The sequence below is a fragment of the Nyctereutes procyonoides genome, unplaced genomic scaffold (assembly GCF_905146905.1).
Source record: "Nyctereutes procyonoides isolate TBG_1078 unplaced genomic scaffold, NYPRO_anot_genome, whole genome shotgun sequence".
In the NCBI taxonomy this organism is placed as follows: domain Eukaryota; kingdom Metazoa; phylum Chordata; class Mammalia; order Carnivora; family Canidae; genus Nyctereutes; species Nyctereutes procyonoides.
Genome location: NW_026575125.1, coordinates 98163159 through 98235247, shown reverse-complemented (window position 1 = coordinate 98235247; position 72089 = coordinate 98163159). Strand labels below are relative to the sequence as shown.

At 39.1% G+C, this 72089-nt stretch overlaps 1 pseudogene; it reads left to right on the top strand.

Moving 5' to 3' along the window:
- The first annotated feature begins 41422 nt into the window (after positions 1-41422).
- Positions 41423-42206, top strand: LOC129517751 (Y-box-binding protein 1-like; annotated as a pseudogene).
- The last annotated feature ends 29883 nt before the right edge of the window (positions 42207-72089 follow it).

Sequence of the window (72089 nt, the reverse complement as noted above, 5' to 3'; positions counted from 1 at the left end):
ACAAATCTGGATGAAAATCTCTCTCTTCTACCACACACAAGCTTTACAGATTTATACAAGTCACATAACTGCTCAGAACTAGTGTTCCTTATCTATAAAGTAGGCATTTTAATAACTGCTTAGGAAGATTAAGGGAATGATTGATATAAATAGCCTTGAGCACATTGTCTAACACATGGTAAGAGTCTATAAATTTTAGTTCCTTTGATCTTCCTCTCATTTTATTAATAAAGATACTGAGACTAAGAGAAAAGTGACTTCCCTGAGGTCAAATAGCTAGATAGAGCCCAAATTAGAACACAGGTTTTCTGTTTCCTCATTCATATTTGTAGTTATACTTAGAATCTCCCTGCTCTGGTGTAGGAACAGGTAGAGGGTGGAGGTTGGAAAGACTTTGTGTTGCTGGCCTAGGAGATAGGGACAGAGAAGAAGGAGGCGTGGAAGGACAGGGAAGCCAGTGAAGACAGACTTCCCCTCCCTCCTAATTTTGCTAAGGGCTCTAAGGGCTGCTTTCATCCTAGAAAATGTGTCTCATTTATCAATAATGATTTCTACTTATGAGTTTGTCTATTGTCAGCACACAGGGCTGCTAGAGATAGGGATACACCTGATCCCTAGAGGACCTTCCTAGCAACATGTTGCATGCTAGGAGGAGTTAGCTGGAAGGAGCCATTAGCATCTGGGGAATAATTGGGAAATGACTGGATTCCTGAGATTGTTAGAAAAAGACATATGAATGAATCCCCAACAATTAATAACAGGCAGAACTTGACAGTTGTTTCAGAGTGAGCTGCCTTGAGGTCATTCAGATATTTTTTCCATATTTCAAATATAATGCCATTGGGAGACTGAAATTTATTTTAAGAGCCATTATTTACAGCTCAAAGCTACAACAAATGGCAGTGATGTTGGATGTTTCACCTTTGGATACTCCTAAGGTTGTTGCTTTCAGACATTTATTGTCTACTCTGTTTATAAATATTTACTTTCATGAACATTATTGCACCATGGCTCAGTTCTTATTTTTCCAATATGAGCAGAGTCAGGGTTATGTCAGTAAACACAATAAAAAACACATCTTGATGTTGTTGACCATGAATCTCTGAGGTCTTAGGTGGAGTAGGCTCTCCTTAATTCACTTTGTTTGCCTACATAAAAAACTCTATTGTTATCCCTCCCTGCCTCCTATCTCTCATCTTTTACTGGTGGATTATAAAATATAGTTGATAACTTGGTATCCTTCCTATAGCAAAGTAACAGCATTGATTTATAGTTAATTAGAAAAGATGTGTCCTTTTTTTTTTTAAGATGTGTCCTTTGAATTATGTCTCTACTGGTGGGTCATGGTTTTTTTCTGAATCAATCGTACTTTTTTTTTTGGTTGTCTTAGTATCCAGCCATAAATAACTGTCAGTTAGCCAGGGTTAGAGTTTAGCCTGTGATTAGTGTTAGGGGCTCAGTCTGGGGCCAGGGTTAGTTAGGTGCCAGGGGACACAGTGAAAATAACTGGATTGTTTACCATTGATGGAATGATTAGTTCAAATTGCCCCCAATTGGATTTTTCCTTAAACCCCAAATAGCACATACTTACATGATCTGGCACCTGCCACATTCTACTTAGAGCACAACCTTGAGGGAAGAAAGCCAGAACTGTAAGGTAGAGGGCAAAGGAAGAAGGAAAGGAAGGTCAGAAGCAAGCCTAGTCTAATTCAACACATAGGTCAGCTATCACTGTGGGATGCCTGAGGACATCAGATCCTGTCAGATGGACTATGCAGGAAATGAACATGAAGACTGAGGAATCTCAGAAACAAACCTCACATACTTCACAACTTTTTCTTTCACAACTTCTGTAGAATCTAGCAGTTCTGTCTGGTGGTATTTTAAAAGGAAGCATTTTAGAATATCACATGTGGAATGACATCTGTGATGTTTGTTTTCTCCATCCTTGAAACCATGGGCTATTTGGGAGTGTTAACCACCTTGAGCAATCTCCTGGTCCCATTGGTAGTCAGGATCTTTGCATGTGAGTACTTATAATCTGATCACGTAGCATGCTATTTAACCTTGAGGTCTGAGCCTGCTGCCAGGCCTCTCACTTGGGAGAGGACAAGTCTTTCACTGGCTGCTGGATGTGATAATCAGAGAAGGTAAAAGGTCTCTGAGGAAAACCCTTTTAAAAGTATGCAACTTTAGTGTCACCACAGATGCCTACTGCAGCTTTGTAAAGAAAACAGGAAATGCCCTTGGTGTCTGCCAGGGGACATATGCTAGAACGCAGTTGCGATAGCAGCCAATTTAACAATGCTTTGGTGAAGAATCAGGCAGTCCAAAAGGATTGTGGCTTAGGAATGCAGTAAATAGTGGTTACCAAAACTATCCTAAAAGTTTGTTGAATATGGAGATGGCAGGGCCTTATGTGGAGATTTTGATTCATTCCATCTAGAATGGGACTGGGGAGCCTGTACATTTAACAAGTGCCTCAGGGAGTTCTGATGGTATTGATGCTCAAAACTGTTGCAGTAAGAATTCATTATTTCAAATTCTTGTATTGGGCTTTGTGGTCATTCTGATATGAGTTGAACTGAAACTTCTGTTGGGATCTGTGATGAGAGGGTCACGTTAGCAGTGGAACACTGCAAACAAGTTTAAAACATGGAGAACAGTTTACCTACATAGAATACCCTGATTCTAGGAGAAAGAAACGTTAGCAAGCACTGTCAGATTATTGCTTTTTTGTACTAAAAATTCCTACTCAAAAAAAATAGAAAATAAAAAAATAAAAATTACTACTCTATGTACATTTCTGGTAATTTTTTTTCTTTCTTTGTAGTATATTCCATAAGGGCCTCTCATATACAATCATTTCTTTTCTAAATTTAGGTTAGTATTTTTTAGGTTTTATTTATGAGAGAGAGAGCAAGTGAGTGAACAAGCACGGGTAAGAGCAAGGGAGAGGGGCAAGCACCCTTCACACTGAGCATAGAGCCTGATATGAGGCTCGATCTCAGGACCCTGAGATGCTTAACTGACTGAGCCACCCAGGTGTCCCTCCAAGTTTAGGTTAATATTGAATGACAGAATAAAAATCTGCTTCTGGTTTAAAAAAAAAGTCCATAATTAGGCTGACTGGATTGACTTCTTCACAGTATAGTAGAATTACAGGTAATGAAGTTGAGGGTATAAAGGGGAGATCAGTAGTTGAATTGAAGGAAAGATTGACTTCAAATAAAGGACTTTTGTGCATCTTGATATAGAGATCTCTACTAATATCTGCCCCGCCCCTAGCAAAATCCCATTTTTATCAAGCTCAAAGCATTAAAAGCCAGAAAAGAGGAAAGGAGAAAGGAGGGGTGGGAGTGAGAATGTAAGAAAGAGAGAAAGATAATCAAAGGGCTATCTAGTGAGTCTGAACAAGCTTCTGAGGTCTTTGGATTTTTTTGCTTTGGTGTTGTGGACTTCATCAACTTTCTCCAACACTGACTTCCTGTTACAGTCTAGACATAGGAAGGGGGTATATAGGAATATGGAAAAAGAGGAGCAGCCAGACTAAGCCCAGCAGATCCTCCATGGCCCATTCTTTAGCAGCATCCTGATACTGTCCCTGCACCTGTCCTGGGTGTAGTACTCTTCATATATAGTACCATAATCTGGTTTGCTGACTATTTCCCTGTCCATAAGCTAAAGCTCACAGGCCCAATCAGCAATTTGTTTTGCATTTGGCAGGGGCAGCGGAGACTAATGTATATCTAATTAGCTGGCAGCTAACTTAATTATATGAAATTGTGGTCCCAAAATAGAGAAGCCTGATTGAATAAAAACTAGGGAGTTTGGGGACTTAAATAACATAAAGATTGTGGAAGGGGCAGGTTGTGGGTTATAGATGGTTGGGAAACTACCAAATTTCCTGATTCTCTTGTATCTCCACAAGTACGAGGAATACATAGCAAGGATGTGAGATAGATGGGGAAAGTAGACTTTGGTTGCCTATCATAATTGGCAGTCATAGGTATCTTAGTCTCTTTTTTTAATGGTACACATCATAACATTGTTTAGGACAGTGCTTTTCAAGCTGTAATATATATAGGATCTTGTTAAAATACAGATTCCAGTTCTGTAGGTCTGGTAACAGGTCTGATATTCAGCATTCCTGACACTTCCCATTGTATGAGTGGGGGCAACTGGGCAAGGCTTCAGGGAAGAGTTATGTCTTGAGCAGGGCATTGAACAATAAAATTACATTTAGACAGAGAGGCTATAATGGTGCAGACATATATTGTGTAGTGCAGAGGAATGGGAGAGACTTATAAAAAAAGGGCTCTGAGGATGGGGTAAACATATGTGGGCGGGACAATGAAAAGCTGATCTTTGCAGGATAGAAGTCTCATTTGAGGAAATAGATGAAGCTAGGATTGAGTTGGCAACATGGGGGCATTTCATGGAAGAGAGTCTTGAATGCCGATCTGAGGAGTTTGAGCTTTGTACTGTAAATAAACAAAAAATCAATGAAGGATTTTGAGAGAGGAATAACAATCTGGAAGTGGTGCCTTCAAAAGAACTAATCTTACAGCAGTCCATAGGATGGATCAAAAGAAGAGAACCTTATAGGAAGGTAAAAGATCAATTGCAATAAGACAGGATGAGGCCCTGGATCAGGGTGGCAATAGAGTTTGAGAAGCAAGTCATCAGACTGGGAAACAGACTGACTGATTGAAGCCTCCCCTGTGTCTTTCTGCCCCTCCTTTATATCACCTCATTCAGAAGAGGTAAGAGGCTATGGGCCAAATTTATCTCACTAGTGCATTTTTAAAATATTTTATTTATTTATTCATGAAAGACACACACACACACACACACACACAGAGAGAGAGAGAGAGAGAGAGAGAGAGAGAGAGAGAGAGAGAGGCAGAGACATGGGCAGAGGGAGAAGCAGGCTCCCTGCAGGGAGCCCAATGTGGGACTTGATCCCAGGTCTCCAGGATCAGGCCCTGGGCTGAAGGCGGCTTAAACTACCGAGCCACTCGGGCTGCCCTCACTAGTGCATTTTTGAAGCTCTTGTTAAACTCCTGAAAATCACACTGTGAAATGAGATGGCTATAGTGACCTTGTGGGAGAACATCCCTCTCTTGTATTGCCAGAGGTGCTGAAAGGTGATGTTCTAAATATTATATAAAATTCTGAAAGAATGGGACAAATGGTGGCCAATAAGCCTTGTGAGACAGTAACTACTGCTGAAACACAAGGTCATAGTCAGACCTTGGAGAAGCTAGAAATGAAGAAAGCAATTTAGGCTGTATTTTATTTACAAGGTAGGTGTAATTGGAGACCACACAGACAAGAGCTAGGCTATAAATATAGATTTCATCCAGAAGCTACTTGAGGACAATACCTGATATGCTGTGGGAATGAAGGGTTAAGAGGAAGAAGTAATTGTGGGTTTGGTCCTTTCAGAATTTGTGAGGCCCTCGCCTGATTGGCTAAATGTTCCTCTGCCCTCTCCAATACCTACATTGTGTCCCCACAGCGTGATAGCATCCCTAGTGTTCATTTCATTCAGAAAAGTGACATATGCCCCTATTCCTGGGCTGTGAATTGAACATGACACTAAAAATCCTCTTCCTCTGTCTATAAGTCCCTCCCATCATTAATCTGCCATGAGACCTAAAAATGCCCACTATGCAAGTCATTCTGTGAAGGAACAGGGCCCTGTGAAAAGGTAAGTATGTTAAATTAAGAGGAGTTACTTCAATAGAGATTGTTTTTACTATCACCTTAGCATAGAGAGAACCTCAAGGGAATGGGGATATAGGGCAAGTAAGTTGTGGTAACCGGAAGCAGGAAAGTTTTGGGTGATGAGATAGTGTTGGGAAAAGACTCTCTGATATGCCTGTAGATGGTACTAGATAGGTAAGGGCCACTGCTGGGTGTGGAAAGATGAAAGATTTGTATCAACTTACATATGTTCCCGGATCAGCTCATAGAAGCCTCACAGCCAAGGAGCAGCAATCTTGAGAAAGTCTTAAGTTTGAGGTCTGGTAAGTGACAGTTTTCTATTGAAGGGAGGCTGGTGAAATGTGCTGTTTTATAGGTATCTTGCCAGGCATTAGACTTTTGTGATAAGAGCGTTAATTCATATCATAACAGTATGTTTCTGCTGGGATGAAAAATAACCCGCTAGACCTTAATGAAAGAAATTTACTAACTGTGAGACTAATATATGTGAATATACCTCCCCTAGATTCCTTTGTAGCACTAAGAAGTGGAACTGAGGGGAAATTTTAGACTGTGAACAATGTGAGAGCTCCTATTACCTGGCAGATTCAGCATTTGATAGATGTTTGTTGAATGAATGAATGAATGAATGAATGAACAAAATTCACATTTAGTGAAGAAAGCACTAAATTTAAAGCTACAAGGTCTGGGTTCAAATTTCTGCACTGCTATTGGATCTTGGGACTTTTTTCTTTCTCTGGGCCTCATTTTCTTAATATTTAAAATGAGAATAATGATACTTGTCCTGCCTCCCTCACACAGTTATGGGAAAAATAGTATATACAAAGAAATTTTCATTTGGAGACCCCTAAAATAGAGGTAGCATGGGCTGATTAAGGAGGCTGTTTTGGTGCTTGCTAAGATAAAAGTATCTCCAGAACTCCTTAATGGAAGGTCACTAGAGCTGCCCTCTGCCCCTGTAGGTGTATCTCCTATAAAGAAACCTCTGTGCTGTCCAAAATCCAGTCCTAAACTCCTATGCAATCAGTGTACTAATCAAATTCCTGTTCTGCCTGGCTAGCCTGCTTTTCTGAGGAGCATTGTGGGCTTTGTATGCAATATCATGGGAAAACATCAGCCAGAAAGCTGTGCTGTGTCCTCTGTGGGCACAGTCATCCCTCCAGAGATGAGAAAGTCATCTTGGGATATTTTGTCGATATCCTCAACTGTCTTCATGATGACACTGTCCCAAGGGAGAGAGTGGGAGGACAAGAATAAGAGAAGAATGGGTCCCCCTTTCTCTTTCTCTTCCTCTCCCCTCACCTTATGATTCACAAGGAGCAGTTGATTTGACTTTTAATCAGTTTCCTCTTTGTGTCCTTCTCCTTTCATCTGACGTCTCACTCCTCGCCTTGGGCTCTGCTCAGTTTATCTCAAAGGAAGCTCCCTCTCATTCCCTTTCTTGGACACATTGTACAGAGCCCCTATTTAAATGGATGCTTTGTTCTCAGGGTTAGGAGAGAGTAGGTGGGATGATTTAAAAATCCTGCTCAGAGTCCTTGAGGAAGCAGACTGGAGTAGTTTGCAGAAGTCAATAGGCTTGTTGTAAGCAGGCCATTGTGTGTTCCAGCACAGGCTGCTGAAACAAATCAATTTCAATTTACTTGTCCAGCAAAAGGAGCCATTATTTAGAACTGAATGGCCAGAGCTCCCATAATATATTGTGAAAACTTATTGTAGTTTTTACTGAGAACTAGCTTATGATGAAATTATTTGTTTAGAAGCAAAGTGTAGATGTTTACAGAATATAAATTCTGGAGGTATTGATTAGAGGCAGTTGAAGAATGAGCCACATTTCTTTTCTAAATGTGGTGGCTGGGTGATATTCATCCGACATTGATATCAGAGTACACTGCTGGCTGGAAAGCTGGCAGGATCCTTATTGTGACAACAAGCACAATTAACACTAGGGGAGAGTGTTTGCTAGTTAGGGAGATACGATAGTTAAGGCTGAAGTTCATTCACCTTTAAAGAATGAGTTGGCTCATAAATTTGGCTCCCTTACATTTTCCCTTGCAAGAATGTCTGCCCCTGCCTTTATATTTTATGTTAGCTATATCGCTTTGTATATTACCAGTAAATTGTTGAAACTCCCTGTGGGAGTAACATTTAAGTCTTGATTCACTAAAGTTTTGTGTTTCTCTTTCTGCACAGTTTACGTTGAAAACAACAATGCATTAGGTTTGAGATGTGGACGTCATAAATATGCCTCTCCTCCAAATTGACTGATGATATATATGTTTTTTAATTTATCAAGTTTTTTCTGTGCATCTTTTGTAACTTCTGATTACTGCTCCTTTGGAAAGTAGCTACAGTTTTTATTGTATATATTGTATTTTTCTGTTGAAGAATGTCTTTCTACCTCTTCCACTAGGAGGTTTTCATGTTTTCTACAAAGTTCTGATATATTTACCTTTTGCCATCATTGGGGTATAGCAGAACTTTGAATCCTGTTTAGTTGACTTAATTGGGTAGGACACTGGGCATAGTAATAAATGATGACAACTAAATATAAAACTCTTAGTATCTGGTGGTAACCTAGAGGTTGTTTTTGCCTTACTTGTGGAATCCTGATTGTGCTTGCCTTTCTCAAGCAGTGGTCCCCATACTAGTTCCCTCAACTGTTCTTGAGTGCTTTATCAATAGTACTTACATAGAACTTGAATTTAGTGAGGACTCAGATGTTTATTAAATGAATGAATAGAAGGATACTTCAAGGGCATAGAGGTAGACAATTTAATATACTAAATGAAACTAACGTAATAATGGAACAGTTATGACTTGGCATGCTCTTTTGCTCAGGTATAATATTGATATTGGTGGGAACTTTAGACACCGTAACTATCCCTAAGGTGGACGTGGACCATAGCTGTTCCCAAGGTGGCAACAAGATAATATCCCATATGCAAATTACCTGTGTGTGATTTGGACTCGCCTATTTTCAGGACTTGCCTTTATTTACATACGAATGTTGTTTTGGAAGGGGAATGGAAGGTGGGACAAATGAGCCAGAGTTCAGTCAATACTGGATAGTGAATACATACTCAAAAGCCATGTATTGGTAATCTAAGGTAAATTGGCTACTTTAACCCGTGCTGCTTAATATCCAGAAAAAGGCATGATTGATATGATTCATATCAATTAGAATTTTCAAATCGTAAAGAGCAAGGACTCAGTCACACCATTTTAATATAGTGCCAACACAAGTGGCTAATTAAGGCAGCTGAGTGAGCAGACATTGGTGGCAACCCAGTAAAACTGGATGTTTGCAACCTATAGAACAATGAAACATAATGAAAGCCCAGAAATAAGCCCATGCATATACAGTCAACTAATATTTGACAAAGAAGCTAAGGAATACTTAGTGAGGAATGTATAGTGTCTTCAATAAATGGTATTTGGAAAGCTGAATATTTAAATGCAAAAGAATGAAATTGGACCCCTGTCTTTTATCACTCACAAAAATGAATTCAAAACAGATTAAAGGCTTAAATGTAAGCCCTGAAACAGTAAAACTCCTAGAAGAAAACATAGAGGAAAATTTCCTTGATGTTGGTCTTGACAATGATTATTTGTATAGAAGACCAACAGTACAAGCAACAAAAGCAACAATAAATCAGTGGGACTACATCAAACCAAGCAGTTTCTGCACAGTGAAAGAAATAATCAACAAAATGAAAAGGCAGCCTACAGAATGGGAGAAAATATTTGTAAGCCACATATCTGATAAGGGTTTACTATCAAAAATATATAAGGAACTCATACAGCTCAATAGTATAAAAATAATCTGAGCAAAAAATGGGCCGAGAATTTGAATAGACATTTTATTTTTTTATTTTTTGTATATTTTTTATTGGAGTTCAATTTGCCAACATATAGTATAACACCTAGTACTCATCCCATCAAGTGCCCCCATCAGTGAATAGACATTTTAAACCAAGATATACAAATGTCCAATAGGTACATGAAACATGTTCAGCATTACTGATCATTAGAAAAATGCAAATCAAAACCACAGTGAGATGTCATCTCACACTTGTTAGGTTGGCTATCATCAAAATTGCACTGTTAGGGATTTACCCCAAAGATTCAGATGCAATGAAACGCCGGGGCACCTGCACCCCGATGTTTCTAGCAGCCATGTCCACAATAGCCAAACTGTGGAAGGAGCCTCGGTGCCCATCGAAAGATGAATGGATAAAGAAGATGTGGTTTATGTATACAATGGAATATTACTCAACCATTAGAAACGACAAATACCCACCATTTGCTTCAACGTGGATGGAACTGGAGGGTATTATGCTGAGTGAAGTAAGTCAATCGGAGAAGGACAAACAGTGTATGTTCTCATTCATTTGGGGACTATGAATAATAGTGAAGGGGAATATAAGGGAAGGGAGAAGAAATGTGTGGGAGATATCAGAAAGGGACACAGAACATAAAGACTTCTAACTCTGGGAAATGAACTAGGGGTGGTGGAAGGGGAGGAGGGCGGGGGGTGGGGGTGAATGGGTGACGGGCACGGAGGGGGACACTTGACGGGATGAGCACTGGGTGTTATTCTGTATGTTGGTAAATTGAACACCAATAAAAATTAATTTATAAAAAAAAAGACAAGGGATAACAAGTGCTAGCAATGAAGTGGAGAAAAGGTAACTCGTGTACAGTGTTGGTAGGAATGTAAATTGATACAGGCACGATGGAAAACCATATGGAGTTTCCTCAAATTAAAAATAGAACTGTATGATCTAGTAATTCCACTTATGGATGTATATATCTTAAAGAAATGAAATCAGGGCAGCCCTGGTGGCTCAGCGGTTTAGTGCCGCCTTCAGCCAGAGTATGATCCTGGAGACCCCAGATCGAGTCCCACGTCAGGCTCCCTGTATGGAGCCTGCTTCTCCCTCTGCCTGTGTCTCTGCCTCTATCTCTCTCTGTGTGTGTCTCTCGTGAATGAATAAATAAAATCTTTAAAAAAAAAAAGAAATGAAATCACGTTGAAGAGGTATCTGGACCTCTATGTTCATTGTAGCACTATTGACAATAGCCAAGGTATGGAAACAACCTAAGTGTCCATCTACAGATGAATGGATGAAGAAAGTGATATATATATATATACACACACACACACAGATATATGGAGGTATATAGATATTCATACATATATGTATATATATATACAGACAGATATATGAAGGTATATAGATATTCATACAATGGAATATTATTCAGCCATAAAAAGAGTGAATTCCTGCCATTTGTGACAACATAGATGGACCTTGAGAGCATGAAATAAATGAAATAAATCAGAGAGAGACAAGTGCTCCATGTTCTCACTTACACATGGAATCTAAAAAAGCCAACTTGTTAAAACAGACAGTAAAGTGGTGGTTGCCAGAAGCTGGGGAGTGGGAGAAATGGGGAGATGTTGCTCAAAGGGTACAAACTTACAGTTAAGGTGGGAATAAGTTCCGGGGATCTAATGTATAGCATGATACCTATCATTAACAATATTGTATTATATACTTGAAAGTTGTCAGGAGGAGATCTTAAATGCTCTCACTGCAGGAAAAAAGTAATTATGTGAGGTGATGGAACTGTTAGCTAACCTTACTGTGGTAATCATTTCACAATATATCTATGTATTATTGTATACCTTAAACTTACCATATGTTATACATCAATGATGATAAACCTGGGGGAAAAAAAACCTGATTGTTTGTGTGACATATTGACAGAACTACTAGTTGACTGACTTTTCATTTCAGTTGCTTGTGGTATTGTCAGATAAAGCTAGCAGATATTCTTATGGGGCCAGAGACTAACCAGCATAATGAGAAATTCAGTTCTCCATCCTTGAAGTCATGGTTTGAAAGTCACAGCAGGTGACACATACCAGTGAATCCTGAACCTTTAGACCTTTATTTGCTTCTTAAAGAGCCTGATTGTGGTAGTCTGGTTTGAATATTATTTGGATCATTTAATGTAAATAGAAATACTCTTATATGTATCAGAGCCTCATTTGTAATTACAACTTTTTTTTTTCAGAAACCTCTACAGTCTCGTATTTTGATACAGCTCCCTATCTCCTGACTTGTCTTATTTAGCACATTTCTCTTGACTTATTATCTGGACCATTCCTTTGCCACTTAACTCAGTTGCCTTTTGACTTCTTCTATATTCCCTGCTTTTGTAGTTATTTAACATTGTTTTTGATAGGTTTTGTTTCCCTCAACTTTAGTAAATGTTCCTTGAGAGCTGAGACTGTATCATGCCTTGTTAACTCTCTTGGGCAGTACTATCTGTTGCAATGTTTTTTAAATCAGATACAATATTCAATATTTTGCATTAGTATTTCAAGGAGTAATATTGCTCTTAAAATGGATTTAATATGCACAAAATAATAACGGTCACTGAGTCTTTACTATGTATCATTCTGGAAACTTTGCTTGTATTATCCCATTTAATCCTTGCAATGATTCCATGAGGCAATGCCTTTAGTATCACTACATGAAGAAACTAATGTTCAGAGATGTCAAGTCATTTGTCAATATAGCCCAGCTAGTAAGTGGTGAACCTGTGAACTCAGGTTTGAGTGACATGAAAGCTCATGAAAAACACTTCCCCATACCAGCTTTTCATTAATTCCTCCATAGACTGTTTTGAGACAACCCCTACCTACCCATCCTGTTACCTTCTCCACTTACTTTGCATTGGAAGAAATCCTTCAGATTTTACCATAGTGAACACTCTTGCCAGGATCCACAATCTATTCCATGGCTAAATAATGACAATTACAATGATGGAGTAGGCCAAAGAATGAACACAGGCCCCAAATATAGAATATGTATCCCTGTTTATTTTCTTCTATGGAACCATCAAGGTCCAGAATATTAACACAATAAAGTGTTGGGTATTGAGAATAGCAGTTTATAAGTCATCACAAGTCTCTGATAAATGATGAGTCTCATAAATTATAATAACAAAATTCAATTTTCCTAACTGGAAAACCGTCTCCATGAGTCTTCAGTGTTGAAGGGAATGGGGATGGGTACCCTGGCAGAAAAGTTTCTGTCAAGAAGGCTGCACAATCTATATCATGTGTTTCTTTTGGAAACAATCAGTTCTGGAATTGTATTTAATAGTGTGTATGTTTTTAACAGCTTTATTGAGAATTCACATGCTATATAATTTAACCACTTAATGAGTACAGTTCTATGTTTTTCAGTATATTCACAGGGTTGTGCAACCATCATCATAATCTAATATTAGAGAACACTTTTATCCTCCCCAAAATAGACCTTGTGCCTCATAGGGTCACTATTCTCCCATAAACTCTGCCTCTAAGCCCTAGGCAGTTACTAATCTACTTTTTGTCTCTTTAGATTTACCTATTCTAGATATTTCATATAAAAATAATTGTACACTATGTGATCTTTAGTCATTAGCTTTTTTTCACTTGCCATATGGTTCATCTGGATTAGAGCTTATACTTTATTCCTTTTTATTGTTGAATAAAATAAAATATTCAATTATATGGATATATTGTCTTTTATATACTCATCAGTTGATGAACATTTAGGGTTTTTTTTTCTAACTTTGGCTATTATGAAAAATACTGCTATGAATATTTGATTACAAGTTTTGGTGTTGATGTATGTTTTCATTTCTTTTGGGTATATACCTAGAAGTGAAATTGATGAGTCACTGGGTAATTCTGTATTTAACATTTGAGAAACTGCCAAACTGTTTTCCAAGCAGCAATACCATTTTTACATTATAACCAGCAATGGATGTGGGTTCCAATTTCCACATTGTCACCAAAACTTATCAGCTGCCTTTTTACTTTTAGCTAAACCAGTAGTTGGGAAGTGGTATTTCATTATGGTTTTGATTTTCATTTCTCAGTGACTAATGATGTTGTTGTGGACTGAATGTATTCCCCCAAATTCACACATTGAAGGCCTAGCCCCTAACATTATGGTATTTGGAAATGGAGACTTTGGGTGGTAATTAGGGTTAAATGAGGTCACAAGTTTGTGGCCTTCATGATGGATTTAATGCCCTCATAAGAAGGTACCAGGGAGCTTTCTGTCTCTCTACATACATGCCCATGCATTTAAGAAAGGACATGTGAGGAAACAGCAAAAAGGTGGCCATCTGCAAACCACAAAGAGAGCTCTTACCAGAATCTGGCCATGTTGGCATCTTGATCTTGGACTTCCCAACCTCCAGAACAATGAGAAATAAAATTCTGTTGTTTAAGCCACCCAGTCCATGGTACTTTGTTATGGCAGCCTAAGCTAAGACAAAGATTGAGCATCTTTTCATGTGCTTTTGGATCATTTATATGTTTTCTGTGGAGAAATGCCTGTTCACATACTTTGCCCCTTTTTAAATTGGGTTGTTTTTTTATTGTTGAGTTATACTAATAATTTATATATTTTATACCCAGGTCTATTATCAGTTACATAATTTTCAGATATTTTCTCCCATTCTAAGAGTTGTCTTTTTAACTTTTTTCTTGAAATTCAAGTAATAGTTTATTTTTTTTACATTTTTTAAAATTTAAATTTGACAACATATAGTATAACACCCAGTGCTCATCCCATCAAGTGCCCTCCTTAGTGCTTGTCACCCAGTGTTTTTTAACTATCTTGATAATGTCCTTTGAAGCACAATGTTTTTAATTTTGAAAAAGTACAATTTATCAATTTTTGTTATTGTTGGTTATGTTTTTAGTGTCATATCTAAGATTTCATTGCCAAATCCAGGGCAATGAGGATTAATCCCTACGCTTATTCTGAGAGTTTTATGGGATTTGTCTTTTATTCATATCATTGATGATTTTGAGTTAATTTTTGTATATGATGCAAGGTAGTGGTCCAGCTTAATTTTTTTGAATGTGGCTATATAGCTGTCCTAGCACTATTGTTGAAGTGATTGTCTTTTCCCCATTGTATTATCTTGTCACCCTTGGGTCAAAATAACCATAAATGTAAGGTATATTTCTGAGCTGTCATTTCTATTTCATTGATCAGTGTCTATCCTTTCTAGTACCATACTCTTTTTAAAAACAGCTTATTGATGTATAATTGATATACAAAGAATTATACATATTTAATGTGTACAATTTGATGAGTTTAGATGTATGTACACACATATGATACCATCACCACAAAGTGATAGGCATATCCAACTCTTAGAGTTTTCTTGTGTCCGTGTGTGTGTGTGTGTGTGTAGTGTATAAGAATACTTAACATGAGCTCTACCTTTTAACAAACTTTTAAGTTTCTTAAAATTTTAATATTAGTTAAATTTAATTTCCTAATATTATAAGAACTATGTTATATAACAGATATGTAGAACTTATTCATCTACCACATATTAGTTATAAGAACTATATTATATAAGAGATATCTAGAACTTATTCATCTACCACAATGGAATCTTTATACCTTTTAAATAACAATTCCCCATTACCCTCACTCTTAACGCCTGGCAATCACTATTATATTCTCTGCTTCTATGAGACTTTGATTATTTTAGATACTTCATATACATGGAATCAAGCAGTATTTGTCCTTCTATGACTGACTTATTTAACTTAGTAGTGTCTGCAAAGTTCACCCATGTTGTTGCAAATGGCAATATTTCCTCCTTTTTGTGGCTGAATAATATTCTGTTGCATGTATATGCCACATTTTTTAAATTTATTATCTGTTGATGGGGACCTGAGTTGTTTCTGTGTCTTAGTTATTATGAATAGCACTGCAATGAACATGGTAGTGCAGATTTTCTCTTCAAGATACTAATTTTAATTCCTTTGGATATGTCCCAGAAGTGGGGTTTATTTATCCTTTGGGTAAATCCCAGAAGTGGGCTTGCTGGTTCATATGGTAATTTTAATTTTCGAAGAATCTCTATACTGTTGTCTATAGCTGATGCATTCCCAGCAGCAGTGTACAAGGGTTCCAATATTTCCACAATTTTATCAACACTTATCTTTTGGTTTTTAAATAATAGCCATCCTAATAGATGTGAGGTGATATTGCACTGTAGTTTTGATTTGTATTTCCCCAATAATTAATGATGTTGAGCATCATTTCATATACCTGTTGCCATTTGTATGTCTTCTTTTTAGTTTTTTAGTTTTCTTTCTTTCTTTCTTTCTTTCTTTCTTTCTTTCTTTCTTTCTTTCTTTCTTTCTTTCTTTCTTTCTTTCTTTCTTTCTTTCTTTTCTTCTTTTTTTTTTTAGAGAGGGAGAGAAAGAATCCTAAGCAGGCTCCACACCCAGCATGGAGTCCAATGTGGAACTCAGTTTCACAACACTGAGATCATGACGTGACCCCAAATCAAGAGTTGGGTAGTTAACCAACTGAGCCACCCAGGTCCTCCTGTATATCTTCTTTAGAGAAATATCTGTTCAAGTCCTTTGCCTATTTTGAATCTTGTTATTTGCTTTTTTTGTTGTTATTGAGTTGTAGGAGTTCTTCATAGATTTTGTAAATTAACCCCTTATCAGATAGATGGTTTGCAAGTATTTTCTTCCTTTCTGTAGATTGTGTTTTCATTCTGTTGTTTCCTTTGCTGTGCAGAAGCTTAGTTTGATGAAGTCCCGCTTATTTATTTTTGCTTTTTTTGCCTATGTTTTTGGTGTTATATCCAAAAAATTATTACAAGATCAGTGTTAAGAAGCTCTTCTATTATGTTTTATTCAAGGATTTATGGCTTCTACTTTTACATTTAATTTTTTTATCCATTTTGAATCAAGTTTTGTATATGGCATAAGGTAGGGATCCAATTTCATTTTTTTTCCATGTGGATATCTAGTTTTCCCAATATCATTTATTGAACAAACTATCCTTTCCTCATTGAGTATTCTTGGTTTCCTTGTCAAATAATAGACTATCTTATCCCCCATTCCCCAAGGGTGTTTTCTTGGCACCCTTGTCAAAGATTACTTGACTCTATATGTGTTGGTTTATTTCTAGGCTCTCTATTCTGTTCTATTGGTTTATATGTCTTTTTTTAAAGATTTTATTTATACATGAGATACAAACAGAGGGAGGCAGAGACAGGTAGAGGGGAGAAGCAGGTTCCCTGCAGAGAGCCCCACGTGGGACTCGATTCCAGGACCCTGGGATCACAACCTGAGCCAAAGGCAGGTGTTCAACCACTGAGCCACCCAGGTGTCCCTATATGTCTGTCTTTATGCCAGACATATGTGGTATATATATGCAATTGAATATTATTCAGCCACAAAAAGGAGGAAATATTGTCATTTGCAACAACATGGATGAACCTTGCAGACACTACTAAGTTAAATAAGTCAGTCATAGAAGGATAAATACTGCTTGATTTCATGTATATGAAGTATCTAAAATAATCAAAGTCTCATAGAAGCAGAGAATATAATAGTGATTGCCAGGGGTTAGGAGTGAGGGTGATAGGGAATTATTATTCAAAAGGTATAAAGAGCACCATGCTTTTTTAATTATATGCTCTTTTAATTACTATAGCTTTATAATATATTTTGAAATCAGGAAGTCTTATGCCTCAGACTTTGTTCTTTCTCAAGATCACTTTGGCTATTTTGGGTCTTTTGTGGTTCCACATGCATTTTAGGAGTTAAAAAAATTCTACAAAAAATGCTACTGGGCTTCTGATAGCAATACCATTGATTTAGAATTGTTTTTGGTAGATGGACATTTAAAAAATATTTGATTTTCCATTTAATGAACATGAGATGTCTTTCCATTTATTTGTGTCATCTTTAATTTCTTTCATCAATATTTTGTAGTTTTTAGTAGACAAGTCTTTTACTGGCTTGGTCAAATTTTTAAAGATAAATGTTATATTCTTTATGATGTTACTTATAAATTGGATAGTTTTCTTAAAATTGTTTTGAGTGGTTTGTTGCTAGTATTTTGTAACTTAATTTTTATATATTATTTTGCAACCTGTAATTGTACTGAACTTGTTTACTAGTTCTAAGAATTTTTTTTGCATTTTTAAGGGTTTTGTACATGTGGGATCATGTCATCTGCAAATAGATAATTATATTTCTTTTTTCCAGTTCAGATTCTTTTTATTTAATTTCTTCTTATCTATTTGTTTTGACTTGAACCTCTAGCAAAGTGTTGGATAGAAGTGGGAAGAGCAGACATTCTTGTACTTTTCCTGATTTTAGGGGAAAGGTATTCAGTTTGTCATTATAACTTATTATATTAGCTGCACATTTTAGAAAGACCCTCTTTATCGGTTTGGGGCAATCAATCCCTTATTCTTGTATGATTAACGATATTCCATGAAGGGTATTGGACTTCTGAAATGGTTTTCTGCATCTTTTGAGGTGATCATGTGGATTTTGTCCTTTATTCTATTAAGTGGTGCATTACATAGGTTTTCATATGTTAAATAAAACTTGCATTCTTGGGTTAAATCTCATTTGAGCATGGTGTATAATCCTTTTTATATGTTACTGGATTTGCTTTGATAGTATTTTGCTGATGATGTTTGGGTCTATATGTATATAGATATAGATATTGGTTTCGGTATATATATATTGGTTTGTACTTCTTTAATGTTATGTTGCCTTGGATAACATGTAAGATCATGTCATCTGCAAATAGATAATTCTATTTCTTTTTTCCAATTTAGATTATTTTTATTTAATTTCTTCTTATCTATTTGTTTTGGCTTGAACCTCTAGTAAAGTTTTGGTATCAAGATAATGCTGGCTCCATTGAATTAGTTGAGACAAATTCTCTTCTCTTTTGTTTTTTGGAAGAACCTGTGAAGGATTGGTATTACTTTTTCTTTGAATGTTTGATAATCCCAGTGAATCCATCTGGCCCTGGGCTTTTCTTTGTGGGAATTTTTTTTAAAGATTTATTTATTTATGATAGACATAGAGAGAGAGCGAGGCAGAGACACAGGAGGAGGGAGAAGCCGGCCCATGCCGGGAGCCTGACATGGGGCTTGATCCCGGGACTCCAGGATCACGCCCTGGGCCAAAGGCAGACGCTAAACCACTGAGCCACCCAGGGATCCCTCTTTGTGGGAATTTTTAAAAATTGCTATTTCAGTTGCTTCACTTGTTATAGGTCTATTCAGATTTTCTGTTTATTTTTAAGTTTCAGTGGTTCATGTCTTTTTAGAAATTTATCAAATTCATGTAGGTTATCTAATTTGTTGGCATACAGTTGTTATAATCCTTTTTATTTCTGTAAGATCAGTAGTAATCTCCCCTCTTTTATTTCTCATTTTAGTAATTCTTTTTTTGTCTCAAGAGTACTTTAAAAATATTCATTCATTCATTCATTCATGAGAGACACAGAGAGAGGCACACATATAGGTAGAGAAGCAGGGTCCCTGCAGGGAGCCTAATGCAGGACTTGGCCCTGGGACCCGGGATCATGACCTGAGCCAAAGGCAGGCGCTCAACCACTGAGCCACCCAGGTACCCCAAGAGTACTTTTTAAATAATAGAAATTGGATATTTTATTAAATCAATGAAGAAAGATGATTCACTTACAATAATATTTATTTTAGTTATAATTAGGGTTGAACTTTGTGGATATTCATTCTAACACAATATAGCGTAGTTTATATGTGGACTTTTAAAGGTGAAGACAAAGTATTTTTGCCTTTCTTTCCTGGTTACCTGAGGTTATGTGTGTCATCTAGGTTCTCCTTGGTTGTTTGGCCAAGTTTATAGATCCCCTTGTGGTTATGAAATATTTCTATGTATTTGGGAACAGTTAGGAAATAAGGAACCTGGTACCTGCGTTTGAGGGCAAAAGTCATTAGAAAGAAGATTATTTCAGAGATAGTGATTACTATCATTTATTATTTCCAGCTCACAAATTATAATAATGAAATCAAGGGAAGTAAAGTGACTTTTGCAAGATTTTATAGGAATTTACTGAGAAAAATGAAACTGGAACACAAGCCTCTTACATCTGTAATCACATAACCACAGTTAACTGCATGAATGTTTAGATAATGTATTCCCTGTCCATATTTCAGAAAGAAGAGAAGAATGGATTTTGATGGACACCTAATAATATCTAACATACTCTGGTAGTTCAAATTAGGAAGGCAAGATAAAAGACATATGGAAGCAGTAGATAAAACAAGGAAAAAGAAGTCTCGATTAAATACTCCAAGATCCTCATAGAATTGTTATGAAAGCATGCATACAATAATAGCTATTATTCATTCAGGCACTTGATTAGTGCTTTCTATGAATTATCTTATTTGATGCTTACAAATTAGTGAGATAGTTACTATTATTATCTACTTCTTAAACATAAGGAATATAAGGTCCAAGGAGATAGGCTACTTATCCAGGTTCACACAGTTCATAGAAAATGAGAGGATGGTTATGAAGCCAGACCTGTCCAACTCTAATCACTGTGTGCTATTGTATTTTTCTGTATTTTAGTTATAATGCAGGAAGGCAAATAAGTATTTGGTGAGAGATTACTTTTGGTTGAGATGCTTAGGGAAAGTTTTATAGAAGAGATAGGGATTGAGCAGTGCCTTGAAGAATGAGTGGGGTTGAAGTTGGAAGAATTTAGTTTTAGGGAATCATAGGGAGAAGAAGCCTCATGAGAGCAAAAATTAGTAAGTAAAGAAATATTTGAGAGATAATGAGTGGAGTAAAGAAGTTTTACAGAGGAACATTGGAAAATGAGCCTGGAAAAATTGTGAAGATTTGAATGCTAGACTAAGGAGGATGGACTTGATTCTGTAGACGGTAGGGACAAATGAAGTACTTCGAGAGGGTGTCAACATTATGTTTTTACATATAGAGAAGAAAAATTATTTGTGTAACTTGAATGCTAGAAACCCCACTCCTCCCTATTTCCTTACCACTTACCCAACTACTGTATTTCTGAAATTCCAGTATTAGGTGTTCATTCCTTAGGTTTATATCCTCTACTCTCTTTTGAAATGCAAACATTCTTAGAAAGAATAACATGTTATTAAGCTTTCAGTTTTAAGGTCTTCATTAGCTCCTTTCATCCCTCAGAGTTGACGTTTTCCCAAAGAGTACAGAAAGCCTGAGCAGGAAGGAGGAAGTTTCTCTGGAGGAGAAAAGAAAGGGAGGCTCTTGCCACAAAGCCTCTGCCTGCCTCTGGCTTTGATTACTAACCAATTAGATGTCTGCACTTTCTCTTGAAGAGTAGACTAAGAGTTGTGTTTTTCTCTCTGCACAAAGGTTTGCTTTTTTTTTTCTTAAAGATTTTATTTACTTATTCGTGAGAGACATACAGAGAGAGGCAGAGACATAGACAGAGGGAGAAGCAGACTACCCGTGGGGAGCCTGTTGCCGGACTCAGTCCCAGGACCCTAGGACCATGCCCTGAGCCAAAGGCAGATGCTCAACCACTGAGCCACCCAGGCATCCCTGCACAAAGGTTTCCTTTGAGAATAAGTCACTATCCACTGTGAGAATCCAAATCCACAGATTGTCCTAATCTCATTCTTTCTCTGACTCAGTTCTTAAATTTATTTGCTGTGTGATAGTCATAGAAATAATGCTTATGTCTTTGTATGAATATATATACATGTATAGTCATCATTTCTATGGCCATATTTCTGTGCCCATGTTTCTATTTTGGGAGTATGTGTGAAAGTATTGCAAGGGTCTAATTAGTTAGCTTTCAACTTTGGTGCTGAGGTAGCTGAGAATTTCTCTCCATTGTTCTTTGAGTGGAAACAGCTCCTCTGCTAAGAGGGATCAGTTTTAGCTTGGAGAGGTAATGGCAGTAATCACGGAGAAAAGGAGTGATGGGGTGGGATTGTGGGAGTTGGGGTGGATAGTGTGGAAGGAAGATCCTCAGATGTCTTAATCACAATGGGTAGACTACACTGGGAGAGAAGGGAAGGCAGAGTGAAAAAGGGCAATCAGGCAGGGAATTAGACTCTGACGTGTGTCCTCAGGACTCTATTCTAGGAAATAGGGATTTTACAGACCACAGACAGTGCCAGCTCTAAAAACACTGTGTGGTTCCACATGAAAGCCACTGTCTGTGACAGCAAATGCCATGCAGTAACTTTGGGTGACCTTTGAGTGTGTCTCTTGAGTGATAAACTTTAGTAGCTGTCTGAGCTTTTTTTTTTTCCTCAAATAAAATGTTCTGTTGAGAGAGTGAGAAAAAAAGAATGAATGAGATCTTGAAAACTTTTCTAGTCAAGGAGAGCTGGAGGGCTGGATTTGCTTTGCTAAAACAGTTTCTCTCTCTTTTTTTTTTTTTAAAGATTTTATTTATTTATTCATGAGAGACACACAGAACGAGAGAGGGGCAGAGACACAGGCAGAGAGAGAAGCAGGCTCCATGCAGGGAGCCTGACGTGGGACTCAGTCCCGGGTCTCCAGGATCACGCCCTGGGCTGAAGGCAGCGCTAAACCATTGAGCCACAAATGGTAACTATCACTGAATGTGTTAGCTGATAGGATTGAGAAAATGACAAGAGAGTGTTGTGTACTCAAAACAGCTCTATAGGCATGATCTGGGCAAATGCAAATGTCTCCTCAGTCCATAACCATTTCAGTTGGATTGTCCTCTCTCTTTTCTAGTTGCTGACTCACAATCACAGATTACCATCATTGAAGGAATGTTGCAGCTGTTCGTAGGCTGATGGGGTAGATGTAATGGGTGGTGGTATAGGAAGGAGAGAGAAAGATAGCTGAGAATGTACCTATGAAGTGCTGGGATAAGGCAAGTCTTGGGAATCATGTGGCTTTTTTAAATCCAATCTCACTAGGTGACCTAATAAGCTTTTTTTTTTAATCCCCCAGGCTAGCTGGTCTCAATTAGAGTTCACATTGTCCCAGGCTAGAGATTCTTTCTTAAGCCCTATGCCATTGATTCCTAATTATGCCTTTGTTGTGCAGTATGAAGGTCTACAGAATACCTGGAATCTAAAATCTAGTACTTAGTCACTGGAATACATAAACAAACCTACCTGGAACGTGGGAGGTGAGGAAAGAGCTAATAGTAATCAAATGGATAATGATCTGTTAGGAAATTTTTGGCCAGCAATAGGATGTTATGAATTACATTTATTCAACCAGATTTTATTACAGTATGACTAAATGCATACCTCATGCTGAGTTGCTGGGACATGTTCTTTTTTTTTTTCCAAATTCATTCTCTGCACAGCTGTCAGAGTGATCTAGAACATAAATCAGATTATACCATAGTCTACATATAACCAGTTTTCTTATATGTCATTCAAGGACTTTCATGACCTTGCCCCTGCCTATCTCTCCAGCCTCTTTTTAAACATGTTATGACTCTTATTTAATACTACTTGGAGATGCTCAGCTACACCATTCTGTTTCATGTGTCCATGTCTTTCTTTATTCATTATGTCCCCTCTACTTGGAATGCCTTTCTTACCTGTTAACTTTTTTAAAAATATTTTATTTATTCACGAGAGAGACACACACACAGAGAGAGAGGCATAGGCAGAGAAAGGGACAGGCTCCCCAGGGAGCCTGATGTGGGACTGGATCCTAGGACCCTGGGATCATGACCTGAGCCAAAGGCAGATGCTCAACCACTGAACCACTAAGGCTCTTTCTTCAAATAACATTCTTTGAACCCCCTTTCCCTTCTTCTGCTCTGATGGAACCATAAATTTACCTCTTTTTAAAAATCTTAGCCATATTATATTCAAATAATTTTTAAAATATTATCTCATTATATGTCTATCTGGAATGATCTAATGTGGGCCAGAGACTATGCTACATAAATTTGAATTGGAACTTTGAGAAAGATCTTGCCTTTGCATGGCTAAATCAGTAATGTATGCTCAAGGATTATCTGGACCTATGCTTTTTTTTAAAAAAAAAATTCATTCATGAGAGACACACACACACACAGAGAGAGGAGAGAGGCAGAGACACAGGCACAGAGAGAAGAAGCAGGCTCCCCTGCTTCCCTCAAGGAGCCCGAAGTGGGACTTGATCCTGGGACTCCAGGATCATGCCCTGGGCCAAAGGCAGGAGCTCAACCACTGAGCCACCCAGGCAGAACTATGCTTTTTACCATATTGGTCCTCACGGTAGAGAAACTGGTTTGCAAAGAAAGATAGAGGGATAAAAGTCCATTTCCTTTGGTCCAGCTGTATTTCTCTCAATGGGTCATATAAGATAATTCTATATTCTTTAATTAAGTCACCATTTATACTTAAGCTATTCAAGTGGGTTTCTGTGGTTTGCAACCAAAAGCATCCTAACTGCTACAATATAGAACATAATAAGTGCAAGAAGACATTTGTTAAACTGGGCTCAAATGGGAAGCCTTGATTTCTGCCCTAGAGGATCTTCCTATCACTCTCCTTTGGGAAGAAAAAAAATATCCTGCATCAAACAATTGGAAAACAGTGCATAGCACCATATCATCAAACCTTTACTCATGGGACATAGACTGTTGGCACCATAAAAATCCAGAGAACGTTTTTGTTTAGGTAGGAGAGGAATTAACTAGGAAAGTTTCATGAAGGTGATAGAATTTGGCTTGACCTTGAAAAATGGGTAGTTTGCCTTTGACCTGTGGTGTTCCAAAAGAAAGATTCGAGAGAGACTCCTTACAGACTACAGGAATGCCCTAGATAAGTCTAGATGAATATGATCTAAATAACTTCAACATCACTAGGGTGAAGATAGGGATCACCAAATGGGCTAAATCTTGACTGTGTCAGAAAGGCCTTCAAACAGAAATGATTTAATGCTGACTAGGCCTAATGGTGATGAATGATTTGGTATACCTTGGAGAGGCCTTAGGAAGCCAAAAAAAGGCTTTACTTATTATTTTATTAACTTCTCTGTGCACCTGGAAGATGATCCTACTGATTCTTAATCTAAATGCTGGGACTAAATAATGGCAGTGGCTAGCTAGGCTTTGCTAACTCAGAATTGGTATCTCTGAGTTTGAAAGTCCCTGTGTAGAAAGAAAAGCTATTTTTGCTTTTCTTTTTTATCTGTCATTAGCTATGCTAGCCCCAATTCCTTCATGTGACCTGAAAGGATGGCATGGAATGCTTGCATGGGCACCAAATGGCTGGTTTGTTCACTGCTGTTAAATTGCATAGTCTATAAAGGCCATTTGCTTTGCCTTCCTTGCCACATGGATTTGAAACCTTAGATGTGAGAAAAAAAGGTCTGTTTGCCCTAGATTTGGCTGTGTCCCAGGGAGACAAAGTTTTATACAGCTTTTCAACCAGCAGCATGAAGGTTTATTAGATGTAAAAAAAAACTATGCATTTGCTGTTATTTCAGTGCAGTTAATGGAGTTACTACATATAAAATTCTTGATAATATTTTCTATTGCTCAGGAAAAATTCTAAGTATGCAGGTATTACTATACTGTAAATAGTTTATACTCAAACACACACAATCTGTGTTCAATTAACTTCAGACATTTAGTGTTTACTTTGTACTAGTTATGTGTTAGGTATTAGAGGAAAAAGATAAGACAAAAATTCTTGCCTGGAGAATATTCACAGTATGGTAAATGCAATAAAAAGAAAAAGACATACAAAGTTTAGAATAAGCACAGAGGAAGCATGAAGGAACTTTAGGAAATCAGAGAAGACTTCTTTGAAGAGACACCTCTAGCTACTTTTTATGAGTGAGTGGGTATTCAATAGGTATACATGAAGGAGAAGAAGGGAGAAATAATTGATATGACAAGATCCATATATACAAAGGGGCACAGGATCCATATATACAAAGAGGCAAGAAGAAGTAGTAAGTTTTGTTACCAGAACTTTGTATTCAGATTGCTAGAGCATGAGCTTCAAAGGCTTACGTTAGTGAAGAAGAGCCTGGAGAGCCATGCAGGAGCCCAATCATGAAGTAAAGTCATATAGTCCTTTTTCAGATGATAAAGAGACAGTGATGGGATTTAAACAATTTGGATTCATTTATTCATTCAGACTGTCAGCCAGTTAATAATTTTTTGAGCTACTACTACGTGCCAAACTCAGTCAGGCACTGTGAGTTTCTCTTGACGGAAGTGGGGAAGACAACTAAGGGAAAAACAAACATAAGTGTGATGAGTGTTCTGAAGGATAAGGGAAAAATGCGATGGGAGCTGATCTAGTCTAAGAGGTGTGGGTTGGGAAGAAGTGGTGAAATACTAGCAGAAGTTAACTAAGCAAATGGGGAAGGGAAGAATATCAAAGAAATGAGGGATATATGTAAAATCCCTGAGGCAGGAGCTAATGAGATGTTTCAGGTAAATGAAGGTGTACTAGGATAGCTGAAATGTTAAGGGTCATGGGAAAGAGTAACAGAAGAGTCTGAGTTGGTTTGTTAGTCTTTGTTTTGGAAGAGTTAGATTGGAAGATTATTCTAGCAGCAGGAAAGGGGATGGGTTGTAGGAGTAGAATCTGGAAGCATCAAATAAAAGATATTGTAGTAGTCCAAGGGAGATATGATAAGTAGCTGATTTAGGGCAATGGCAGTGGGAATGATGAGGAGAGAATGGAATGGGAAGGTTTTTGGTAATAGGGCAAATAGGACTTAATAACTGATTAAATCTAAGGCTAAGAAAAAGGAAAAGATGACTTGGTTTTCTGGTTTGGTTACTGGGGAAATGGTAGTCAACAACCAAGATACAGGGAATATAGTAGGTTGTTTCAACTCTTTATGGCTTCCAGTTGCTGCCTGATTGCAGGACTTTCAAGTTCTTGTCTCACTCTGCTGGTCAGCATTGTGCCCTCTATCAAAAAACAAAGCATTTTTATTTAATTAAAAATAGCACACTAATGTAGTAAACTAATTCAAACAGCATAGGAGTGTATAAAAGGGAACTTAAAGTTTTCCTCTTCATAACTCTTAGTCCAACTCCCCAAAGGTAACCTCTGTTAATATTTTCTTCTCAAAGTATTTTATGTGCCCATTAGCATATATATATAGTCTTTGTAAATTTGGACAAATAGAATCCTGTAGACTTTTTTTGTACCTAGCTTTTTTTTCATTTTAATATGTCTTAAGAAATCATTCTGTATTAGGATATAGCTCATTTAAAAAAATGGCTGTTTAACACCATGGACATTTGGGTACTTTTAGTTCTTTGTTCTTATTCTTTAGATATTTATTGAGGAACTACTCTGTGGAAGATATAACTTCTGCCTCTGTGAAGTAAATGGTCCAGTGGAGAACATGGTCATTAATTAAATTACAGAAATAAAGAATTGAGCCATGGTACGTGTTCCAAAGGTGTGATGAGAACCTGTAATAGAGCATTTGACCTAGTTAAGGGGACCAGGAAAGGCTCCCTTGAGGAATTCATACTTGAACTGACTCCTGAAAGTTGAGTAGGAGTTAACAGAGGGGAAAAGAATATTCTAGGTAGGATACAAAGGGTAGATGCATTTTAAAATTTTGGTATGCAACAGGAAATCCTTATTATCTAAGTATTCATTTTCTCAGCCCTCACAGTTAAACAAGATATTATGGAGAAGCAAAAGTCATTAGAGCACAACAATATTCTTTAGTTAATTGACCACTTAGGAAATGGTTTCTCATCTAACACTTTCAGCGCTGGAGCCTATCCTTGCGTATCATATAAATATTTTAGACAGTCTATGCAATGAAAAGAGAGTAAAAATCAAATGCAAAGTGAAATTTCAAATTTTGTAAAAGACATAAGACTTACTGAGGTTGATGAAAGTGATAGAGATTTGCTTGACTTCCATAAATCTATTGGCAGGTGAGGACTTGGCAAAGTTAACTTTTGAGGAAAAGAACAAATTTACACAATGACAAGATAGGTAGAATAAAATAGGATAATTGGAATGTCAGGAATCAAGAGAAGTCCTTGGGAAAACTGATTAAGCTCTTAAATATTTTGTAAAACTTACTCTTAATGATCCTGTTATGAAATAATGAGAAGGATGCCTTATTGTGCTATGATGCCATTTTTGTCAAAAAAGCCACAGCAAAGAAAGTCACAATTAACATTTGATTTATTTACTGTTTGAAGAATACACACATAGTTGCATTAAAACTTTCTTTAAAAAATAAGATGTAGTAGACTTTTGTAATTGTAATTTATTTTTAAAGATAAAATTCCAACTAAATAAAAAAAAACTATGATATTCTGGTTCTCATTTTAAGTAGATTTCCTTTAAGTGGCTCCCTTTCCAGTAGTGGTTATTCTTGGGTACATGACCTGCCTCTATTGCCTAATTATCCTCCCCAGAGGTGGGACCAATTTGCATTTCTACTGACAGCCTATGAGAGTTATGAGAGTGCCTATTACTCTTCATCATGGTGAGCTTTTGAATTACTGAGAATCTAATGGCTGAAAAAGGCTTCTTCATTGCTGTTTTTATTTATTTCATTAATCATGAATAAGATTGAACATCTTTTCATGTGTTTAATGGTCATTTGTATTTCTTTTTCTGAGAAATGCCTGTTACTATTCTTTGCCTGGTTTTCTTTGAGGTTGTTAATTTTTTAGTTATTGACTTGGAAACCCTTATTGTAAATGAAAGAACGTATTTGTTTGTCATATATGCAGCAACACTTTTCCAGTCTCTTTGTTTTTGACATTTTCAATAAAAAGGCTTACATTAATTGTAGTCAGTTTTGTCTTTTTGGGTTTTTGGTTTGGTTTGGTTCTGAATCCTGTTTAGAACGTGCTTCTATTTTTTAAAGATTTATTTATTTATTCATGAGAGACACACAGAGAGAGAGAGAGACACAGGCAGGGGGAGAAGCAGTCTTCTTGCAGGGAGCCCGATGTGGGACTCGATCCCAGGACCATGGGATCACGACCTGAGCCAAAGGCAGATGCTCAACCGCTGAGCCACCCAGACGTCCCTAGAAAGTGCTTCTAACTTCAGGTTTATAAATTAATCCCCCTGTGTTTGCATTTAGTAATTTCATGGTTTTGTTTTTTTATACTGTTGAAATCTTTGATCCATTGAGGATTTATTTTATTGAGGAAGAAATTCAATCTTTTTCTGAAACAGTCACATGTCCCAACATCAGTAATTGAATTATCTATATCTTCTTTGCTTATGTGAAATGCCACCTTTGTCATATGTATATCAGTCTAATTCTAGACTCCATTGGATTCCATTTATCTACCTATTTCTTCTTCATTATTAAACTCTTTTAGTCTTTGCAGCTTCATAATGCTCTTAATTCTGTTCTCTTATACTCATCATCCTGGCTATTCTTGCCTTTTTTTTTGTCTATCTCATCTGTCCTAAATGACAGAAATGTGTTAAGGTCTACTCCTATTATTTCTGGATATTTTTCCTTGCATTTTATGTATGTTCTGTGTATTCTAATTGTGTTATTTGGCATATGAATATTTATGGCAGTTATATCCTTATTGTGGATGGTGTCCTTTATCAAAACATGATTTTATCCCCTTGAATTCAGTCTTCTCTGATATTAATATCATGACCTCTGCTTTCTTCTTTCATCATTTTTATGGTATATGATTCATAATTCAGTAATGCTGTTTTGGTTTTTCAATTTGTTTTCTTATCTCTGTAGTCCCCGTTTTTATTTTCCTAATTCCATTGTTTTATCATTTGTCTTTGATGTCTTGTTTCAATGACTATGCTCTTGAAATTTTTCTTTAATGGAAAATGTTTACTTTAAGCATGGATTCATTATCTGTATTCCCTTCATTCCTCCTTTCTCTCCCTTGTTCTCTCCTGTAGTGTTTTTTTTTTTTGGAGTTGTCATTCTATATCTTTTCATTTATTCATGTTTCACTTAAAGACTTATCCGAGAAATTCTATATATAGTGTTATGATTTCATTTCACTCAATTTTCACTTTGTGTCTCTCTCTTTTTTTAAAGATTTATTTATTTATTTATTCATGAGAGACACACACACACACACACAGAGAGAGAGAGAGGCAGAGACACAGGCAGAGGGAGAAGCAGGCTTCATGCAGGGAGCCCGACGTGGGACTTGATCCCGGGACTCCAGGATCACACCCTGGGCCGAAGGCGGCGCTAAACTGCTAAGCCATCCAGGGATCCCCAACTTTGTGTCTCTTTAAAACCTTCAGCTTGACGATGAGGCATTGGATATTTTAGTCATATTTTGCTGACTGAGGGCAATCACAGTTAATGTATGTATCCCTACTTTCATGTCTGTAATTTTCTTCAAGTATCTATAATAAGATTTATTCCACCTAATTCAGTAATTATCTACCCTCAATATGCGCTAAAATCATCTGGGTAAACTTTTTTAACATACCAGTGCATGGGCCTTGCCTCTAAAGGTTCTGGCTCACCTTATCTGGGCTGATGCTGACAAAATGGCACTTTTAAGCAGATCCCCAGGTGGTGACTTGAATGCATAGTTAGAATTGGGAGCCATTGACTCAAGTGGCAGCACAATTTATTCCATGTAGATACCATTAGCTTCAGGTTGTCCTCTAACACAAGATAAGCCTAGAACCTTCCCTTCTAATAAATATAATCAATTCTAAAGGAAAAAAATATGCGAAACCTTTGTCTTTTGGCCACAGTACTTATTTAATTTTTTTTTAGAGGGAGAAAGAGTGTGAGGTGCGGAGGGAGAAGAGGAAGGAGAGAATCTTAAGCAAGCTCCACACCCACAATACAGCTCAATGCAGGGCTCCATCTCACACCCTGAGATCATGACCTGAGCTGAAATCAAGAGTTGAATACATGACTAACTGAGCTGCCCAGGTGTGTCTGGCCACAATACTTATCCTGTTTGCTTGTGGGGGAGGGGATTCATCACTGCATGTCCATGTGACTCTTCATTCTGAGCTTCTCACTCCTCTGAATAATTTTGTCTTATTTAATTTCTTGTTTGTTTTCCATTCTGCCTACTCTCAGCTGTTGCTAGAAAAAAATTAGCTGTGGGTGATTATGATTGCTTTGTCTTCTTACTCCAGCATCTGTCCTAGTCTACAAAAACCAAAATGAAGCTGCATAGACTTGCTTGTACTTTTTTCAGTATCCTGGCAAGATACTGAAGTAGTAAGGAGTGACTTCTCCTCTTGTGAAATTTTCAAATCTATTCCTTTCAATATACTTTCAAGGGTTTTATCCACCCACATTCTCTCCACTGTACTAATTCAGGGGATATAGGGGCTTGATGAAAGCTATATCAGATCTGAGAATCTTCTATTTCTCAATTCCCATGGCTGTAATTTTTCAAAGATTGTGGCATGAGTATGAGCTTTTTTGGTTTGATTGCTGCTTGTTTTTTTGTAATTTTTCTTTATTATTCTTTTAAATTTTTGGAATAGATTTTGTGTGAAAAAGCCTTGTTCCACAATCTAACCCTGAGAGTTCATTTATGTTGTCTTATATATCTAGATTTGTTTGTTTAAGAAGTGCTACAGTCCGTGGTCCTGTATTTCTACCTATTCCCACGGTCTAGGGGAGCCCAGAGCGTACATTTTTAATCTGTGATATGGTTAAGAGTACTTATTCCAGTACTAGAATGGCCCTGGCTTGTGAGGATTAGCGACTAGAGATTAAGTTAATAGTATAGAGAGTTCAATTTGTTATTCTGTTATAAAACATAGAAATACCTTATTGCCATATTTTCTAAGTGATTGTATAGGGATGTATGACACAGAAATACTATCAGAAACTTCTCTGGGAAGAACAAATCTCAAAGATTTGATTTGGGAAGATGAGGTATTTCAACTGACATTACAGAGCAGCATAGTTCAGACCTGCCACAAGGGAGTTAGAAAAGGGTGCATCTCTCCTTCAAAAGAATTTTTGGACATACTATCTGCTCTGTACGATTTTGGGCAGTGATACTGGTTTAGTCATTTGGTCTCAAGGTTAATGTTTCTTGGTATTAGGTGACCAAAAGAGAGTTACATTACATGTTTAGTATGATTTTTTTTCCTTCAACAAATATTATTGGAAGGCTACTATATGCTAGGCACTATTCTAGAAACAGGATATATAGCAATTTTATCCTAGAGACACAACCTCTGCTCTTTTGGAGCTTATGATCTAGTAGGGGTGATAGACAAAAACAGATGAATAAATAAAAAATACCATGTTTTTACTGGGTAGTGATCAGTGCTAGAAAACAGATAAAGGTAACTAAAGAGATAGATTAGAGTGAGGTTGGGGCTACCCTAGAGAAAATGGTCAGGACAATCTCTCTGAGTAGATACCATTGAAGCAGGACTTGTTTACGTGGCTGAGGTGTCACATAGGCAAGGATCCTCTATCAAAAAAGAAATGGATAGTTATATAAGTTTGTGAGATGCTACAAGCTGTTTTATTCCTGGAGCTTTTAAATGAAGATTAGTATAATAAAGGCTCTTGGAAGTTCTGCAGGAAAGAAATCATTTAACTTTGTATAGCTCAGTGTTTCTCAAGCTTACTTGATGACTTTTATCTGTGATTCATAGTCTAGGGAATGAGATATTTGTTTTCGGAAACACAGTACAAAGTTTGATACGATAAGCCATAGTAGATCTTAAATTCAGAGAAGTCCTTTAACTAATGACCAATAATTTAGAACCATAATTACAGGAAAGTCTGTGTTGACTCTTCCTTTCCCACTGGTCATTTGGTCTCAAGGTCATTTGCTCTACCCACTGAGCAAAAAGGGGCAAATGGCAATAAAACAGGCTGAGATAGAGGATATAAAAACATTGAGAATCATTTTAATTTTTTTATTGGAGTTCAATTTGCCAATATATACCATAACAACCAGTGCTCATCCTGCCAAGTGCCCCGCTCAGTGCCCGACACCCAGGCACCCAAACCCCCTGCCCACCTGCCTTTCCACTACCCCTTGTTTGTTTCCCAGAGTTAGGTGTCTCTCATGTTTTGTCACCCTCACTGATATTTTCACTGATTTTCTCTCCTTTCCTTTATTCCCTTTCACTAACTTTTATATTCCCCAAATTAATGAGACCACATAATGTCCTTCTCCGACTAAATTATTTCACTTAGCATAATACCCACCAGGTCCATCCACCTCAGAGCAAATGGTGGGTATTTGTCGTTTCTAATGGCTGAGTAATATTCCATTGTATACATAGACCACATCTTCTTTATCCATTCATCTTTCGATGGACACCAAGGCTCCTTCCACAGTTGGGCTATTGTGGACATTGCTGCTATAAACATTGGGGGGAAGGTGTCCTCTCATGTCACTGCATCTGTATCTTGGGGGTAAATCCCCAGCAGTGCAATTGCTGGGTCCTAGGGCAGTTCTATTTTTAACTCTTTGAGGAGCCTCCACACAGTTTTCCAGAATGGCTGCACCAGTTCACATTCCCACCAACAGTGCAAGAGGGTTCCCCTTTCTCCACATCCTCTCCAACATTTGTTGTTTCTTGTCTTGTTAATTTTCCCCATTCTCACTGGTGTGAGGGGGTATCTCATTGTGGTTTTGATGTGTATCTCCCTGATGGCGAGGGATGCGGAGCATTTTCTCATGTGCTTGTTGGCCATGTGTATGTCTTCCTCTGTGAGATTTCTCTTCATGTCTTTTGCCCATTTCATGATTGGATTGCTTGTTTCTTTGGTGTTGAGTTTAATAAGTTCTTTATAGATCTTGGATACTAGTCCTTTATCTGATAGGTCTTTGCAACTATCTTCTCCCATTCCGTGGGTTGCCTTTTAGTTTTGTGGACTGTTTCTTTTGCTGTGCAGAAGCTTTTGATCTTGATGAAGTCCCAATAATTCATTTTTTTGTTTTTGTTTCCCTTGCCTTCATGGGTGTACCTTGCAAGAAGTTGCTGTGGCCAAGTTCAAAAAGGGTGCTGCCTGTGTTCTCCTCCAGGATTCTTTTTTCCAGTAGATAGTCTTTCCTGCTTTGATGAATATTAATTGACCATAGAGTTGAGGGTCCACTTCTGGATTCTCTATTCTGTTCCATTGATCTATGTGTCTCTTTTTGTGCCAGTACCACACTGTCTTAATGACCACAGCTTTGTAGTACAGCTTGAAATCTGTCTTTGTGATGCCCCCAGCTCTGGTTTTCTTTTTTAATATTCCCCTGGCTATTCGGGGTCTTTTTTTTTTCGGGGTCTTTTTTGATTCCACACAACTCTTAAGATGATTTGTTCCAACTCTCTGAAGAAAGTCCATGGTATTTTGATACGGATTGCATTAAATGTGTAAATTACCCTGGGTAGCATTGACATTTTCACAATATTAATTCTTCCAATCCATGAGCATGGAATATTTTTCCATCTCTTTGTGTCTTCCTCAATTTCTTTCAGAAGTGTTCTATAGTTTTTAGGGTATAGAGCCTTTACCTCTTTGGTTAGGTTTATTCCTAGGTATCTTATGCTTTTGGGTGCAATTGTAAATGGGATTGACTGCTTAATTTTCTTTCTTCAGTCTCATTCTTAGTGCATAGAAATGCCACTGATTTCTGGGCACTGATTTTGTATCCTGCCACACTGCCGAATTGCTGTAATGAGTTCCAGCCATCTTGGGGTGGAGTCTTTTGGGTTTTCCAGGTACAGTATCATGTCATCTGCAAAGATGGAGAGTTTGACTTCTTCTTTGCCAATTTGAATGCCTTTCATTTCTTTTTGCTGCCTGCTTGCTGAGGCTAGGACTTCTAGTTGAATAGCAGTGGTGAGAGGGGACATCGCTGTCGTGTTCCTGATCTTAGGGGAAAGGCTCCCAGTGTTTCCCCATTGAGGATGATATTTGTTGTGGGCTTTTTGTAGATGGCTTTTAAGACGCTGAGGAATGTTCCCTCTATCCCTACACTCTGAAGAGTTTTGATTAGGAATGGATGCTGTAGTTTGTCAAATGCTTTATCTGCATGTATTGAGAGGATCATATGGTTCTTGTTTTTTCTCTTGTCGATATGATCTATCACATTGGTTGCTTTACGAATGTTGAACCAGCCTTGCATCCCGGGGATAAATCCCACTTGGTCATGGTGAATAATCTTCTTAATGTGCTGTTGGATCCTATTGGCTAGTATCTTATTGAGAAATTTTGCATCTGTGTTCATCAGGGATATTGGTCTATAATTCTCCTTTTTTGGTGGGGTCTTTGTCTGGTTTTGGAATTAAGGTGATGCTGGCCTCATAGAATGAGTTTGGAAGTATTCCATCCCTTTTATCTTTCGGAACAGGTTTAGTAGAATAGGGGTTGTTTCTTCTTTAAGCGTTTGATAGAATTCCCCTGGGAAGCCATCTGGCCCTGGACATTGTGTCTTGGGAGGTTTTTGATGACTGCTTCAATTTCCTCCCTGGTTATCAGCCTGTTCATGTTTTCTATTTCTTCCTGTTCCAGTTTTGGTAGTTTGTGGTTTTCCAGAAATGCGTCCATTTCTTCTAGATTGCCTAATTTATTGGCATATAGCTGCTCATAATAAGTTTTTAAAATCGTTTGTATTTCCTTGGTATTGGTGGTGATCTCTCCCTTTTCATTCATGATTTTATTAAGTTGAGTCTTTTCTCTCTTCTTTTGAATAAGGCTGGCTAATGGTTTATCTATCTTATTAATTCTTTCATAGAACCAACTCCTGGTTTTGCTGATATGTTCCACAGTTCTTCTGGTCTCTATTTCATGGAGTTCTGCTCGAATCTTTATTAACTCTCTTTTTCTGCTGGGTGTAGGGTTTATTTGCTGTTCTTTCTCCGGTTCCTTTAGGTGTGAGGTTAGCTTTTGTGTTTGAGTTCTTTCCAGTTTTTTGAGGGAGGCTTGTATTGGGACTGCTTTTGCTGTATCCCAAAGATTTTGAATGGTTGTGTCTTCATTCTCGTTAGTTTCCAGGAATCTTTTTAATTCTTCTCTAATTTCCTGGTTGACCCTTTCATCTTTTAGCAGGATGGTCTTTAACCTCCAAGTGTTTGAATTCCTTCCAAATTTCTTCTTGTGACTGAGTTCTAGTTTCAAAGCATGGTGGTCTGGAAATATGCAGGGGACAATCCCAAACTTTTGGTATCACTTAAGACCTGATTTGTGACTCAGGATGTGGTCTATTCTGGAGAAAGTTCCATGCGCACTTGAGAAGACTGTGTATTCAGTTGCATTTGGATGTAAAGTTCTGTAAATATCTGTGAAATCCATCAGGTCCAGTGTATTATTTAAAGCTCTTGTTTCTTTGGAGATGTTGTGCTTAGAAGATCTATCAATTACAGAAAGCGCCGTGTTCAAGTCTCCCAGTATAAGTCTATTATTATCTAAGTATGTCTTAACTTTGGTTATTAATTGATTGATATACTTGGCAGCTCCCACATTAGGCACAAATATTCATGATTGTGAGGTCCTCTTGTTGGATAGATCCTTTAAGTATGATATAGTGTCCCTCTTCTTCTCTTACTACAGTCTTTGGGATAAACTTTATCTGATATGAGGATGGCTACCCCTGCTTTCTTTTGAGGACCATTTGAATGGTAAATGGTTCTCCAAACTTTTGTTTTCAGGCTGGGGGTGTCCTTAGGTCTAAAATGAGTCTCTTGTAGACAGAAAATAGATGGGTCTTGCTTTTTTATCCAGTCTGAAACCCTGCGCCTTTTGATGGGGTCATTAAGCCCATTCACGTTCAGAGTTACTTTTGAAAGAAATGAATTTAGTGTCATCATACTCCGTATTCAGTCCTTGTTTTTGTGGATTGTTTCCTTGGACATCCTCTTTCTTTTCCAGCGTCACCTTTATATTTCTTGCAGAGTTGGTTCACATATACTTTCAGTTTCTGCCTATCTTGGAAGCTCTTTGCCTCTCCTTCTACTTTGAAATAGAGCCTTGCTGGATAGAGTATTCTTGGCTGCATATTCTTCTCATTTAGGACCCTGAATATATCCTGCCAGCCCTTTCTGGCCTGCCAGGTCTCTGTGGAGAGGTCTGCTGTTAACCTAATACTTCTCCCCATAAATGTTAGGGATTGTTTGTCTCTTGCTGCTTTAAGGATCTTGCTTTATCTTTAGAATTTGCAAGTTTCACTATTAAATGTCAGGGTGTTGAACGGTTTTTATTGATTTGAGGGGGAATCTCTCTATCTCGTGGATCTGAAGGCTGTTTCCCTCCCCATGTTAGGGAAGGTCTCAGCTATGATTTGTTCAAATACCCTTTCTCGTCCTCTGTCCCTCTCGGCACCCTCTGGAACCCCAATTAAATGTCGATTTTTCCTTCTAAGGCTGTCATTTATTTCCCTTAACCTTTCCTTATGGTATTTTAATTGTTTTTCTCTTTTTTCCTTAGCTTACTTCCTTGCCATCAATTTGTCCTCTATGTCACTCACTCATTCTTCTACCTTATTCACCCTCATTGGTAGGACCTCCTGTTTGGATTGCATCTCATGTAATTGATTTTTAATTTCGGCCTGATTAGATCTAAATTCTGCAGTCATGTAGTCTCTTGATTCCTTTATGCTTTTTTCCAGAGGCACCAGTAGCTTTATAATTGTGCTCTTGACTTGGCTTTCTGACATCGAATTGTAATCCAAATTCTGTAACTCTGTGGGAGAGAGGGCTGTTTCTGATTTTTTTCTTTTGTGGTGAGTTCTTCCTTCTAGTTATTTTGCTCAGTACAGAATGACTAAAAACAAGTTGTACTGGAAAAAGGAAGGAGAAAGGGGAAAAAAGAGTGGGGGGAGCGAAGAAACAAAAAACAAAGTAGAAGGAGGGGTAGCCTCTGATTGTATATACGGTAAATCCCTCGACTTCCCCTGGAACTTTCCAGTGCTGCTTGGTCAAGAACTTGTTCTTCTCTTGTCCTTCCAGCTGGTCTTCTGGGGAGGGGCCTGCTGTGCTGATTCTCAGGTGTGTGCACCTGGGGGAGCTGCCCCGCCTCCTGCCTGGTGCATGGCTTAGTGGGAGCTGTTTATCTTGTGAGGCCCCTGCTCCCTGGTGGCCCTACTCAGTCTCAGGCACAAGGTGACACCAGGAGGAACAACAACAACAGTGGCAGCGGGCAGTCCTCCACCCCTGGAGTCAGCTCCGACAGTAACTACCGCAGCTCCCAGTCCACAGGGGCCTGGATGCTCCGGGGGCGGGGGCGCTGCTCTGCACAGCTTGGGGCCACCTGGCGGCAGGAGCGTCCCTGTTGCCCTGTGTCCTTCTCACCTCTGCCTGTCCCAAGGGGGGCAACGGATCCTGGGCTGTGCCCTCCGGCCTCTTGGGCTCAGGGCCTGCACCACTGGAATCGTGCTCCTGGGGCCACGCAGCCCCCTCCGCAGGGAGCCGCCCTCTGAGCCACCGCCAGAGCTGCTCCTAAGGCCCTTCGGGGCGCGCGCTGCAGCACTTCAGGGAGCTTGGCCCGCGGGGTTGTGGCCCGCTCTCCCCCAGGGCGCACCTCCTCTGTTAGTGCCCCTGGGAACCTAGGGGCTCCACTGCCCCTCCTGGGATCCTGTCCGAACTCCCTGCAAGCGCCTTTCCGTCGGGGAAGATTGGTAAATTTCCTGATTCTCCGGAGCTGGGCTTTCCTGTCCTGGGGACACTTGTCATCCCCTTAGCCCGGCTCCTCATGGGGGCCCCTCCCACACTGGATAGTGTTTTATTATTTTTTTCCCATCTTCCTACCTTGATAGATGTGCGAACTCTTCTCTCTGTATCGTTCCAGCTGGTCTCTCTTTAAATCTCAGGCCTAATTCGTAGGTTTTCAGGATAGTTTGAAAGTTATCTAGGTAAGTTGGTGGGGACAGGTGACTTGGGGACCCTACTCTTCCGCCATCTTGCCCCACCTCCTCAGAATTCTTTTAATTAAAATAAAACCAATAACTATGTTGTCATGGAATTCACTGGGCTAGAATAATTTAGTCCAGTTTTATTTATCATTTTCTTTTTAAAGATGTTATTTATTCATTCACGAGAAAGTCAGAGAGAGGCAGAGACACAGGCAGGCAGAGAATCAGGCTTCCCACAGGGAGCTGGATGGGGACTGTATCCTAGGATCTTGGGACCACAACCTGAGCCAAAAGGCAGATAGAGCCAACCAGGTGCCCTTTAGCCCAGTTTTCTATCTCTGATTCAGATATGGTCTTGTGTTTTTGACCATTGATATGTTCAGGAGACTCAGGCGCAGCAGAATTCTGTGTATTCAAGGAGGAAGTCATCTCTATTAACCAGTCTAGACTTCTTTCAGATACAGAAAAGTAATCACAGTTTAGAAAGATATTTTCACATTGGAGGTTGAATCTAGATTCTGCCTAATCTGTAGTTAACTAGAAATCATAAATGACCCTAAGCCCCCCTTTCCAATATCGATTCCAAGAAGCTTTCCCAAATGACCACTAAGTGGGTGGGGCCAAGTGACCATGGTGCTGGCTACTTTGATGCAGTGCTGAACTCTGCTGAAATGGGCAGAAGCCTTTGAAAATACATTGGGTAATATGTAAGCTCTGTGCATGGAGAAAAGAAAACCTATGGTGCTGAAGTTTCTTTCCACACTCCGGTGTGTCTACGCAACTATATTTCTGCAGTCTTGGCTGCTATTTTCAGGTTTTGCTTCATGATAGAATATATAGTTGGTTAAACTCCTTTTCAAATGCAAAGAGTCCTGGGGAGAGCTATACCTTGGGATGTTAGCCCACTTGCAGAAGTATCAGTTTAGTAGTTCTGAAACTTTGATATTCATAATAATCACTTGAGGGTGATTGCTTAAAACTGCAATTTGCAAGGTATTTCCCCAGTCAAGAATCTGGTTCAGTAGATTTAGGGTATAGCTCAGGAATCTTTTTTTGTAACAACTCCTCAGGTGATTTTGATGTAGTGGTCCAAGGACGACATAAGGTAAAAGGTAAACATTAGTTTATTTTAGATCTCATCTCATCTCCTATGTTCCTTACTTCCAATTTGGCTCTAGGTCTCAGCCCTGGAGCACTGCCATTCAGAATCCTCTGGTTCATCAATACTGGCACTGATGCTACAGGTTGCCAGATCCAGCATTGTTTCTTCCAGGGCAATCTTGCTTCATCCATTGAACTGTGTACTACGAATGCTATGTCAAAGCTTCTTAGTCTCTAATTTTTGGAGTCAAGAGGTCTTCCTCATTGTTTCCCCTTGTAATAAATCTTCAAAAGGAGACAAAGTCACAGCACACTTCAACAATATTTTTTGAGAGCCCACTACATTCAAGGACAGAGGAAGATATTTTATGCTTCCAAAGCAGACTTATTAATAAAGCCTTTAATACCTTTATAACTGGGAAGATATTTCAAAAGGAGCCATCCTCAGGGGTTCAGAATTCAACTTTAGAATAAAGATTGAAAGGTTTTTTTCCACCTAAAAATTCCAACACTATGCTTGGTAATTTCTATGATATGGCAAAATCAAATTGAATGCACTTGTGCATAAAACATCATTTAATATTCTGGGAAATTTATTTTAAAGAGGAACTGTCAGTCTTTTGAAAAGCTTTAAACTTAACTTACTCTTACAAATGTCAAGGTCAGGCATCAAGTTTATCTCATCCATCTTTCGGGTTTTACAACTAGGGAAGGAACTAGCTAACATTATCTTAGGGTCATGAAAATATTAGTTTAGTAAATCAGCAGACATGAAAATCTGTCTCTGGTTTGATGTTTTATTTTAGTACCTGGACATAAGTTATGGTGCTTCAACATTGTTATATTATCTTAAAATTTTAATAAATACTATAGGAAATCCAGATCTTTGAAGAAACATACATGAATATCATTTTACAGTCTGAGAAACTCCAAATATAAAATGACTGTTCTTAACAAAATGATAGTGATATCTCAGTTTGAACTTTGGCCTGGCTGCACCTTGCTCTACTTTCTCTATAATCTCTATTCTTTCCAGAAACCACAACTAATTGGACAAAAGAGAACACTTGGCTTTTCATTTTCCCCTCTCATTGCACAAAGGGTGGTCACTGCTTGCATCCTGTCCTCCTAAGAGAATATGGGGAACTGAATGTAAATGTCAGATTTATATTAAGATCTTTATTTTCCATAAGAAGGAAAACCGTGTTTATTGTGTTCTAAGTCCATATTCATCGTGGTAATCCTATCCCCCCTCTTTTTTTTCTTTTTTTTCCTTTTTTTTTTTTTTGGTAATCCTATCCCTTATGTTCATTTATGTATGTGTGTGTACACAAGTCACTAAAGTGTTCTTAATTTGATTATTTCATCTTCTTCAATTTAATTGAGGTACTGACCAAATAGATTACTCATACTCCTACAGCAAGATTCCTGGTTTTACTGATTAGCCTTGGAATATTTTGGAGAAAATAGTCACCATTTTAGGAATTAAACTTGAGGTTCTGATTGCATCTTCTCTTCTATCAAGTATGTTTCTAATACATTTTGGACTAAAAAAAGTAAACTTTGTAAAAACAACATGTATTTTGTACCAGGCCCTGTGTTAAGCATTTTCACATATATTCTCTCACTTTTAGCTATGAATGACTCCATTAATATTCCATTTTATAGTATGTATTCAATACACATTAATTCAGTCATTCTTTAATAAGAAATGTACTCATATTGAGAACCAACTATATACAGGATACTCTACCATACTCTAGGATGGGGATTGTTTTGGTGAAACTAACGAGATATAAAGGAAATGAAAGGTTCAAGCAGAAGGTTATAAATCAACTCATCGAGAAGTATAGGTGCACTCTAGTTACCATCACACCCAGGGAGGAGCCGCAGCTGCCACAGCCGCCCCAGTCACCATTACTGCAACCATGAGCAGCGAGGCCGAGACCCAGCAGTCACCCATGCCCCCCCTGCCATCCCCGCCCTCAGTGCTGCAGACACCAAACCCGGCACCATCTGCAGCGGTGCAGGGAGCAGCGGCCTGGGCAGCCTCACATTGGCAGTGCCTGCCAGCAGGGACAAGAAGCTCATCACAATGAAGGTTTGGGAACAGTAAAACAGTTCAATGTAAGAAATGGATATGGTTTCATCAACAGGAATAATACCAAGGAAGATGTATTTGTACACCTGACTGCCATAAAGAAGAATAACCCCTGGAAGTACCTTCACAGTGTAGGAGATGGAGAGACTGTGGAGTTTGATGTTGTTGAAGGAGAAAAGGGTGAGGAGTCAGCAAAAGTTATAGGCCCTGGTGGAGTTCCAGTGCAAGGCAATAAATATGCAGCAGACCGTAACCATAGATGCTGTCCACGTTGCAGTGGTCCTCCACGCAATTACCAGCAGAATTACAATAGTGAGAGTGGGGAAAAGAACGGGGTTGGAAAGTGCTCCCGAAGGCCAGACCCAACAACGCCGGCCCCACCGAAGACGGTTCCCACCTTACTACATGCGGAGACCCTATGGGCATCTACCACAGTATTCTAACCCTCCTGTGCAGGGAGAAATGATGGAAGGTGCTGACAACCAGGGTGCAGGATAACAAGGTAGACCAGTGAGACAGAATATGTATCGAGGTTATAGACGACGATTCTGTAGGGGTCCTTCTCGCCAAAGACAGCCTAGAGAGATGGCAATGAGAAAGATAAGGAATGATGCCATCAAAAGGCGCAGGGTTTCAGACTGGATAAAAAAGCAAGACCCATCTATTTTCTGTCTACAAGAGACTCATTTTAGACCTAAGGACACCCCCAGCCTGAAAACAAAAGTTTGGAGAACCATTTACCATTCAAATGGTCCTCAAAAGAAAGCAGGGGTAGCCATCCTCATATCAGATAAAGTTTATCCCAAAGACTGTAGTAAGAGAAGAAGAGGGACACTATATCATACTTAAAGGATCTATCCAACAAGAGGACCTCACTATCATGAATATTTGTGCCTAATGTGGGAGCTGCCAAGTATATCAATCAATTAATAACCAAAGTTAAGACATACTTAGATAATAATAGACTTATACTGGGAGACTTGAACACGGCGCTTTCTGTAATTGATAGATCTTCTAAGCACAACATCTCCAAAGAAACAAGAGCTTTAAATAATACACTGGACCTGATGGATTTCACAGATATTTACAGAACTTTACATCCAAATGCAACCGAATACACAGTCTTCTCAAGTGCGCATGGAACTTTCTCCAGAATAGACCACATCCTGAGTCACAAATCAGGTCTTAAGTGATACCAAAAGTTTGGGATTGTCCCCTGCATATTTCCAGACCACCATGCTTTGAAACTAGAACTCAGTCACAAGAAGAAATTTGGAAGGAATTCAAACACTTGGAGGTTAAAGACCATCCTGCTAAAAGATGAAAGGGTCAACCAGGAAATTAGAGAAGAATTAAAAAGATTCCTGGAAACTAACGAGAATGAAGACACAACCATTCAAAATCTTTGGGATACAGCAAAAGCAGTCCCAATACAAGCCTCCCTCAAAAAACTGGAAAGAACTCAAACACAAAAGCTAACCTCACACCTAAAGGAACCGGAGAAAGAACAGCAAATAAACCCTACACCCAGCAGAAAAAGAGAGTTAATAAAGATTCGAGCAGAACTCCATGAAATAGAGACCAGAAGAACTGTGGAACATATCAGCAAAACCAGGAGTTGGTTCTATGAAAGAATTAATAAGATAGATAAACCATTAGCCAGCCTTATTCAAAAGAAGAGAGAAAAGACTCAACTTAATAAAATCATGAATGAAAAGGGAGAGATCACCACCAATACCAAGGAAATACAAACGATTTTAAAAACTTATTATGAGCAGCTATATGCCAATAAATTAGGCAATCTAGAAGAAATGGACGCATTTCTGGAAAACCACAAACTACCAAAACTGGAACAGGAAGAAATAGAAAACATGAACAGGCTGATAACCAGGGAGGAAATTGAAGCAGTCATCAAAAACCTCCCAAGACACAATGTCCAGGGCCAGATGGCTTCCCAGGGGAATTCTATCAAACGCTTAAAGAAGAAACAACCCCTATTCTACTAAACCTGTTCCGAAAGATAAAAGGGATGGAATACTTCCAAACTCATTCTATGAGGCCAGCATCACCTTAATTCCAAAACCAGACAAAGACCCCACCAAAAAAGGAGAATTATAGACCAATATCCCTGATGAACACAGATGCAAAATTTCTCAATAAGATACTAGCCAATAGGATCCAACAGCACATTAAGAAGATTATTCACCATGACCAAGTGGGATTTATCCCCGGGATGCAAGGCTGGTTCAACATTCGTAAAGCAACCAATGTGATAGATCATATCGACAAGAGAAAAAACAAGAACCATATGATCCTCTCAATACATGCAGATAAAGCATTTGACAAACTACAGCATCCATTCCTAATCAAAACTCTTCAGAGTGTAGGGATAGAGGGAACATTCCTCAGCGTCTTAAAAGCCATCTACAAAAAGCCCACAACAAATATCATCCTCAATGGGGAAACACTGGGAGCCTTTCCCCTAAGATCAGGAACACGACAGCGATGTCCCCTCTCACCACTGCTATTCAACTAGAAGTCCTAGCCTGAGCAAGCAGGCAGCAAAAAGAAATGAAAGGCATTCAAATTGGCAAAGAAGAAGTCAAACTCTCCATCTTTGCAGATGACATGATACTGTACCTGGAAAACCCAAAAGACTCCACCCCAAGATGGCTGGAACTCATTACAGCAATTCGGCAGTGTGGCAGGATACAAAATCAGTGCCCAGAAATCAGTGGCATTTCTATGCACTAAGAATGAGACTGAAGAAAGAAAATTAAGCAGTCAATCCCATTTACAATTGCACCCAAAAGCATAAGATACCTAGGAATAAACCTAACCAAAGAGGTAAAGGCTCTATACCCTAAAAACTATAGAACACTTCTGAAAGAAATTGAGGAAGACACAAAGAGATGGAAAAATATTCCATGCTCATGGATTGGAAGAATTAATATTGTGAAAATGTCAATGCTACCCAGGGTAATTTACACATTTAATGCAATCCGTATCAAAATACCATGGACTTTCTTCAGAGAGTTGGAACAAATCATCTTAAGAGTTGTGTGGAATCAAAAAAGACCCCGAAAAAAAAAAGACCCCGAATAGCCAGGGGAATATTAAAAAAGAAAACCAGAGCTGGGGGCATCACAAAGACAGATTTCAAGCTGTACTACAAAGCTGTGGTCATTAAGACAGTGTGGTACTGGCACAAAAAGAGACACATAGATCAATGGAACAGAATAGAGAATCCAGAAGTGGACCCTCAACTCTATGGTCAATTAATATTCATCAAAGCAGGAAAGACTATCTACTGGAAAAAAGAATCCTGGAGGAGAACACAGGCAGCACCCTTTTTGAACTTGGCCACAGCAACTTCTTGCAAGGTACACCCATGAAGGCAAGGGAAACAAAAACAAAAAAATGAATTATTGGGACTTCATCAAGATCAAAAGCTTCTGCACAGCAAAAGAAACAGTCCACAAAACTAAAAGGCAACCCACGGAATGGGAGAAGATAGTTGCAAAGACCTATCAGATAAAGGACTAGTATCCAAGATCTATAAAGAACTTATTAAACTCAACACCAAAGAAACAAGCAATCCAATCATGAAATGGGCAAAAGACATGAAGAGAAATCTCACAGAGGAAGACATACACATGGCCAACAAGCACATGAGAAAATGCTCCGCATCCCTCGCCATCAGGGAGATACACATCAAAACCACAATGAGATACCCCCTCACACCAGTGAGAATGGGGAAAATTAACAAGACAAGAAACAACAAATGTTGGAGAGGATGTGGAGAAAGGGGAACCCTCTTGCACTGTTGGTGGGAATGTGAACTGGTGCAGCCATTCTGGAAAACTGTGTGGAGGCTCCTCAAAGAGTTAAAAATAGAACTGCCCTAGGACCCAGCAATTGCACTGCTGGGGATTTACCCCCAAGATACAGATGCAGTGACATGAGAGGACACCTTCCCCCAATGTTTATAGCAGCAATGTCCACAATAGCCCAACTGTGGAAGGAGCCTTGGTGTCCATCGAAAGATGAATGGATAAAGAAGATGTGGTCTATGTATACAATGGAATATTACTCAGCCATTAGAAACGACAAATACCCACCATTTGCTCTGAGGTGGATGGACCTGGTGGGTATTATGCTAAGTGAAATAATTTAGTCGGAGAAGGACATTATGTGGTCTCATTAATTTGGGGAATATAAAAGTTAGTGAAAGGGAATAAAGGAAAGGAGAGAAAATCAGTGAAAATATCAGTGAGGGTGACAAAACATGAGAGACACCTAACTCTGGGAAACAAACAAGGGGTAGTGGAAAAGGAGGTCAGTGGGGGTGACTGGGTGACGGGCACTGAGGGGGAGCACTTGGTGGGATGAACACTGGATGTTTTGCTGTATGTTAGCAAATTGAACTCCAATCAAAGAATAATTAAAATTTAAAAGAAAGTATAGGTGCACTTAAATGTACCAGGTATTAGTGTTGTGGAGTGTTGATGTAAACCTCTGTTTAAAGCAAATATATGATTTTACATTTCCTGTCAGTTTCTGTTGTCTCACCTATCTTCACTCATATATCTGCTCCCAGTGGTTTACAGATTTGTCTTTTTTGTAGTGAATTTTGTTAATATAGAATAAGTGGGCCCTGCAAAGCCCAGAAGGAGACCTTTGTGAGGTAGAAATAGGACTTTGGGCCATTTTTCAACAGGAAAGGATGGTCTGTCTTCACATTTTGCTTTAGTGCTCGATGGATATTTTCTCTATCACCAACACTGGAGTTTGTGATTAGGAGTTAGTAGTCTGCAAAGTGAAACCCAACTGGGTTGCCGAGAGGCAGGCAGCTGCAAAGGAAAGCTCAGGCAATTATGGGTTTGCAAGAAAGAATAAAAGGTTTCCCTGGTGGTTCAGGATTGTATAATCAAATCTGTGTCTGTCAATTGCTAGAGTCAGATAATGGATTTTGCCTACGATTACATAATCTGAAACAGAGGACCTGTAAAACCCATTAAAAGGGATACTTGAGTGAATGAGCATAGTGCTATACAGACTTTGAAATTGCTTTTCATAAGTTATCTCCAAATAATCAAATCTAAGGAGGAGAGGAATGAAGCAGGAGGTGATAGGTATTTCGCTAAAGAAGAAAATAGGCATTTCTACTTTATTGTTTCTTCCCTGGAATAATGGTGATAATAATAGTAATTAAAAAAAATCTAGCAGGAGATCTTCCCTCCACCACTCTCAAGTGAAAAATCAATAGGTAATGTTTCCTAAAACCTCTACCTTTATTCAAACTCCCAAGTACAACCCCTCATCCCCTTTGGCTTCTCTCTTCCTTGAACAGGTTTTATTAAGCTAACTCTTTTATTTGCGTTGATGCTGATTTTCATTCCTTCTCTGGATTTTGCTACCTATGCAAAATAGATGTGAGACAGGTGCTATAGATAAGATGGTACCTAGTCTGTTTCTTATCTATTCGGAAGATGAACACATTTATGCTAATAAATGTGTGCATGAGACAGCCACACACTATCCTATAACTTATATCGTTGGTTGTTCTGTACCAAGGAAATTGTTATCTACAACCTATAGAGCTCAATCTCTCAATCTAAACAAAACTTTTATGATAGCCATATTGGCAAAACATTGCTGACATAAATTTTATGTGGGGATAAAAATATGCTTGCAGTGTAAGTTTTATATGGATGTATAGATTTCAGAATTCAAATGTAGCAAATTGATGAGATGGCCAGGGAGATCTGAATTTTCTTTTTTAAAAGGTGATAAAAATAACCCAAGGGCTGTAGACTGAGATAAAAATAAATGCACTACATAATGTATTTGATTTAATTTATGATGTCTTTCCTGTGCCTATTCTTAACAGACTGGGCGTATAATGCCATTAGGTCAGCAGAGGTGCTGTTGATCCCTTACCAAAAAAGACTCTTGCCCTCGGATGAGTGTAAGAGATGTAGTGGAACCTATGAAGCGCTGTCTTGATCCTCCTTTGAGTAAGGATGCATTGCTCTGCTACTGGGAGTGAGGTTAGAAAGACAGCCTCCAGCTGCAGAGGATCGCCTCACTCCAAGTCGCACTCCTTCCCAGATCATTCATATCCTATGATGGATGTAAGAATAAAAAGCCCTCTTATCTCAGTCCAACTTGGAACAACTCTGAATAGCCATCCTAGCTCCAGAGGCTCCAGAGGTCCCTGCGGAGACAGCCTAGTCATCCTTGAGCCTGCCTTGCAACTCCATGTCTACCACTCTCCTTCCTTTCAATTTCCTTTCTTTGACAAGTGTTGCTACCACAGGCACTTCTTTTTTTTTAATTTTTTATGATAGTCAGAGAGAGAGAGAGAGAGAGAGAGGCAGAGACACAGGCAGAGGGAGAAGCAGGCTCCATGCGCTGGGAACCCGATGTGGGATTCGATCCCGGGTCTCCGGGATCGCGCCCTGGGCCAAAGGCAGGCGCCAAACCACTGCGCCACCCAGGGATCCCCCACAGGCACTTCTTAATAAACATCCTAGATGCTAAATTCTCAGTGTTTGCTTCCCTGGAAACACAATCTGGGACCTATGCCACATTATGACTTTTGTGGGTCCTATGAACTTTTGCCTTCATTGGCCTCTTTCTCCATATAAGAAATATTAAAAATAAGATCCTATGACTATATTGGTATAAAGATGAATATGTTAATATTTTATGGTAAAACTTTTTCTTCTACCTAAAAGTTCATGGTTTTCTTTTAATTTGAAAGAATGCAAAGCAGTTTTTTGGGCCTCAGGCACTGTGGCTATTGTGCCCAATGGGGTAGTCAGCCCTATCTCTGACAGGAGGCAATTATGCATCAAGCACATTAAAAGATTATAAAGTCTGGGAAGACTGCTTTTGTTGCTCTGTCTTCCAATCTTAGATCATCAGGCCCTTCAAATACCGCCTACTTTCCAGGGAAACCAACTAGCAGCTAGCCTTCGTTTCGGAAAAGATCATTTGTAGTAAGATGTAAATGATGTAAAGCTGAGGTTTTAATTTTTTTTACTCTCTAAAAAGGTAGTGGTGGATACTTACTTTGTATGACAGAATGGTTTTTACCAGTTGTGTCATTTCCTTTCCACCCCCCATCTTTCTATGTCTACATTTGCTGCTGTTCTGTTAATGTTTCTTCCTTATTTTTTTTAAAAAAGATTCTGTTTAATCATGAGAGACACAGAGAGAGGCAGAGAGACAGGCAGAGGGAGAAGCAGGCTCCATGCAGGGAGCCCGATGCGGGACTGCATCCCGGGACTCCAGGACCACGCCGTATGCCAAAGGCAGGTGCTAAACCGCTGAGCCATCTAGGGATCCCCAATGCTTCTTAAACATAGATTGAATCTCAAACCTGGGAGGCTCAGATGGCTCTTCTCCATAGCATTATCTATGTATAGATGAGGTAGGGAGCAGTTGAAAGAGGAGTAAGGGCGGTGCCTAAAGTGAACTAGTTGTCTGCTTCCTCCCACCTCCTTGAAGCCTTTATTCCAGGTTGATCAGCTATCTCTTTTTGTTAAAGATTTATTTATTCATGAAAGACACACACACAGAGAGAGCTACAGAGAGAGTCAGAGACATAGGCAGAGGGAGAAGCAGAAGCAAAAGCAGAAGCAGGCTCCATGCAAGGAGCCCAATGTGGGACTCGATCCCAGGACCCCGGGATCATGCCCTGAACCAAAGGCAGATGCTCAACTGCTGAGCTACCAATGTGTCCCATGGTTGATCAGCTATCTTCTCTTTTAGTTTACTTGGACACTAGAAGGTTCTTTTTGTTTTAAACAATCTAGCAAACATATTTTTGAATGCCTGCTATATACCAAACTACTTTGGGGTGTTTTATTTACATGATCTCAATTAGGTACAGTAGGGTATCCTAGCTCAGCTTGATCTGGATAAATGATCTGACTGTATGCTGAGTCAGTGGCTCACATGGTTTCACAATGCATTAACTAAAGTGTATAGCAGGAAGAAGACCCAAGAGAAATAAGCTTCTCTTCTTAGGGGACTAGAGTCAGAGATAGAGAAGGGTTAAGGGTGAGGACATTATGCCTAGAAAGGCAACAGAGCACTGTAGCAAAGAACATGGGCTCTGGAGTCAAGCTGCCAGTATTTGAATACTGGCTCTACCGTTTACTTGTTAAGTAACCTTGAGCAAAGTACTTAACCTTTCTGTGCCTCTGTTGCCTTACATGTAAAATTGGGATGATAATAATAAGTACTAGCTTCATCAAATTGTAGAAAGTATTCAAAGTACCAATATATACAAAACATTTAAAACAGTATCTGACATATAGTAGGTGCCTCAAAACATGGAAACTAATGCTATTATGGTGTCTATTACCATCACTGACACTATGAACTGGCTTTATTTGCCCTGGTGGACCTGAAGAGTACAGACAGAAGCCGAAGGGGTTGTTTTTTTTTAAATTTTTTTTATTTATTTATGATAGTCACAGAGAGAGGGAGAGAGAGGTAGAGACACAGGCAGAGGGAGAAGCAGGCTCCATGCACCGGGAGCCCGATGTGGGATTCGATCCCAGGTCTCCGGGATCGCGCCCTGGGCCAAAGGCAGGCGCCAAACCGCTGCGCCACCCAGGGATCCGAAGGGGTTGTTTTTAGAAGGGTCTTTGTGAGATTGACTACCAGTAGCACTGTTCTGGGCTCAGATGACAAAATACAATACACAGCTGGTGAGAGGGTGTTTGGCACCAGGAGGTGCCATTTGCTATATTAGCGGTTTTGCAGCTTTGTGAACACTAAGAAGTAGCTCCCTAAGCAGGGAACTGTACTCTCTCCTTTTTTTGTTTGAAGATTTATTTATTTGAGAAAGAGTGAGACAAGGGGCAGTGGGAGAAAATCTCAAGCACATGCCCCTCTGAGCATGGACCCCAATGCAGGGCTTGATCCCATGACCCATGAGATCATGACCTGAGCCAAAATCAAGAGTCAGTGGACTGAGCCACCTGGCACCCCATGCAAGCCACACTCTTATCTGGAATGTGCCTACATGAGTTCAGGAGATAGAGGTAGAAGTGACTCCTAAGTAGTGACAACAAATTATCAGGACAAAACCAAACTGTTTTGACTTGCCAAGCTCCTTCCAACGCTGCCTGCTCTATTTACATGACCCAATGTGATTAGGCCCAGAATCTTGGGTGGGGCAAGGAAAGGCAGCAGTCATTAGTCATCATCTGCTCAGAAACTGTGGGTGGATCAGATACTTGGCTGCATGGCCCTTTGCTTCCTGGGTACCAGACCCAGTGTAACCAGTGCTGTGGCTCACCTCTAGTGAGTCTCTATTTGGAAACAATTTGTTTCTGAAATTCCTTTACTGTTGAGACCTTATCATAAACAGAGTTATTAGGCAGACAATGGGGGATGAGGAGACCTCAGAGGGGGGAAAATGTAGGGGTCAGTGTTAATTTCAAACAAGCATCTTTGCCAAAATGAAATAATTACTGTATCTAGATAAAGCAGACTAAGTTGGAACAAGCAAATGTTCTTGGCAGGAAGTCAGTCACATGCTGCACACTTCAACTTATGGGCAGCTATTGACAGATTTAAAATAGTTTTTGGCTTAATGTGATGTTGAATTATTGAACCCTGTTTTGTTAAACATTCATTAATAATCCAAAAATACCTGCATGTGTATCACCAATTTGTTTGTATTGTTCTTAAATGTTCCTTCTTTGTCAACTTTATTTTTCAGAATCATCATTACTAAAGTTCTCAGAAATTAGGGAGGTAGGCTTTTTTCCTATGATTTGCTACTAAGGATTTAACTTGCCTATTTTCAGTAAGACTGCCATAGTGACCTTGAATGAGTTTACAAGCAACAATTAACATGTTTCAGTTTCTTTTATTCTACAAACTCCCTTCCTTCCTTCCCATAGTCCCATTCCTTCTTACTTGTTCTTCTCATCCTAATTCCTTAGATAGATCACATTCCTTGTCTCCACTTTTACACATCTAGTCCCTCTTCAGTCCACTAAAACCTGGTTTCTGCTGTCATTATCCTTGAAAACTACTCTTGCCAACATCAACACTCTCACTACTCAATGCCATCCACTCATCACCTATGTGCTGATGATTCCCAGATCTATATTTTTAGTCTCAACATCTCCCTAAAATGTCAGGATTTTATATTCAATGGCCTGCCAGCATCTCCAGCTGGGAATCTCATAGGCAATTCAAACGCTTTATGTTCAAAACGGAACTCATCATTTCCCCCACTAAACCCATTTTTTCTTTTGATGTCTATTTTTTTACCCAATTGAAAAGTCATATTTTATCTTTATTTCACCATGCATCTAATAAATCACTATGTCTAGTTGACTTTCTCAAATATTCTTTGGTTGTCCTTTCTACTCTATCTTTACTGATGCTCTTCATTTTATCTTCATACTGCCACCTGCAAGATCCTTCATAATGAAATCTGATCTCGTCACTTCTATGGTTAAAACTATGCAAAACATCTCCATTACCTACTGAATAAAGCTCAATCTACCAAATTTGGCATTTAAGGCCTTCCTAGATCTTATATTGCCTACTTTTCCAGCCTTACTTTGGAAATGTTCTTCATTTCTTCCCTATACATTGCCCGTTTTTGCTTTTATACTTTGCATATACCGTCTACTTTGTCTAGAATGCTTTTATCTCCCTATACCTTCCTGGCCTGTATAATTTAACATATCTTTAACATTCAGCTTAGATCTATCTTCTTTAGGAAATAGTCTCTGTCTGCCCTCTCCATTCCCAGAGTAGGTTAATATGTCTTTTTTTGTGGTCCATGATAGTGTAATTGTACACGTCTCCCATCTTACCTCCTCTATTTAAGTATAATTCTTTGATTATATCTCTGCTCCTTCCACTAGACTGTGACCTCTTTAAGGTTAGGAGCCATGTATTGCTTACAGCTCTATCCTCAGCATCCATTGCCATCTCTAGCATCTAAAAAGGAATGCACTAGGGATCCCTGGGTGGCGCAGTGGTTTAGCGCCTGCCTTTGGCCCAGGGCGCGATCCTGGAGGCCCGGGATCGAATCCCACGTCGGGCTCCTGGTGCATGGAGCCTGCTTCTCCCTCTGCCTATGTCTCTGCCTCTCTCTCTGTGTGACTATCATAAATAAATAAAAATTAAAAAAAATAAAAAGGAATGCACTAAATGTTCAATATACAAATGAATGATGATAATAAACACTTAGGATTTTATAGCATTGTTCTGTTTGTAAAGTTATTTGCCACATATTGTCTTATTTGAATTGATAGATTGAGTAAAAACAGCTATCCAAAAGGGAGGCAATGTAGCAGGACTAAGAGTTTAGGCTTTGCAGTGATACAGACCTAGCTTGAGTCCTGATTCCACCACTCACTAGGTATATGCTCTTGTGTTAAGTCACTTAACCTTTCAAAGTGTTGTTATCCTCATCCATAAAGATGGAATAACAGTAGTTCCTACTTCATAGAGTTGTTTTGAGGATTATATGAGATAGATAGTTTATGCAAAAATACAGTGGTTCTATGTATATAGTAAATACCCATTATTATTATTATTATTATTATTATCCCTCATCTTTTCCCTATCTGGCTTTTTCCTCTTGACATTTGAACTAGATTACCAGATGCTATGTACAGCTCTTAGAACAATTCCTAGCACAACACATAGTAAGCATTCAAAGCGTGATGCCTATTATAATTATCCTAAAGCAATACTGTTCTCTATATGTGCTGATTCAAACATAGAACAGAAGAAGAGTTGCTTTGGATTTTAAAGATATTTCTCTTTTGCCTTAGGCTGGAAAAAAGTAATCAGTTATCTTGTTCAGGTCAACAGAGTCTAAACTATTACTTACTCCGAGCCATTGTCAAGTGCTAAGAAAGAAAAGTTTTCTCAAAGAATTAAGAAATGATGCCACCCTAAAAATTCAATGCAAAATTGTCTTTATTTTTCTGAAGAAGTTTTAAAAAATCTATTTATTTATTTATTCACCAAGTAGTTATTGTATACTTACCATAGGTCAGGCATTGTGCTGAGAACTGTCCTCTGGGAGCTTAGAACAGATCTACTAAGTTGGAGTCTGAGTATGGACCCCAGATTTGAGAACTAGTATATACAGAGATGTATAGTCCCAAGAAAAAGATAGTGTAAACCATAGGTTTACAACGAACATTTAATATGGTCTTGAAAAGCCTTATGTAAATTGATTATCTCTTCTCCACTGATTGACAATGACATTTCAGAGCTAATTTATCTTCATTGCTGATTGATCTTTAGTGGACAAAGTTTTTCTTCCTTTTTTTAAAAAAAGAATTGACTGTGAATCTAACTCCATCAAGAATATTTAAAATGACAAATAACAGAGCACCTGGGTGGCTCAGTCAGTTATGCATCTGGCTCTTGGTTTTAGCTCAGGTCATGATTTCAGGATCCTGGGATGAAGCTCTGCATTGAGCTCTGCACTCAGTGGGGAGTCATCTTCAGGATTCTTTCTCCCTTTCCCTCAGCCCCTCCTCCCTCCTCTCTCTCTAAAATAAATAAATAAATCTTTAAAAAGATGTCAAGGCACTGAGGGAGGCACTTGATGAGATGAGCACTGGGTGTTATACTATATGTTAGCAAATCGACCTCCAATAAAAAAAATATACCAAAAAAATGTCAAAGAACATGTTGCAGGAAAGGAATAGATGAGGAAGTCCTGTTTGGCCATACATTTGGGCACACATTATGGACTTCCCCAACTATTGCCATCACAGTCCATCTATCCCTCACTGGTTTCATTTCTTCTTTTTATTTGATTTATTAGGTGCATAGTATAATCTATGTTCATCAAATTGAATGGTAGATAATGCCCTTGAGTCTCAGCTGATTCTGCTGCTGTTTCAGCAAAAACTTCAAGGAAAATAATCTTCCTGACCCCTTGGCCTCTTAAGGATGGAAAACTCAGGCCTGATTATCTAACATATGAGCTACCCTGCCAACCCTTAATACTATAGCTAGTGGTCTGTCTTCCTGATAACACTGTATTACTATGTAAGTTGGGGTTCTGGACTGTAAGGAACACAAACACACTCAGGTTATATTAAACTAAAGGAGACATTTGCAAAGGACATCAGACACTCATATAATTGAAGGAAGGCTGGGAAACCAAGTTTGCAAAGAGCAAAACCTGAAAAAGCTGGAGTGAACACAGTGTCATAGCAGGGACCACTTAGGGCGCTGCTGCTGCTGCTGCTGCTGCCACTACTTCTGCCACACTTGTTACCTTCTTTTTCCTTGTTTCTTTTATGAAAATTCAATTCCTTTTTTTTTGAAAATTCAATTCCTGATAAAACATCTGATTGGCTGAACTTGTCATATGACTGCTTCCTGGCTATATCAGAGGGCTGGTAGAAGCAGGACCAGGATCCCTGGGTAATCATAGTGAGAGGTGGGGAATAAGAGGTGAACCTAATAATTACTTCTCTGCTGAGCCTACTCATAATAGGGGAGAGATGTTTTTTTTTTTCCCAAACTGGGACTCTAAGAGGACAGGAGATAGATTCCAGACAGCTTCTCTTCTGAACATAATCTAATTAGGCTTTTATACTCCCCTTTTTACTGAAATGATTTATTATGGTCACCAATAATAAATAAATTGCCAAACTCAGTGGTTAATTCTCAGTCCTCATCTTATTTGCCCTTTTAGCAGTATTTGTCAGAGCTGATCATTCCTTCTTCCATGAAACAATTTATTCATCTGACTTCCAAGGTATAGATAGATTGTATTTTCTCTTTAGTCAGTCATTAGCAATCTTTTTTTTTGCTAGTTCTTCTTTATCTCTATGTCTGGTAATTACTGGAGTGTTCTAGGCCCCATTCCTTGGGAATTCGAATACTCCCTAGATGATCTCCTCTAGTTTCATGATTTTAATCACCATCTCTACCCATAAATTTATATCCTTATCTTAGAGTCTTCCATGAAGCCCAGAGTCAAATTAGCTAACTACCTGGTATTAATTTTCACTTGGATTTCTAAAAGGCATCTTCAACTTAAAATATCCAAATATAACTCTTGATCTTGCTCCAAACTTTTCCCTCTTTCTCATGTCAGTAATTTCAGGTCCCATTAGAAATTTCATAACTTATGTTTAAAATATAGCCAGAATCTGACCACATCTCACCACCTCTACTGGTATCATCTTCATCCAAAGCACAATCCATTCTCACCTGGATTATCGAAAGAGCCTATTAATTGGTTTCTCTGCTTCCACCCTTCTGTATGGCCTATTTTCCTTACAACAGTCAATGTGATCTTCTTTGAACATAAGCCAAGTCATAGTACTCTTAGGGTTAAAATTTTTCAGTAGCTGAGTTACTTGTTTTTTTTAAAATTTTATTTATTCATGAGGGACACAGAGAGAGGCAGAGACATAGGCAGAGGGAAAAGCAGGCTCCCTGTGGGGAGCCCAATGTGGGACTCGATCCCAGGACTCCAGGATCATGCCCTGAGCTGAAGGCAGATGCTCAACCCCTGAGCCACCCAGGTGCCCCAGTAGCTGAGTTATTTGATCAAGGATTCTCACATAACACTGACTGGGAAGTCTCTAGCCAGGTTATGGTACAGGATACTTGCTGCTTAACAAATCTGTTGCTTAGCAAATGGACACATGTTCTTAACAAATGGACTAGGCTCCAGAAAGGCTGATCTAATTCTTTGTTACATTGGTCAGAGAAAGTAAAGAATATACAGAGATATAAAAAATAGCCTTTCTTTTATATGATTGGGGCAGTGAAATGTGTTATGTGTCAGAGACCAAGAGTTTGAGGAGAAAAGGACCTCAGTAGAAATGGAGGTTATGGGGACAGCTGGGTGGTTCAGCAGTTGTCTGCCTTTGGCTCAGGGCGTGATCCTAGTCTGGGGATCAAGTCCCGCATTGGGCTCCCTTTGAGAAGCCTGCTTCTCCCTCTGCCTATGTCTCTTCCTCTATCTCTGTGTGTGTGTGTCTCTCATAAATAAATAAAATCTTTAAAAACAGAAATGGAGGTTATGGAAACTGTATAAACAGAATCATTACCAACTAATTAGAGAATTCCAAGAATGCAGAGTTCCTGTCTTTGTTTACTCTGGGCTCATTTCCATCTTGAAATAGAACATGTTGCTGTGGAAAGATTCACAGAGGTCATGATATCCAGATGAATAACTAGAAGTAATCTAGCTGAAAATTTACTAAATTGAGTGCACTAACAAGGGCCAGTTGGGGCCTTTATGTTCTGAGTTTACATGTGTACAAGAAAATAATAGGGTTAAAGATAAGTTATGCAGGTCATCAGAGTAGCCACAATTATTGGCTGATGCTGAAAGGAACATGAAAGAAATGGAATTTTCAATAAAAATGTCTAATGAACTGCTTAATTTGAGAACTGAGTTTTGGATTTAGAAGATGTGCTCATTATTGGGTGGCAAGCACATAGGCAGGAATGTAGATAATGATCCATACATCCAATATCTTGAGAAAAAGAACATGTGTGAACACAAGTGGGTGAGAAGACAGGACATATAGAAACATTGGAACAAATGATTTCAATAGATTAGGGAATTAAGTATACAGCTGGAAAGGAAAAATTGAATAGAACATTTGTGACACAGTTCTGAGACTTTAATCAGGGTATTACCTAGCTGATGTGTTCACATTAGAAGAGAAAGCTAGATATTGCTTTTTTTTTTTGATTTACAATGCAACCTGAATTGATTTCTGAATAAACTCCCCAAGAGGCAAGCCTGATAAAATTAATATTGAGGTCATTCACTGACATCAGAAAAATATTGCTAATTGTTTCCTCATATGGTATCAGTGGGAGAGAAAAACCTTGTCGATGATTAGCTTTCAATAAAGAGAAGGCCACTGGATTTAAAGTGACAGTTTCATTTTTTTTTTGTCATAGCAATGAAGCAAAGACCAAATAGAAGGAGAGAGCTGCAGATGTCTGTAGTGCATAAGGAGGGAAACAGAATAATTTAATTCTGATAATGGTACTGACTAGTACAACTTAATCTAATACATATTTATTGGGCATCTACTGTGTGATAGGCATCATGTTAGAGGCACCAGGGGATAAAAAAAAATGACACAGCTCCTGCCTCAAGCTGCTTGTAATTATACTAATGGTAGGGATAATAGCAAAACTAGTTAAATCTGTAGAGTTTATGTGTGACCTGAGGAGTACAAGTTATTGCTGCTGTGTGAACTAAAAGCAGGGTGTAACTGGCAGAAAAGAGGTTTCTTCCCACTGATTTCAGCCTGGAGCCTGTGGGGACTGACAGGGAAGATGATAAGGAAGAAACATTTCATGATGGTATGCAGATTGACTGGGCAGCAGTGATGGTATAGAGGTCCTGTGGGAATGTGCAGGAAGGTTGCTGTTTGTCAGTTGCCCAGGGGCATCACTACTCTTCCTGACCCTGAATTTGAGACAGATTAAGAGATCTGGAAGGGCTAGAGTTTCAGTAGACTTTGGGATTGTTGTGTTTGTAATTGGGCCTCCCTCTTTCTTGTCATCATGCTCAAGGACTGCCTGACTGATTGCTAGCTTATTTCCCAAGGGACTTTTGTGAGGCCTGTTGGCTGATACCTTTATTTTTATTTTATTTTTTTTTATTTTGTAGTGCTATTGTGTCCTCAGGCTGATGGTTCTATAAACATTTGTTATATAAGATTTACCCTGTAAAACAGAAATGCAAAAAGTACACTCTTCAGAAGCGGCAGTCTTTGCAAATTGCTGTATGGTCATTTAAAATCATTTGCATCTATGTATTAAGGCAAGATTCCTAGCAGGTTGGTGAGTGGACCAGCTAGTCATCGTGCCTACTCGTGGGTGCTTTCATATGTGTTGTCTATAGCCACTGTCTGTAGGATTGCCCAGGTTAGCTTTCTGCTAGCGGGTAGGTAGAAGATGATAAAGCTAGGGAAATATGATGAAGAAAAGCCAAAGGAAGAAAGAATAGGAGAGGACAAACTGGCCCAGAAAGAATAAGGAAAATAAAAGAATATAAAAATTAGGAGCAAGTGATAAGGGAAGGTAGGGTGGTAGAGGTAGCAGTGTGTCTGGGGACATAATCATTTTAAATGGATAGCAGAGTCTTGGATTAAGAAAATAAATACAGGGAGCAAAGAGGGGAGAGGGGAAAGCATGGAAGCTACTATGGGAATAAAGGAGATAGAGGATTGTTGATTACCTTGGAGTCTACAGACTAAGGCCCTAAGGCTGAGGTGAAATTGCTAGGTTTCCTTTGAGACCAGCAACAGAATTGTAGGGCTCACATACAAACCCTTGAACAGCTCCAGGGATATTCTGATTCAGCTTGCCCATAATATGATTCTTGGATGACAGCTTTTATTCATTTGGGATATTATGCAAGTTCTCAAAAACTCTAGTATAATGGACAATGTTCCTTGATTGTGGCAAGAAATATGTGTCTGGTCCCCCAGGCAGCAGTCACCCTGTGCTGCATGCCAGTTCACAGAGTCAAGAGAGAATATTGTAAATTGCACTTTTGAACCTGGCCTCACAGCGCTCATCCAGGCAGGCAGGCCAGACTGAAGTGAACATGAGTTCAGCAAAGGCGAATAATGATAAAAAATGTCATGTGCAAGTCTTCTCTGTCAATAACAAAGCTCATCTTTTTGTGCCAGCAAGACATTGCAAGCAGCCCACATTTCAAATTCAGTTAATCTCAAAATAATTCAAAAATCAAAGAGCTTATTCAACCATCAAGATATACCAGATTGACTCACTGTGTATTCATAGAAGAGACTCTGGGGGAGGGGAAAGGAAGACTCCAATATCAGAATCAGTCAAAGCAGCACTAGTTTTTCTTCAATTTAAATTGTTTTCAGACCATACAACTGTACTCTGAATACTAAGAAATATTGCCAAAGAATAGTTGATGATGGCATCATTTATATTCTCAACTAGGAGTAAAATATAGCACCTTGATCTCTGCAATTAAGTGGCCCTTGCCCCTCCCTCACACTTGGGTGTTTCTATCTCACTGGTTTCTTCTTTTAGTTCTGAATTTCACACTCTGTCCCTACTACAGCTGCTGTGGCACAAGAAGCTAGTAGGGAGGTAGGCAGAGGCATCCTGTTTGCAATTTGTCACAATACTAATATCTTCAGAGTCTTGTGTGTGTGTCTGTGTGTAGTTAGCACTTTGGTTTGTTCCAATATTCCCCCTCCCTCATTCTCTTAATTGTCTCTCTCTCAACAGAGGGGAAAGGGCTACTCTTACCTTAACTTGTTGAGCCTCATTTCCCTCATCTGTAAAATATAGGCAAGCATCATACCATGCCAGATTCTCACTAAATATTAGCATTTACCCCTAAATTTACCATTTCCTAGTTTTATGGAAGAGGAAATTGCAACTAAGAGAGGTAAAGGCATTTGCTTAAGGCCACAGGCCTGTAGATGGCAGAGTTGCCAGCTCTACAAATGTACCCCACTGTACTTTGCCTGTGAATGGCATGGGGGAGAGAACTGGCTTCCTTAGAAATTATTTTTCACAGAGGTGCCTGAGTGGCAGTCAATCAGTTAAGCATCCAACTCTTGATTTTGGCTCAGGTCATGATCTCAAGGCCATAAGATTGAGCACCGGGTCAGGCTCCAAGCTCAGTGGGAAGGTTGCTTGAGATTCTCTCTCTGCCTTTCCCCCTGCTCCTCTCCTCACTTGCACAAGCCCTCCCTCTCTGAAATAAATACATAAATCTTTAAAAATAAATTATTTTGTACAGTGTATGCCCACTACCATAGAGTAATTATTCAATTTTGATGTAAGACACAGAAGGAAAACTTGCCCAAAGAGTTAGAGGAAAATAGTTAATGTCTCCCTACCCTGAAAGGGGTGCTGAGGTTAAGGACTGTTCTCCACTCATTTCTTGCCTGTGTGCCTGCCTGTCTTTCCTTCCTTTAAAGATTTTATTTATTTATTTGTTTGAGAGAGAGAGAGAGAGAGGAGAGAGAGAGAGAGAGAGACTCCCTGCTGAGTGTAAAGCCCTATGTGGAGCTTGATCCTAGGACCCTGAGATCATGCCTGATCTGAAGCCAGATGCTTATCTAGCTAAGCCACCCAGTCACCACCATTTCTTTAATACAGGTCCACAATCTCCTATCCACAATTAAAAACTCTGATGTCTGAAAACTGAGCTGTGTGTGTGTGTGTGTGTGTGTGTGTGTGTGTTTATAAATTGACACCCAAATTCATTTGACAGCAAAATCTTTCCTGGTCTGATTTATGAAGCCTTTTATATTCTTTATTAATCCAATTTAGGGTGAATGTTTGTTTCACTAGAAATGTATTAATGTATTTGATTATGGGATGCTGCTCCCAATCTTGCTGGGGTACAATTTATGGTATATGCCCCATATTCTTTCTCAAATATGAAAAGTATTTCTAATTATGAAGTACTTATGGACCCAAAGGTTTTAGATGAGTAATTCTGGACCTATAAATACACATTTAGTACCTTCATGTGCCAGGCATTGTGTGAGGTGCTGGGAATGTGATACGGGATGAGAACGATGATGATGCAACTAACACTTTTACAGTACTTGCTCCAAGCTGGGCACTATGAAGTGCTTGTGTGAAGCCTCTTATTTATCATTAATGCTTACAAAATCTTTTGTAGTGGATATTATGTAAGCCATGCTTCCTACCCTCAAGAAGCTCATAGCCCTAGTAGGGTAATAGTAGCTCTGTGACAGATGCTAAAATAACTCTACAAGGAAAATGTATACACTTGAGCTGCTACTGCTGTCTTGGCCCAGATACCCTGTGGTATCTATTGCCACGTACTGGTATATAATGGAGCAAGTAAAGGCCCAGGACCATAAGGAGAGGAGGCAGCAGTGATGGAAAATAAAATGGTAAGGAAGAGGTGGCAGGGTGATTCAGTGATCCATGATGTATCAAAGAATACATTTAGGAACATAATGTCAGTCAGGTAGGGTAATTGAAATGTCAGAATATGTTGCTTGCTATGAGGTTCTGGTCAAGAGCTTTTAATGTCCTAATATAGGTTACTGTGACAGGTAAGAGTTTATTGAACAGCCTGGCATGTTAGCTTTGGAAGAATTAGGGAGGAAGTATTTGAAGATTTCACCTCCTATTTCTCAGCAATTCCTTCCAAAAGCATTATTTGAAATGAAACCTCAGGGCTCAAGATTTCCTAAAGGCAGGAGCCTTTAAACCTGTAGCCTAAGGATGGCTGCCCAACCCCTCCTAAGTGAGTATGGCTTTGCCCATGAGTATATTAGATAATGCTTTCCCAAATTGCTGGGCTGGGGTCAACTTTTGAAATATGAGAGAGAATCCAACCTGATGTAGCACCTGCCTGTTTCCAGTGAAACTTTCTTTTTAATTGCTCATGCTTAATGTAAATCCTGATCCATGCTGTTCAGGTGGCCATCAATTACAGATCTTCCCTGGCAGCAGGCCATGCTCCCTCTGCTCCCTTGGAGGTAATTGATGGGCTGAAGTGATTAAGGGTGATGTGCTATGCTACATCACAACCATCATTCCCATAACTAAGAATACATCAGCACACAAAGCATCCTTAGTTCTTAAATTGATAATTTTCATGAGCTGGCCAGACAGGGGTCATTTATATGTTTGTTGCTCACATTTTTCTTTCCTCCCTAGGGTTAGGTACTTCAGCCAGTAGGGCCATTAGCCCCTTGTCCCTGCTGATGAGTTCCAGCTTGGGGCCTGGTTGTTTGTCAGAACAGAAGCCTTGAGCACACAGTAAGTAGTAGGACAGGACAGGCAGGGTGAGGAGGAGATATGAAAACTAGCAGTGTCCAATTGGTGAGACAGAGGCCTGAGGGCTGACCTAACTGTTGGCTATAGGAATGAGCTGAACTAGGCTGGTAGGAGGATAGAAGTAACAATTCTAATAACATTAATGGGGCAGCCCGGGTGGCTCAGCGGTTTAGCGCTGCCTTCAGCCCAGGGTCTGATCCTGGAGACCAGGGATCCAGTCCTAGGTTGGGTTCCCTGCATGGAGCCTGCTTCTCTCTCTGCCTGTGTCTCTGCCTCTCTCTCTCTCTCTCTCTGTCTCTCACATGAATAAATAAAATCTTTAAAAAAAATAACATCAATGGCATTTATCATTATTGTTAGTTTTCTAATGAATATAATGACAACTAGCATTGCTTAAATACCCATCCTGTGCTAGCGGCTTTATACTCGTTATTTCATTTAATGGTCTCAAGAACCCTGCATGGTATGACTCATCATCCCTAATATACCCAACACTACACAGCTGAATTGTTACTGAGTCCAGGATTCAACCTCAGGTCTATTTCTTTCCAAAGCACATTCTCTTTTGACTGTCCATTCAGAAAAGGGTCATGCAATTGAGGTACTGTGCTTGGAATTCTCTAGAAGCAGAATTGGTTTGAGGGACAGACCAACCTGGTACCTGCCAAAGGCATCAGGCTACATTGGGTATTGCTGTAGCACTGGACAATTTGGAAGTGTGGAATTAATTAACTCAGGTTTCCACATGTGAACCCATGTTATTGGTTGGTTATACACCATCCAAAGCAGACATAGGCTTTGAAAGAATATAAAAACAACCCCTTACTAGGTTTAACATACATCTGTTAAATATTTTTGCATTATACAAGTTGCATGAAGTACCAGAAGCCTTGCCACCAATCCTCAGAAATGCCAGTTGCTTAAAGTGACAGTAGCAGCTGAAAATCTGAAAAAGAATAATATATAGGCTAGTATTGTATATAAGGAATTAGTGAGTTACTTTCCTCTCAAAATTTTAAATACTTTTAAAATTACAATAAATGTTCTGGTCCCCAAAATTACATGTAATAAGTTAATTTGAACATAAAGAGATATTTATTTAATTAATATCTATTTTATTAATAGATATCAGTTACATTTGTTTTTATATTTGTCTATACCATTTTCCTTTTTCTTCTTCCCTTTTGCTCTCTGTCCTCCTCCATCCAGCCTTTCCTCCCCACCACCCTCTTCTTCCCCTGCCCTATCTCAGCAGTGTGCCTCAGTATTGTAGCCCCATTAGTAATTGCTGAGACTGCTTAATTCTTTGTGTGTATTACTCTGGGCACCTCCATTCTGGGAACTGGTGCACTTTCCTGCCATGGCAGTGGAAAACCCATGCTGTCTGAATCTTACAGAAGATGAAGGGCCATCATCATGGGAAGAAAATGTATTCTCAGGAAAGGGGCCACCAGCTGCTCCAGTAGCATTCTGCTCCTCATAAAGCAAGACTTTGATGATGTGAAAGAAAAATGTATGGCCTGTATGTTGCATCTTGAGGGTTTTCTTTCCTTCCTCCATTCTCGCCCCAATTCCCCCAGAGATCTTGACTTGTCAGTAGATGACGCTCTTAAAATCCTTTTAGTCACCCATGTGGGTGGTACAACTGGCAAAATGTCAGGAAGTCTGTGTTAGCAATGTTAGCATCCTGATATGACGCAGTGGCACTTAGTAAAGCCAAGGGACAGGAAGAAAAAGCAATTCTGGTAGCATGGAAAGTGAGAAAGATTGTAAAGAGCCCATACTTTGCAAAACTTATTGAGAATAGAATTACAAATGCTTAGTACTAAAGGACTCTTAGAAATCATTAATCTAACCCCCTGTTTGTATACAAACAGGAGGCTGAGGCTCAGATAGTAAAGAAGTTTATTAGACATATACAATGAGTGTCTATGCCACAGTAGTCCCTAAACTCTGGTGTCCTAACGTCTAGAGGAGTGTTATTTCCCTACCTTCTGAACATGGACATTATACAGGTCTGAAGGGAAGTGAATGTAACTATCACCTGAACAGCACCAATTAAAGCCCAGTCCCTTGAACTTCTTTCTATTTTGATATTCTCTGTTCTCCTTAGATCAAACGTGATCGAAGTAAATCAATGATCTACCTAGGAAATTACTTTGCTGTCAAGGATTATTCTAGAATCCAAGTATATAGGATTCAGACAAATATAACTTTCTCTGCTTTTAAACTGTCATCTCTTAGTAAAAAAAAAAGTATAGAGGGTTTAAACACAAATTGTCTGCTGGTATTTGCAATATTAATGGAATTGAAAAAAGCAATATTAATAAAGACAGTGGCACTGTGGACAGGGATCTGGCTCCACACTTATTGATTTGTCTCTGAGACCCTGCAGATAACACGGGAAATGGCATTTATCTGACATGATCTTGTTTCATTGTTAAGGCTCTTTCCTCCATATGCTTTAGTTTGTTATTTAAAGAGGACTAGGTACTATTGGCTATTGTGTGGTTAACTATTTAAAAATTCATTTAGTGAATTGTGATTGGTCTTTTAATTCCCAGCATTCATTGAAAAAAAATTCCAGGAGGAGTGTTTTGGGATTTTGGGTTCATTGAATAAAAAAAAAAAAATCAGCAGGTAGGGAATTTAAGATTGTTCTTTCCTAGGGCTTCATTTAGATAAGAGGACCGGGACCAAGACACGACTTGTTCAGGGTCAAAAAATAAGTTAATGCTGAGTCAGGATTAGAACTCAGATCTTGGTATTCCTAGAACAGTATGCTTCTTTTCTTTTTCTTTTTTTTTTCTGGAGTTCAATTTGCCAAAATAAGCAAATGACCCAGTGCTCATCCCGTCAAGTGCCCCCCTCAGTGCCCATCACCCAGTCACCCCCACCCCCAATCCACCTCCCTTTTCACTACCCCTTGTTCATTTCTCAGAGTTAGGAGTCTCTCATATTATGTCACCCTCACTGATATTTTCACTCATTTTCTCTCCATTCCCCTTTATTCCCTTTCACTATTTTTTATATTCCCCAAATGAATGAGACCATATAATTTTTGTCCTTTTCCGATTGAATTATTTCACTCAGCATAATACCCTCCTGTTCCATCCACGTCAAAGCAAATGGTGGGTATTTGTCGTTTCTAATGGCTGAGTAATATTCCATTGTATACATAGACCACATCTTCTTTATCCATTCATCTTTCGATGGACACCGAGGCTCCTTCCACAGTTGGGCTATTGTGGACATTGCTGCTATAAACATCGGGGAGCAGGTGTCCCGGCATTTCACTGCATCTGTATCTTTGGGGTAAATCCCCAGCAGTGCAATTGCTGGGTCATAGGGCAGGTCTATTTTTAACTCTTTGAGGAACCTCCACACAGTTTTCCAGAGTGGCTGCACCAGTTCACATTCCCACCAACAGTGCAAGAGGGTTCCCCTTTCTCCACATCCTCTCCAACATTTGTTGTTCCCTGTCTTGTTAATTTTCCCCATTCTCACTGGTGTGAGGGGGTATCTCATTGTGGTTTTGATTTGTATTTCCCTGATGGCGAGGGATGCGGAGCATTTTCTCATGTGCTTGTTGGCCATGTGTATGTCTTCTTTGGTGAGATTTCTGTTCATGTCTTTTGCCCATTTCATGACTGGATTTTTTGTTTCTTTGCTGAGGAGTTTAATAAGTTCCTCATAGATCTTGACTACAAGCCCTTTACCTGAAAGGTCATTTGCAACTATCTTCTCCCATTCTGCAGGTTGTCTTTTAGTTTTGTTGACTCTTTCTTTTGCTGTGCAGAAGCTTTTTATCTTGATGAAGTTTTTGTTTCCCTTGCTTTCATGGATGTATCTTGCAAGAAGTTGCTGTGGCTGAGTTCAAAAAGGGTGTTGCCTGTGTTCACCTCTAGGATTCTGATGAATTCTTGTCTCACATTTCGATCTTTCATCCATTTGAGTTTATCTTTGTGTCTGGTGTAAGAGAATGGTCTTAGTTTCCTTCTTCTGTGTGTGGATGTCCAATTTTCCCAGCACCATTTATTGAAGACACTGTCCTTTTCTAGTGGATAGTCTTACCTACTTTGTCGAATATTAGTTGACCATAGAGTTGAGGGCCCATTTCTGGGTTCTCTATTCTGTTCCGTTGATCTCTCTGTCTTTTTTTCTGCCATTACCACACTGTCTCGATGATCACAGCTTTGTATTACAGCTTGAAATCCAGCATTGTGATGCCCCCAGCTCTGGTTTTTAATTTCAATATTCCCCTGCTATTCAGGGTCTTTTCTGATTCCACACAAATCTTAATGATGATTTGTTACAACTCTCTGAAGAACTCCATGGTATTTTAATAGGAATTGCATGAAATGTGTAAATTGCCCTGGGTAGCACTGACATTTTCACAATATTAACTCTTCCAATCCATGAGCATGGAATATTTTTCCATCTCTTTGTGTCTTCCTCAATTTCCTTCAGAAGTGTTTTGTAGTTTTTAGGGTATAGATCATTTACCTATTTGGTTAGGATTATTCCTAGGTATCTTATGCTTTTGGGTGCAATTGTAAATGGGATTTACTCCTTAATTTCTCTTTCTTCAGTCTCATTGTCAGTGTAGAGAAATGCCACTGATTTCTGGACATTGATTTTGTATCCTGCCACACTGCCAAATTGCTGTATGATTTCTAGGAATCGTGGGGTGGAGTCTTTTGGGTTTTCCAGGTACAGTATCATGTCATCTGCAAAAATGGAGAGTTTGACTTCTTCTTTGCCAATTTGAATGCCTTTCATTTCTTTATGTTGTCTGATTGCTGAGGCCAGGTCTTCTAGTACTATATTGAATAACAGTGGTGAGAGTGGACATCCCTGTCGTGCTCCTGATCTTAGGGGAAAGGCTCCCAGTGCTTCCCCATTGACAATGATATTTGCTGTGGGCTTTTCGTAGATGGCTTTTAAGATGCTGAGGAATGTTCCCTCTATCCCTACATTCTGAAGAGTTTTGATTAGGAATGGATGCTGTCTTTGTCAAATGCTTTCTCTGCATCTAATGAGAGGATCATATGGTTCTTGTTTTTTCTCTTGTTGATATGATCTATCACATTGATTGCTTTACAAGTGTTGAACCAGCCTTGCATCCTGGGGGTAAATCCCACTTGGTTATGGTGAATAATCTTCTTAATGTACTGCTGGATCCTATTGGCTAGTATCTTGTTAAGAATTTTTGCATCTGTGGTCATCAGAGATATTGGTCTATAATTCTCCTTTTTGGTGGGGTCTTGGTCTGGTTGTGGAATTAAGGTGATGCTGGCCTCATGGAAAGAGTTTGGAAATATTCATCCCTTTCTATCTTTTGGAACAGTTATAGTAGGATAGGTATTGTTTCTTCTATGAACGTTTGATAGTATTCCCATGGGAAACCGTCTGGGCGGGGACCTTGTGTTTTGGGAGGTTTTGATGCTACTTCAATTTCCTTCCTGGTTATCAGCCTGTTCAGGTTTTCTATTTCTTCCTGTTCCAGTTTTGGTAGTTTGTGGTTTTCCAGAAATGCGTCCATTTCTTCTAGATTGCCTAATTTATTGGCATATAGCTGCTCATAATAAGTTTTTAAAATCGTTTGTATTTCCTTGGTATTGGTTGTGATCTCTCCTTTTTCATTCTTGATTTTATTAAGTTGAGTCTTTTCTCTCTTCTTTTTAATAAGGCTGGCTAATGGTTTATCTATCTTATTAATTCTTTCAAAGAACCAACTCCTGGTTTTGTTGATCTGTTCCACAGTTCTTCTGGTCTCTATTTCATTGAGTTCTGCTCAAATATTTATTAACTGTCTTCTTCTGAGAGGGTGTAGGTTTTATTTGCTGTTCTTTCTCCAGTTCCTTTAGGTGCAAGGTTAGCTTTTGTATTTGAGTTCTTTCCAGTGTTTCTGAGGGAGGCTTGTATTGGGATGTATTTCCCCCTCAGGAGACTGCTTTTTCTGTATCCCAAAGATTTTGAATGGTTGTATTTCCATTCTCATTAGTTTCCAGGAATCTTTTTAATTCTTCTCTAATTTCCTGGTTGACCTTTTCATCTTTTAGCAGGATGGTCCTTAACCTCCACGCGTTTGAATTTCTTCCAAATTTCTTCTTGTGATTCAGATCTAGCTTCAAAGCAAAACGGTCTGAAAATATGTAGGGGACAATCCCAATCTTTTGGTATTGGTTAAGACCTGATTTGTGACCCAGGATGTGGTCTATTCTGGAGAAAGTTCAATATGCACTTGAGAAGACTGTGTATTCAGTTGAGTTTGGATGTAAAGTTCTGTAAATATCTGTGAAATCCATCTGGTCCAGTGCATCATTTAAAGCTCTTGTTTCTTTGGAGATGTTGTGCTTAGAAGATGTGTCAATTACAGAAAGTGCTATGTTCAAGTCTCCCATTATAAGTGTATTATTATCTAAGTATGTCTTAACTTTGGTTATTAATTGATTGATATACTTGGCAGCTCCCACATTAGGTGCATAAATATTCATTAATTTGAGGTCCTGTTTTTGGATAGATCCTTTAAGTATTTTATAGTGTCCCTCTTCACATCTCACTACAGTCTTTGGGATAAAAAGAACTTTCTAGAGCTGCTTGATCAAGAACTTGCTCTTCCCCTGTTCTTCCAGCTGGTCTGGCGGAGGGGCGTGATGTGCTGATTCTCAGGCATGTGAACCTGGGGAGCTGCCCCAACCCTTGCCAAGTACATGACTCAGTGGGAGCTGTTTACCTCTTGGGGTCTCTGTTCCCTGGGTGCTCTGCTCAGTCCCAGGCATAGGGTGACACCATGAGGAACAACCCCAGTGGTGGCGGCCAGGTCTCCAATCCTGGAGTCAGCTCCCACATTAACTACTGCAGTCTTCCAGTCTGTACTGGCTGAATGCTCCGGGGGCAGGTGGCGCTGATCTGCACAGCCTGGGGGTGCCTGGCAGCAGGAGAGTCCTCGTTGTCCTGTGTCCTCCCACCCTCCACCTGTCCTGGGGGGAGTGCCAGATCCTGGGCTGTGTCCCCCGGCGCCCTGGGCTCCTGGGCCTAGGCTGCTGGAATCACGCTCCCGGGCCTGTGCAGCCCCCTCCGCGGAGCCGCCACCTGAGCTGCTTCCGGGGTGCTGCCAGGTGCACTCCAGCTCTTTACTATGCTTGGACCGCCGGGTGTGGGGTGCTCTCCCCGGGGCGCTCCTCCTCTGTTAGTGACCCGGGGAACCTGGGGTCTCCACTGCCCCTCCTGTGGTTCTGCCTAAGTTCCCTGGGAGTGCCTTTCTGTTCAGGAAGATTGGTAAAGTTCCTGCTTCTCCGGGGCTGGACTTTCCTGTCCTGGGGGGTACTCGCTGCTGGCCTTAGCCCGGCTCCTCGCGGGGGGGGGGCCCTCCCCTTGGATCCTTTTTATTTCTTTTTTTTCCATCTTCCTACCTTGATAGAAGCGTGAACTCTTCTCACTCTAGCGTTCCAGCTGTTCTCTCTTTAAATCTCAGGCCGAATTCATAGGTTTTCAGGATGATTTGAAAGTTATCTAGGTAAGTTGGTGGGGACAGGTGACTTGGGGACCCTACTCTTCTGCCATCTTGCTCTGTCCCCCAACAGTATGCTTCTTTTTTTTTTTTTTTTTTAATGTTTCTTTTTTTTTTTTTTAATTTTTATTTATTTATGATAGTCACACAGAGAGAGAGAGAGAGAGAGGCAGAGACACAGGCAGAGGGAGAAGCAGGCTCCATGCACCGGGAGCCCGACGTGGGACTCGATCCCGGGTCTCCAGGATCGCGCCCTGGGCCAAAGGCAGGCGCCAAACCGCTGCGCCACCCAGGGATCCCCAACAGTATGCTTCTTGATGTAAGAAAGTGTTTTTATGATTTTTTTTGATAATAGATTTTCACATTATAATTATTCTCAAAATATTCATTGGTTCTGTGATTATATTCTATGATGCATTTCTGGAATACTTGTTTAGCTCCAGATGTGGGCTTCAATCTTGAGTCTATTACCAACTTATTGCATGACATTAAGCAAGTCACTTAAGCTCTCTGTGTTTCCTTTCCCTCAGTGGTAAACTAATACCTGTCTCACTGAACTTACCAGATTCTTGGAAGTCTCCAACAAGATGGTGGATGGAAAAGTGTTTTGCAAAGTATAAAATGTTATGCAGATGAAATTACAGTAGTGTTAATGCCTTTAAAATACCTCTAGATAAGTTTTGCTTTCAGCAATGGAAGATTACTGGCTTTTAGGGCCATGACTTTTGTGAGTTCCAGGCACTTTGCCTTCATGAATTCTTTCCTCCATTAAAAATATTAAACTTCATTTTATAACTGAATTGGTATGATGATTAACATATTAATATTACATATGAAGACATTTTCTCCAATCTAAAAGTTTTTTTTGCTTTGATTTTAAAAGAAATTAAAACATTTTTATGGTCCCCTAAAAATATTGTGGGTCTTAGGCACAGTCTCTACTGTGCCTAATAAGTCTTGTCCTGCTGGTTTAGACCAGCCTTCCAACTGAGAACAACAAAAAAGTTATTCAAAATATAAGTAATATTTATTTTAAGATTAAACAAGAGAAGAATTAGTATACCAACATCAAGAGAAGAGAGAAGCTCACAGAGATGACACATTTGGGGCCACATATCTCATTAGCATATATCATGATTCCAAAAGTGCAGCTGAGAGGCTGAGGAACTGAGCAGAGTTTATAAATCCCAGGTTCTGCGGGACATAATTGAAGGTTAGGACCCATCAAAGAGAAGGGTGTCTGGTAAAGCCCTCAGTTTTGGGTTGACACTGAAGGGCAACATCATAGGTACAAGGGAAAACTGGAGATAGACCAGCCCTTAAAAAGACTGAAGCCTAGCATCTAGTCATTTTAATATCTAATTAGATTAAAATAATCTGGGGTTGTTAGTGCCCTTAGACTATTAATATCTGCCAAAAACAAATGTAAATTATTTCTGGAGGAAGATAATATCATCAAAATCCTCAAATAAGTTTTATAATTTTTCACACATGATGTCTTGGATATTCAGTCAAAAATAATAAGGCATAGAAAGGGATAAGACCTCAGGACCAAAATCAAACATAAACCACAGATAACAGAGACAGACCCACAGGAGCCCCAGATAATGTATTTTTCAGATACAGACTTTAATATTTTAAAGTATGATTTATAGGTTTAAAAAAATAGAATGTCTACAGATGGGATGGTTTGTTCTAGACTGGAGATGATTTACAGAAATCTTTGTGGATATGTAGGTAGATATTTGTCAGTTTGGAACATCTGTCCTATCTATCCCCTATGTGTGGGTTTTATATTGTAGAAGCATGTGTGAGATGTTGCCATCCATGTGACGTTTGGTTTTCCACAGATGCTATGGCTTTCTTGAACGTTTAGGGTCCTATGTTCCTTTTCAGGTGTATACCGTAGTGCTCATTTTGATAAGCCCCCCCCCCTTAAAAATTTAGAATTTAAGATCACTTGTAAAACACTGGAATTTGATTATTTTTGCATGCACAAATAGACAGTAAAACAAGATTGTAGGAGGAATGCCACTCTACTTAAGAAATTGAACTCTTAAAAAAAAAAGAAATTGAACTCTTTATCTCAGATAAAGGGCTAGTGTCCAAGATCTATAAAGAACTTATCAAACCCAAAACCCCCCAA